The sequence below is a fragment of the Henckelia pumila genome, chromosome 2 (genome assembly GCF_033568475.1).
Source record: "Henckelia pumila isolate YLH828 chromosome 2, ASM3356847v2, whole genome shotgun sequence".
Classification (NCBI taxonomy): Eukaryota; Viridiplantae; Streptophyta; class Magnoliopsida; order Lamiales; family Gesneriaceae; genus Henckelia; species Henckelia pumila.
This window is the reverse complement of record NC_133121.1, coordinates 50,311,667-50,383,755: the sequence shown is the minus strand read 5'-3', so window position 1 is coordinate 50,383,755 and position 72,089 is coordinate 50,311,667. Positions and strand designations below refer to the sequence as shown.

Below are 72,089 nucleotides of genomic sequence, written 5' to 3'. Positions count from 1 at the left end.
CCCAAGTCAATCGACTTTCCCTCGAGGATACAGTATACTAGAATGGCTCGGTATCTTGTAACCTCATGTTCATGATCTGTTTGTTTTAGTCGAGCACAGAAAAAAGTATACCAGAGCTTAGCTTCCGTAATCAAGTCAGTCTTTCTCAATTTAGATGGAGTGTGGTCACGACCCAACCTCCACTCAGCTCCCTCAACATAAATTCGTCTCAGAATCGCCTCATGATCCACTTCATTATCGTGATACTCCACATATTCATCATGTAGCACCGGCGGAAGGTCATAAAGGGTATTGATGGTGTGAGCGTCAAACGGTACAAACTTTCCACGAACTATGTAGTGACCCTGCATTGAATCACCTACTAACTGGAAACTAATAGCATGCATTAAGCTTAATAAAGCATGAATACTTAACAGAGTAAAACGTGCGGAAACATAACCCATAATTTACATATCTGCTTAAAACATATCCAGGTTTATTATAGTAGTGATACAACCATATCGAAAAGCTTAAAATACAACTGTCTAAAACATTATACAGCTAAAAAAATCCTGCTGTATAAAATCCCATGAAAAGCTCCGGCTCTCTAGTCCTGCCTCAAACTACCGGCTCCGTCCATCCTGCTACCTGTCCCGTGGAATAGGGTGTCCAAGATAACAACTAGGACATTAGCTAACGCCCAGTACATAAATGTGAGTAAACATATGTATCTGATGCATGCAACCGTTATGACTGGTAAAGGGTCATCTGATAAGTCATGCTCAGTACCGACATCACATGAGTGCTGTAACCTCACAGATCAACCTCTGGGTACAACCACACTTGTCTATAACACTAGAGTAGTCAGACATAAATGTCCCCGCCATCGCGGTACCCTTAGTGACAGACTAACAAGTATAGAGCTGAGCGGCTCTATAACCAGGTATAACAAAGTATAGGCTCAACGTGTATATGCACATGACATATGAATATGGAATAAAGTAAACCATATATCATGCCATACAATAATGCCAAATAAATGAAACACATAAACATGTATACTCGCTGGCAATCTCAGTCAATGTGTACGTACCTCTAGGCTAGTTCAAGTCTAGTAGGATCCTAGGTTCCAAGTCTATATTCAAAAGTTCACTGTATCACTACACAAGTTCTATAAGCCTTAACTAAGCTAATAAGTACTCCCAAAACTTAAATAGATTCCCGGACCATACCTTCGTCCATAGTAAGCCCTTTGAAGACGCTAGTCCCGGATGACTATAATCATACCTTGGTTATTCTAAAACTTCTATAATAACCGATTGAGCCCTCAAGTGTATACCTCACACTATATAACTGAAAAAGGAAACTCAAAATTCATAATTCAAAATGAATTCGAATGAGCCCTATTTATAGCCCCAGAATCGGTTAAGTTTGAGCCCCGAACTCGGGTTCGGATCATCCGATCCAGCTCACTTCCTGCATGCGAGACACATCAAGTTCGGACCATCCGATCACCACTTCGGGTCGTCCGAAGTGTCCTAATTCTGACACTTGTCAAAACCCATGGCCGAGTAATCTTGCCTGCTTGGCATGAGGAAGTTAGGGTCGTCCAATCCTGGTTTGGACCGTCCGAACGTGCCTTAACTCTGAAGTCAATACGCCCTTCTTCGGAACTCCCGACTTGATGAGTTCGGATCGTTCGAAGTCCTCTTCGGACCGTCCGAACTGGATCAAACATTGGAAGCCCAATTCTTAGTTCTGAAGTCTGATTAAGCCCCGGAATTGGTTAATTACCAACCCTTAATCATGTTTAACATATTATTATTTTAAAATGGAATATGGGTTACTACATTCTCCCCACCTTTAGATATTTCTTCCGCGAAATAAAATCTAAAGATAAATAAAGATAAAAATATGAAACATCAAACCATGTTTTATTAAAACAACCGTAATTACATCTTTACATGATAATCAAAAGTACAAAGCAAACAACTCAGGATATTCAGCTCGCATACGACTCTCTGTTTCCCAAGTTGCTTCTTCAACGTCTTGGCGCTGTCACTGTACCATCACAAGTGGTATAGTCTTATTCCGGAGAACTTCCTCCTTCCTGTCTAGGATACGGAGTGGTCGTTCAACATACGACAGATCTGGCTCTAGCTGAACATCAGTAGGTTGGATACATGAGATTCATCAGCTATGTACTGTCAAAGTAACGACACATGAAAATCATCATGTATACTGGAAATATATGGCGGTAACGCCAAACGATATGCAACATCTCCGATCTTCTCCAGTCACCACAACAAATATGTTAATTAACCACACTAGAAAGACAACGGTTTTATACACAAACTATTGTCTTTTGGCCTTTAACAACGGTTTTTACAAAAACCGTTGTCGTTAGCCAAATTTTAATGGAAAACAACAACGGTTTTTGAAAAACCGTTGTCTAATATATGTTAAATACATCGGTTTTTTAAAACCGTTGTCTATGAGCGGGTTTTTATGGTCTACGACAACGGTTTTAATTAACCGTTTTCTATGAGCGGGTTTTTGGGGATCTACGACAACTATTTTTAAAACCGTTGTCTATGCGCGTGTTTTTGGAGCTCTATGACAACAGTTGTCTTTATCCGTTGTCATTTTTTATTGTATTATATATTTTAAGACAACACTTTTCTTGATCCCTTGTCTTTGCTTTATTTTATTATTTTTTTATTAAACATTACATATACACAAATACCTACAAAATAAAAAAAAGAATGGAAACCCAAGCCCTAGCTCTCCCCTCCGCCTCCTCTCTCTCCCCTCCGCTCCTTTCCTTACGCCGCCTCAACGCCCTTTTCTTTTCCTACTTTGTCTTGTTCAACGTACGAGGAACAGGTTACATGGGCAAGATGCTTCTCAAGGAAAGACTGGCAGAGGGCCACCCTACATACATTCTTTGGAGCTCTAAGATCGGCCTCGACATCAATAAATTGCATCTGTTGTTGGAGTTCAGGCAAAAAGGGGCGAAGCTGGTGGAGGGATCCTTTTCCGAACATGAATCGCTTGTTTTTTGTCTCGTTTCTGCCCAAACATGAGCACTTTCTGCGACCTATTTCCGGGTAAATTTTCAATCACAAAATCTTTATACTTATGACTTATTTCAGGTTGATCTTAAGGCTTCAAGGTCGTGAGGTGTTGGTTTTCAAGGTTTTCATGCTGGGAGATTTCTGGTTGCCGGAGGATCTGTTTATGGATGAGCAAGCGCCGATGGATTCGGTTTTCTTTCCTTTCTAGGCGGCTCTGCTTTTGTGTTATTTTTAAAAGCAAAAAACGCTGGGAGCTTTGCTTTTACGGCCGCGAAATGATGTCTGTGAGTATTGTAGTTGATTTTTCTAACTTACTATGCTTCAATAGAGTTCATGGACCAGCTACATTGAAATGATTTATTGTTGTAACTATATACTTTATAGCTGATTTGTGTGTTATGTTGATAGACCTGCCCATAATTGTTACAGTTTGTGGAAAATATAGTGTTTCTGTTTCTTATGTTTCAGCAACACCGGACTAATACATTTTTCTGTGTCTACCTAGATAAATTTTGAAACTTTCTCAACAAGGGAAACTTATTAAATTTGCACCGTGTTTAGTGTTTATAGTGATCGACATCTGTCAACTGTTTCAATGATTGTACTTGTGGTTGTCGAGATGTTCAATGCATTGAACAACCTTAGTGAAAACCAATCGCTCTTGTTAGTACCTAACAATATTTCTAGTTTATGGCTCCTCAGATCAATTGTCCTAACAATGCTTCGTTACGTGATCATCCTTTATGTGCAACCACTTTCTGCCCTTTTCTCTGTAAGTTAACATTCTCTTTCTTTTAGCAAATCATTATCGTTTTATCCCCTTTTGGGTTCAACAGAGAACCACGTTTTTATTTTTCACGTTGCTAAATTATTGTGATAGGTTACACCACTAAATTGGGCAGAGTGGACTGTTGTTTTGTATCTGTCTTTTCCCGTAAGTATAATGTGTTCCGATGAAGTTAAATGATTCTCCTGTAAGCTTGTGGGTTGCTTCAACGATGAAGTGACTTAAGAGGGGGATGTAATGGATGTTTTGATTTTTGAAATGTTGACTGTGAAACATTTTTGACTCGTCTCACCTACTACGTCTCTCTATTGCAGGTGATAATAATCAATGAGATACTGAAGTTTCTTTCAAGAAACACAATTCGTCATGATCATTCTGATCATCCCTCCTATATCTTCAGAAATTTGTAATTGCCAAATTTATAGTCCATGCAGTCCTGATATTGGCCAGTTTTTATTTCATTACAGACACTAGGTTTAATTTCAGATTCAGGAGAGTGGATTTACTTCCCAAAGAGAAGTTCGCGACAAATGATGGAAGAAAATTCTATCGTCGTCGTGTAATCACAGGAACATTAATATGCTTCCTGCTGGGCTTGCAAAGATGAAACATAGACTAACTTGAGGAGTCACGGCTAACTTTTGGATTGAGATGTGTTGAGGTAAGTGGAGCTTCATACGCTCTAAAATTCTTGTTTTGTTGTACGTATGTCTTTGGGACGTCATGTAGTACTCTAAAAGCTCGGAATAAGAATCAGAAGTTTAGTAATATATTTATTTTTTTATCTGTAAAAATATTTTTATAGAGTTAGTAGTTGAAATGTAAACTTATTTTTAAAGAAATTTTTAAAATATTTTTATTGTATGCTTTGATTTAGTCCTTGTGATACAATAAGACTTTTAAAAGTTATTATTTGAGTTTCTTCGCAATTTTGATGTCGTTTTGTTTTTTTGTGGGGAATTTTTTAATGTCTTCGTGAGGTATGGCATGGGTTCATGTGTGGATTATAATTAGGAGGTACCTGTAGGTTTATTGGATTTCAAGGTTTCAATATGTATTACAGTGAAGCTAAAAATTGGGTACTTTCTCTCGCAGCGTTGGCCTTTCAACAGCTCTTGTGTTGGGTACTTTCTCGTTTCAGACTCTCCCTTCTTTGTGGTTCTCCAGTAAGTTCTTTCTCGTTGTTCATTACTTGTGAGTATCTAATTACGGAAAGCAAATAATGATTCCAATGAGATCATGGCCTACGTTCTGATACAAACCGGGCAAATGAATGGAAATATAAAAAAAATTGATTTTACACTCACAAATGTTTTTCAGATTTATACTCTTTTATTTGCTGTTGCATGCACCATTATCATTTTTAGTTGATGCAATTGACCGAATTATCTGTTTTTTTTTCTTTTTTAAATGAGTGAAAACTTTTTGTTTGTTCAAAATTGTTCTTTTCATTTGCAAGCCACAACAATTTTGGAAATATCTTTGTTCTTTTATTTTCTTTTTTTAAATTGAGCCCCGACATCAATTTCTCAAACCTAGTAAGTTCAACGGTTTACCTTCTAGTTAATATGCGAACAGTTGAGTGAGAGCTGAAAATGTCATTTTTATGACTTGGGTTTCTTTCTTTTTTTTAAACACCAGAATTAATTGTGTCTTCGGGTTATAATGCACAAAATGCTTTTAGTGAGATTATTTTTTATGGGAATTTCTGGAAGAGAACACTATTTAGGATGTAGTGTGCTGGCCTTGTACTAGTCTTTGTTCTCTAAATATCTTTGTACTCAGTCAAAAAATGGTTTTTGTCAACTTGTTTCTCATGCTTACTTTCCAAAAAGATTTGGTGATTTTGATGTACATGTTAATTCTAACATTTTCTTGAGAATGATGGATTAATATAATTCATTTTAATGATTTCAGCATGTGATGGCAGTAGCTTTAAACAATGATGGTTCTGGTCTTATATCCCTTCTGTTTTATAATATTAGATTTGCACAAATTTTCGAATTTCAGGAAAATGATGTTACTGAAGTCTGAATTCATACGTATTTTTATTGCAGCATAACCTTCGGTTAGTTTTATTTTTAATGAAGAGATACTTTCAATACTTTGCAAATGGTTCAAGATTCCAAGACCATCTGATCTCTTCTTGGTGATGTGAGTTCATGCACTTGCATTAATTATTATTTTTTACTTTTCTCGATGTAACTTACTTTGTTATTTATTCAATATTTTTTGGTACTTCAGATATTTGGAATTAGCCAATGGGATTATGGTACTGATGTTATGGATGCATTGGTTGAATTGCTTGTACACTTGGTATGATAGTTGTATGTGTTTTGTCTATTTACTGATATTTTTTTATTAGGGAACTTCGTTATTGACCATTCGCCTATTTCTATACGCCGGATTTGTACTTAAATATTTCATTAGGAATCATTAGGAAGAAAAATGGGTTGAGAGACATCAAGTGATTCTTTGTACTTCATGCAAATGAGTCATACCTGCACACCATTCATAAAACCAAGAAATGTTTTCTTCTCCTCTCATTTCTGTTATATCCCTCAAATATCTAGAGCATGCGACAGGCAAAAAGTTGGAAAAAGATAGCTACAAAAAATGGGTCACACCGTCATTGTTGTCGCAGGCAAGCCTGGGATTGTAGGCTCTCCATGTTCAAGTTAGAAAACCCTGAGCTCAGACATACCCCAGTTGTTGGAACTAATACACAAGCAGGCAAAACAGAAGAAAGACACGGTTGAAGCTACACGTAAAGATAAGATATTCAAGGCAACGGAGGTGGCAAATACATGCATACCGTGAAACCAAGCAGATTCCTAAGAAATCTTTTCGATGCTTTTAAGGTGAAGTGTCTTGTGTATAGCAAAGTATGACCTGCGAAGTTTCAGGATTCCCTTGTAAATTTTGTTGCTTTGATATGATGTTTTGTAATACTGTAAAATTTTATATTAAATTTTATTTTAAAAATTTTAAATTTTGATTGATTTATAATTTTGAAAATTTGTATATTAATTTTTTTTATTTAAGAAATAACAAATTTAAACTGTTGCAGAACTGTTGTCGTAAGCCTCAAAAGACAACGGATTTAAACTGTTGCAGAAATGTTGTTGTACACCTACATAAGAAATCAGTTTTGAAATGTGGTTGAATAATGTCAACATACGACAACAGATATAAATTGTTGCAAATATGTTGTCATATGCCAACATAGACAACGGTTTATAACTGTTCTAAAAGGCAACTTAAGACAACGGTTATAAACCGTGGTCAAATAGTGTGTACGACAACAGATATTTACTGTTGCATATCCGTTGTCATATGTTGGAATCCACAACGGATATAAACCGTTGTCGTATGCTATATTTTCGACAACACTTAAAAGTACAACAGTTTTTTGACCCCTACGACAACGGGTTATATCCGTTGTCGTTTCCCTTTTTTTCTTGTAGTGAGTATTTGGAAAGGCCCAATGAAACGGGGTGACAACTTGCCTTTCAGACCGAATCTCATCACCTTTTTGAAAGGTGACACTCGCAAGAACACATATTCACCAGGATCGAACTGAAGTGGCCTGCGGTGAATATTAGCATAACTGGCTTGCCGATCTTGAGCTGTTTTGATCCTCCGTTTGATCAAATCTACCTTGTCTACAATTTGCTGCACCAACTCGATATCTTCAACTTGTCATTCTCCTATCTCATCCCAGAATAGAGGAGTACGACATCGTCGACCATACAATGCCTCAAAAGGTGCAATATCAATACTATGATGATAACTGTTATTGTAGGCAAATTCAATCAAAGGTAACTGATCCTGCCAAGATAAACCAAAATCCATGACAAAAGAACATAGCATATCCTCCAATGTACTAATACTCCGTTCCAACTGACCATCAGTCTTCGGATGATATGCAGTGCTCAAACTCAGAGTGATACCCACCGCCTGCTGAAAAATACCCCAGAAACATGAGGTAAACCGCGGGTCTCTATCACTGACTATGCTCAATGGAATCCCATGCAATCTATCTCTTGTACATATAAGCGTGTCATGCAATCATAAGAATACTCCCTGTTGTAAGGAATAAATTGTGCTGATTTAGTAAACCGATCAACAACAACCCACATAGCATCACACTTACGTGAAGTCATAGGCAAGTGGGTGACATAATCCATAGTTACGTGCTCCCACTTCCATTTGGGAATCTCAAGATTCTGTATTAATCCACTTGGTCGTCAGTGTTCAGCTTTGACCTGTTGACAAACCAGACATCTAGAAACAAACTGATACACTCCTCTTCACTCCCTTCCACCAAAATCTAGTTCACAAGTCCTTATACATTTTCATACTTCCAGGATGAACTGATAATCGACACCTGTGAGCTTGAGAAAGAATATCATTCCTGAGCTCCGCAATATCAGGTACAACCACTCGATTTGATAAGCATAATAAACCATCTGTCTGAAAATGGAATCCAGATGTATTAACTCCATTGGCTAGACGTGCCAAATGCTGAGTCTTAACATCAGATATCTGAGCGTCTCTAATCCGAGAATACAAAGCTGGCTCACATAAAATATTATACAAGCGAATTCCATTTCTCACTTTCTTGTGCTTGAACTTAAAACTCAATGAACAACATTATTGAATTATATGAGATAATTCACTAGTCTGAAGTGCAGAAAGTCTCACCTGCCAACTCAAGGCATCAGTAGTAAGATTAGCAGAACCTGGATGATACTTGATCTCGCAATCATAATCTTTTAGTAAATCCATCCAGCGTCTCTGTCGCATATTCAACTCCGCCTGAGTGAATAAATACTTCAAACTCTTGTGATCCATAAATATCTCAAATTTCTCGCCATAAAGATAATGTCTCCAAATATTGAGCGCAAATACAATGGCGGCTAACTCAAGATCATGCACTGGATAATTCACCTCATGCGTTTTCAACTGTCGAGAAGTTTAGGCAATAAAATGTCCATGCTGTGTCAAAACACATCCTAACCCCTGACCAGAGGCATCAGTGTAGACAATATAACCTCCTGATCCAGAAGGTAAAGCTAGCACAGGTGAAGTACTAAGACGTCTATGCAACTCGTGAAATGATTCCTCACAATCTGAGGACCATGTAAAGGCAACATCTTTCCATGTAAGCTGAGTCAAAGACCTGGCCAACTATGAAAAATTCTCGATGAATCGATGGTAATAACTCGCTAGACCCAAGAAACTTCGAATCTCAGCAACCGTCATCAGACGAGACCAGTTCAGCACTTCCTCTATCCTACTAGGATCAACAGATATTCCTTCAATAGAAATCACATGACCGAGAAACACTACCTGATCAAGCCAAAATTCGCACTTGCTTAATTTCGCATATAGCTGCTTCTCTCGTAACGTCTGCAAAATAATCCTCAGATGTTGTGCATGCTCATCCTTTTCATGAGAATAGACAAGAATATCATCAATGAATATGATGAGGAATCTATCCAGATATTCTCAAAATACCTAATTCATCAGATTCATAAAGACTGCCAGTGCATTCGTCAAACCGAATGGCATCACCAAAAATTCATAATGCCCGTATCTGGTCTTGAAATCAATCATAGAAATATCTAAGTCTTGTACCCGTATCTAGTGGTATCCAGATCTCAAATATATCTTAGAGTAGACAGAAGTACCATGTAATTGATCGAACAAATCATCAATTCGCGGCAAAGGATAATTATTTTTGATGGTGACACGATTCAGCTGCCTGTAGTCAATACATAATCGCATCGATCCATCCTTCTTCTTGACGAACAAAACAGGTGCTCCCCATGGAGAAAAACTCGAACGAATATATCCCTTATCTAGCAGATCATGCAACTACTGTTTCAATTCCCTCATCTCTGGCGGTGCCAGATGATAAGGTGCTCGGGATATAGGCATTGTTCCTGGTACTAGATCAATAAAAATTCAACCTCTCGAACCGGAGGAAAACCTGGAATCTCATCAGGGAATACATCAGGAAACTTGCTGACAACCGTTAACTGATCAATACCCGAACTACTCGTGGAAATATCAACTGCATAAATGAGTTAGCACTCCCCACGTGACTCTAAGACATGACATGGATTCAAAGCCGATACAAGTGGCATAGGAGGTCGTACTCCTCACCATAGAAGTACCAGCTATCACCCTCATCCGGATGAAACTGTACCAGACGCTGATAACAATCCACAGTAGCGTGGTACAAAGTCAACATATCTATTATCTAAATACAGTCAAAATTTTCCATCGCTGAAATCATCAAATTAGCAAACAACACGTGACCCTCAAACTCTAGAAGGCAACCCATCACTAGACGCTTAGTTACTACCTCCTGCTCCAGCGGAGTAGATACAACTAAATCCAGGTCTAATGATACATAAGGTAATCTATGTCTCTTAACAAAACAACTAGAAATAAAGGAATGCGATGCTCCAGTATCAATTAAAACAAGTGCAGGAATACCACATAACAGAAAGGTACCTGCCAAAATGCGATCGCTTCCTTCAGTAGCCTGCTCCTGAGATAGAGGAAACACCTGCCCCCGTGTGTGTGGACGGAAACTAGAAGAACTAGGTGGTGCTGGCTACTGACGTGGATGAGTAGAAGCCTAAGATCCCATCTGTGATTCCGATCCACTCGTAGCTCTCATACGCTGAGTACAAACCCTTCGCAGATGTCCCTGCTCATCGCAAATAAAACAAGCACCCGAAGCCTTCCGAAAAGAAGCTGCAGAATGCTTCCCACCACAGTGACTGCAAAATTCATCTTTCTTCTTCTTCTTTCCAAACCGAAACATACCTCGTGAACCATGAGATCCAGAAGAAATAATAGTAGAAGAAGACGTAGTGCCAGATTGCACAACAGATTGAGCTCTAGGCCCAAGAGATCCACTCGGCTGTCTTGGCATCATCAGTAGTTCCCGCCTGTTGTTGTTCTCCACTTGACGACACCGATTAACCAGAGTCTCATAAGATGTCGTATCATCACAAACAACAACCTGTGATTCAACAATAATTTGTATTCTCAAATCATATCATTAGGGCATTCCATTAGTAAACCGATTCGGGCAGCTATATGTGGAGCGAATTTCAGCAAAGTAGAGAACTTAGCAACATATTCCTCGATATTCAGGTTGCCTTGTTTCAGATTGGCAAACTCTGCATTTTTATCTTTTCAGTACGACACTGGAAAGAATCGTTGATAAAATTCAGTTTTAAACACTTTTCAATTAATCATCGTACCTTGATTCTCAAGAATTTTCTTGGTTGTAATCCACCAGTCTTTGCAACATCTTGCAATTGATACCCAATCAGTCTAATTCTTCTATCATCTGCATAATCAAGGGAATCAAACATCATCTCAATATCCTCTAACCAACCTTCGCATGCAACTGAGTTCTCAGTTCCTTTCAAAGTAGGCGGCATGAATGATTGAAATATTTTCAGAAGTATCTCCATTGGTGACGCTGTGACATCCACCATATCTCTCAATGTACTGCCTTGCTCTATTCTCGGAGCTTCAGGTGTTTGTGGCACTGTCGGGGCTACATTCATCTGTTCTGGCTGAGGAATTGTATCTATCTGTCTATTCATCATTCGACGAGGAGGCATATCTGATATTTCAAACAGATTAGTGAATAATACAATATCATATAAACCAATTCTATCTCAATCCTCCTCTTCTCAACACTTTCGTGCATTCTCAAGAGATCGAATTCTGATTCATTCTCGAATAATACACGCTTCCAATCAACTCAGATAATAAAAAAAGCATGTAATTCTTGCATCTGTACGGCATGCTATTCTTACCATTTGAACACATAATTATAGCATCATATAATTTGAAAAACAGTAAAGCATGCTCGATAATTTAAATTACAAAATCACGCGATCACACAGTTCTGGAATTATAACACAATATTCGCATGTACTTTATGTAATCACATAAGAATTCAATCACATGCAAATAAAGAAATCAAGCAGACTCGATCTACCCCGCTCATTCTAAATCAGTCCAGAACCTAGGCTCTGATACCACCTGTTGTGACGACCCGGGCGCTAATCTCTCAAATAAAAACATTTAATCCAAGATTCATGAATTAAGGCTAAGCATAAAAAACCACAAATTTTTTTTAAGAAGTGCCTTGCGCGCGCGCGGGGATCACCCCTCGCGCGTGCGCAGGCAAAAGGACCAGCAGCCCTCAAGGCCTAAACTGCGCGCGCGTGCGAGCAGGGGCTCGCCCATGCGCAAGCCAGACGTCTAGAAAAAAAATATAAACACCTCAGCTGCTGTCCCCCTGCCTCATAGATTCAAATACAACCTTTCCAAGTCCAAGAAACATCCTCCAAACTACAATATAACAACTAAATTGTCATTGCTATAGAATAAACACAACAAGATCAAGTATTATACATATCAAAGTAGTAAAATCTCTAGACCAAAAGTTCAAGTCTAGCAACTACAAGATCAATGTTCTTGAACTAACAAAAGTTGACAGCATAAAGACATCTACACCAGATCATCACTCTAATCTCTCAAGTCTCGATTCTTCACGGTCTTCCCGGACTTGTTCCAGTCCCACCTATTGTCATGCACACATACAAACAAGACAGTAGCCGAAGAGACTCCGGTGAGAATTTAATCCCAGTATAAAACAACATAAACATGCATAAACTTAAGTAATTCAACTTGAAGCATATTAACAGTCATTCAACAAATAAAACTCAAGATAACTTAAGGCATATTAACTCAACATGCTATAAATCAAGTTGCAAACGTTGTATTCAAGCAAGACATGCTATAAATATCATAAACTCATATCAAATCAATATCAACTCTTCAAACAATCATGCATTTAACTTAATCAAAATAGTAGAAACTCATCTATTTCAATCGAAAGCAATGCATGATTTAAAAATCGGTTATCATTTCGGTATCGGTTCTCTTTTTGGGATCCCTGGGAAAGAAACACGTCAACCCATCCACCTACTCTCCATTCGAGGTGACGTTGAGTGTTTATTACCGGACTTTGGTCCACTATATTGAGCGTAAAACGTTAGGGATAACTCAATCACCTAGCCGTCAAACGTTATGGATGACTCAATCACCTAAACTCCTCAATATACGTCCAAACATCCTATCATCTCGTCTTGGCAATTCAGCCATCAAAACTCGAAAGAAAGTTGGCCCAATATGTATGCACAAAATTCAAAAGCATAACTAAAAACCAACTATACAAACAAGCTAAATCAAGCAAGTAAGCATATATGCAAATATCAAGCATATAAGCACAAAGTATGTGGTATTAGAAAGGGATACTCAATAAAATCATATTGAGTGTGCAAGCCCTTTATTTAAAGGTTGTCTTATACCTTTCAATCTTGGTTCAAATCTCTTCAAACCTGGTCAAGCAGCACAACAAGTCTCTTGTCAAAAAAATCTGCTCAAGACTCAATTCTTTCTTCAAGGCAAGAAGTCACAAACCTTGATCAAACTTCTATCGATTCGAAGCTGAACTTTCCGAGCTCAATGGCCTTCACTATTAATCTGAAATGAACTAATTACAAGCCATTTATATCAGCAAGAAATCATATAGAGTACAGCTCCAACTCATCTATTCAAACTTTATCAAAATCTTGAATCGGCGGCGTAACGATATAAATTCGGTAACCGAAACTAAAATCTATCAATTCTATCATTCAAATCAACTTAAATCCCTTCTCATATCAGTTCAATATCATCATACACAAGAAAAATCAGAAGCATGGATTTTGAAATATTAGCTGGAATTTCATATCAAATACAAACGACGCTCGTTCTTCGATTTAACTTCGATATCATAATATATCAATCCTCTTCACTTAAATCTACACATATCAGTATGTATATACCATCATAAACCAGCAATAAATCAACATATCAGAAGTGAAAATTTCGAAATATAAGCTGGAAATTCATGGCAAATCCAAACGGCATCCAATTTCGATCCGATTTCGATATATCAATCAATAGAAGCTTAAGAACACAACACTATAATCAATTCTGACTTCTGCCCCCTAACATAATTTCGAAACATAACAAATCTCATCAATACTTACATCAATTGATAGCCCTTCTCGCAAGGATTCCAGAACTATCTTCGGAATTTCATTCGGATAAACGAATCAAAAGTTATTGAATTTAGAAGATCACTTTGCAAGAGAGAATTGTGATAATCGATGGAGGCTGCTGAATTTCTGAGAAGATGATGATAATTCCATGCATATACACGTTCAAATACTGTGCACGACATGTGTCCAAGTCCCAATCTGAAAATTGCACTTTGGCCCCTCATATCTTCATTAATTGCAAAACGGTCCTCGTTAAATCTTTTTAACTCAATTTCATTCCTAAATAATTTAAGAATATTAAAATTTAAATCAAAACTCTAAATATTCCCAAATTAAATATACTCGGATTAAAATTAAATATTTTTCGGATTAAATCAATTAATCTCGGGCGTTACAGTTTGAGTCCTTCTTTTGTTCTTTGGGCAAATATGATCTTCGAATTAGTGAGTCGGTTACTGTGAGTCTTTCAATTTTGTGAACTATTATTTCGATCGTTATTTTTTTTTATTTCTTTTGTGCTCAAATCCATTGCAACATATACTTTTGAGTATCCAAAAATTTCTTTGCACTTCCTTTGAGCATTTATGGATTCATATGACATCAATCAGCGTTGAATTCTGCCAGCTTCGCATTAGTTGAACTTCTTAATAAACTCTTGTTCATGTTTCGCACTTCTTGGAATTTTTCTTTGGTTCTAGAGCCGCATGTTGATGTGAGTAAGATTCACTTTGTCTTTCTTTAGTTAATCTACTTATGTTGTGTGGCTGACATCTGATTTTTACTTTGAGACAGTTATTTTCCCTGATTATTGACTAGTGTGGACTTCTCTCGACTGAAGTCACACCGATTGTTTTAATTATGCTTGATTGTTTGAGCATGATGTCATTACCTTTGGATGAGTGATCACTAGAGTTGTTATTTTGTTGGCTCATACTCATTGTTCTTGGAGTCTCCATTAATATTCACTCACCTCTAGAATTTAATTATGAGTGAGTTGTTTTCACTTATCTAGATTTTTATTTTCAGCTCGTTTGTTTGTAATGCTTGCATTATTTCATTTCATATTAAGCAGCATTACTTGTATGTTAGTTTCCTTTCCTGATCCATCATGTTGAATTATTTGGGTGGATCATAGTTTCAAATTATCATTTCTATTATGGTGTAGAGAATCGACTCGTAACCGCTTAGTAAGTGTTTAGACCGTTGAAATTTAGCATTAGTACTAAGATAAAATCCTAAGATATCGTTGTGTTCCGAGGAATGGCGACTACTAATTTTATTTAGTTAGTTAGTGAAATAATTGAATAGGTTGTTTCAATTTTAAATAGAATCGTTAAGAGTAAGCAGATGATTTTGGTAAGCTGAATGGGTGAACAGTTGCAAGATAGAAAATAAAGTTGTCCCTAGAGACTTTTGGGTACTTTACATTTGAATTCTCAGATTTTGTGAATGTCAACGGGTAAGGCTATTGCACCAACTGTGGGAATAGAATGATGAATAGAATGTTCAGGTAGTTTTCTGGATAAGCTGTGGATTTATTTATTGGGAAAATACTAAAGTACTGGAGGATCAATTAGAAAGCCTTTTCGATCAGGTACAAAATCTTTGAGGTGCTTAATTATATATTAAGTTCTAAAATATGAATTCAGGTTGTACATATAATAATTTGGAAATTTTTGGGATTTTTAGACTTGCAGTCAAGTTGAACTAGGGATTTGAGATGTGTCTTCAGGCGATATATTAGAACTATTTGGTACTTAGGAATCGTCCAATCCAATAAGTGGATAATAGATCGTGGTATATATTTTTTTTATTATTGTTTTATTTTACTTTAGGTGTAAATTATGGATTTCTTAGTCGTTGCATAAGGGATTGAACATAAGCCCCGGGACCATTAAGTGTAGCATTGCTAAGAAGTGGCGTAGATCTTTAGAATTTCAAAATGGATATTAAGTTGTTCTAGAAGGTATCATTGTTTCGTAATGTTGCCGATTTGGGAATATAAGGTAATTAACTCGTTTTGTCGTTCCTTATGCGGTTGTTAAGGAGATAGGTAATTTCTTTGATCTTTTGAGCTGGCGCAGAGTTGTTAGTGATGCATGATGGGTTCCATGTGTCGTTGTTGTGGAATTATGAGTCAGATTCATATCTTATCTTGAGGCCTAACAAGGTAGGATTGTATAATCCCTTAGATATCCTATTTAGAAGAGTTTATTTTTAATTTCTGAGTGTTTTGTGAACTTGTGAATTTTTTAAGAGCTCGAGTTGTATATTATGTGAGTTAAGTCTAACTGGTAAATAGACATTAAGCATAGCTTCGTTGTTAGAAGGATTTTAAGTTATGGTCGAGGTCGACATAAATAATTTATGGGTTATATGAACTCTATTACCCGGAATTCCGACGTGGGGTTTAAGGTTAGTAAGAGGTAGGTTGTGCAATAACATAAATATTTAAGAAAATTATAGGTTGTAAAACATATCAGTTGCGGTAGGATGATGTTTTTAAGTTTGTAAATTTAGATCAAAAGTAAATTTGAGGAGTAATAGAATTTCCTTGAGGATAAGATTAATTTGGAACAAATAAGAAGTGACGAAATTATTGTTGCAATAAGATCTAGTCAGATCCTTGATGATATAGGTATCAGTAAGCATCATAGTGCGCAGCGAAAGCTGAGCTGGACCAACTAATGTGGGTACGAAGTTGGAAATTTAGTGTTGATCTGGTCTAAGGTATTCGAACCTAGTTAGTGAGTCTTGAATTTTGAGGACGAAATTTCATTTAAGGGGGGAAGAAATTGTGACGCCTAAAATCCAATCTACTAAATCGCATGCATTAATTTAATAAATATTAGGATTTCTATTTTTAAGTTTAATTGATTCAAATTCTTTATCTGAATTATGTGCTATCAAAATATTTTATTATTTATTCAAAATGATTTTTTTTATTGTGCAATTTAAATTTTTTTAAATATTTTAAATGTTTAAGCTTGCATATTTAAATGAGTTTTTATTTTAGTTGTTTAGTTTATTCTTTTAAATGATTTTAACTGTTTAGTTTATTTGTTTAAATATTTTCGAGTGTCCAACTTATTTATTTTAATTAGCCTAAGTTTATCGGCTAGTTATTTTAAATTATTTTAAGTTATTTTAAATGTCTATCTTGTTTATTTAAATACTTTTTAATTGTCCAAATCATTTTAAAAGGTTTTTATTTCCACTTGTGTATTTATTTAAATTGCTTTTAAACGTTAGTCTAGTTTGTTTAAATTATTTTAATCACTCTGGTTATTTAAATATTTTACTCGTTGTCGTGACATCAGAATATTTAAAGTCTTTATTTTTAATTCCTAAGTTAGCGCCTAAAATTCCTTAATTTGAGTTTCATGTCTAAATCCGTTTTAAAAATTTCTAATTTTAATTCTCGGTATTAGTTGCCTTAAAATCACTTTTTCCGCATTTTAGAGCTTATTATTTTTTTTTACTTTTTTTGCAAAAATTAGCATATTTAACCCCGGACTAGTAAAGTCCGATTTAATATTTTAAAATTAGGATTTTTGAACTTGCGTATTTTAAAATCCCAATTAAATTTAAGATCCGAAGTTGCTAAGTTTGATTAGCACTATTTAAAAGTGTGTAGCACTTTTCCCATTTACACTCAAACCTTATCCACAACTCAAGATTTAACCCTAGCCCCAAATTACACTCTCATCTCACGCCCAAACACACACACACATTCACGACATTTACCTTCTCCTCCACATTTCTCACGCCTCACTCACAAACTCTCTCATTTCTCACTAGTTCCGATCGGCTCTTCTTCTCCAACAGCTCCACGCCGATCACCTACCTCGCCGCCAGCAGTCTCCATTTCTGGCGAAGCTTCTTCCCCCAGCTGTGTGCTTGAGTTGCTGCACCCATCTACTAGCTCGGTTTCAGCTTATTTGAGTTCACTTTCTTTCGATTTCTTAGCTAAGGCAAGAATGTGATTCCTTCTCTTCACCATGAAGATTATTGCATTATGTGTGTTTCATTTTTAGGGATTTTGAATATATATATATATATGTATGAAATGTGCCCTGTTTCGAGCCCTATTGTTTTGCCAAGATTTTTTTTTCTATTTTCATTCTTGGGTTTATGGCATTATGACGTTTTTTATGAGGATTATTTGTGTACAAATTCAAATAGGGTGATTTCAATAATGCTATACATGTATCCAAAAGTTTCAGAATTGTTGTGTTTTATGATTTTCGAAATTTCAGAAATGTGGCTATTACCTATGGTTCGAAATATTGATGTATGTTGTGTTGATTTGGATGGTGAGTTAGGAACTATCATGGGTGATATGTAGTTCACATGGTAGCAACTATGATGTCTTGAGGATAGCTTGTGGGATGGAGTGGTGTTGCACTCGAATTTTTGAGGATATGGGCTCGGGAGTGATAGACTTTGTGAGGGCTGGATTCGAGCTGGGCTTAAGGTGGATCAATGTAGGTTGTAAGAGCTGTAAATGAGATTGAATGTTGGCCTTGGTCCAAGGATTATAGGCTTGGAAGATTGGAAGAAATGTAGCTAGGATTGGTTGGGTTGGAACTTGAGACATGAGCAGATTTTTGGTAAAGTGAGTGGGCTGTCCGGAAATCGATTTTTAAACAGGGGTTAAACTTGGGTTTTGGCCAAGGGCTCGGGTCGGGAATTAGTTTAGGATGTTGGGAATGTGTCGGTTCAAGCATGAATTAAGTCGGTTAAGTTTTGGTTGAGTTTTAAATGTTTGGATGGATAGCTGTGTGCAAAATTTTGTGGAATAGGGGCTGCTGCCCGGAAATCTGATTTTCAAAAAATGGTTGCTTGGGAAATATAATCCGAGGATGACTTCTTAAGTTAATTCTAAGTGTTAGGAAATGGTGGTTTCAAGCGGAACTGTTTTCGAGTGAGAATTGAGTAAGTTAAGAATTTTGCGGGCAAACTGCTTCTTTTGTCTTTAAGAGCTACGTTTTGGTTTAGTATTTTTCATCATTTGGTTTGGCTCCTAAATCACCATCCCGATCATCCGTGTGTGAGTCATATGCATGATTATCGATATATATTTACATTTACGTCATATTTACATATGCATGCCATGTTCAAGTATGAAAGAAAATATTTTGAACGAAGTGAGATGATTGTGACTACATTTATTCATGTGTATGTGTGGGGCTGGGAGACGTTTTGGCCTCCCTTACCAAATCATTATGGGTTTCCTTACCTTAGCATGTGTTCGCGTTGGGCCAGAGCTATTCTGGTCTCCCTTACCAATATAGGGCAAGATCGGGTTGGGTTTCATCTCGACCTCCTTGCGGCATTGTCCACTATAGCCATGATCATGATCGAAATCACAGAGTCACAATCAAGGATCTAAGTTCGCAGTTACAGATTCAGATATAGTTTATGCAGTTTCATTGATTATAAATGACTTAGCCATGCATATTTTATATTCATGTCCTCTCATTTTAGAAATACATTTTATTCAAATTAAGGGCACAAAGTATTTTATTATCAAGCTATTTTTATCTGTGTGTGCTTATATTTACGTAGTACTCGTTATCCCCCCCCCCCCCCCCCCATATTCTTGTTGAGTCTTTTAGACTCACTACACTCATTGTTTTCAGGTGAGAAGTAATTCATTGAGACCAAGGGGAAAGACTATCGAGTGGACTGCGATGCAGGCACGGCACATCCCTCTGACCATGCCAGTCTTCCGCAAGAGATTATTTTAGCACTTTAAGTCTTTCATTCTGTTGATTGGATAAATGATATTGTACGGATTTATAGATTTATTTGTGGACATGTAAATATGTAGTTGCTTAATCTTTGATGTTCTAAATGTCAAATCTTTTCTCCGTTTCTCGTTTCTTTATCGGTCTAGTTATTTAGTGTTGTTGTTTGCATTTTAAATTGCTGTCTGTGATAGGCGGGTTTGAATATAAATAGAGAGTTCATGTCGATTTTTTTTGAAAACCCGTATTTTTATTTAGTTTAATTTAAAGTAGAGTTAGGGTTGTTTCAAGTACCATCCATGAACTTCTAATCCAATTGCGGATGCTCTTAGCTGCAAAGTCTATGCGAGTTCGCTTCGTACCAGCTCAATTGTGCGAGTGGTAGAAGAATGTTGTTCCTTGGGTTTTACTTTTCGAAACAAGAAGGAACAACAAGGAGTTCGTGCTTCCTCTGTACTTTCCGAGCCAGCGTTGTATACTCTTATACGTGAGTCAAGGGCTGTTGATCCAAAGACGAAAAAGTTAGCCCGATTGGCTCAGGATGGGAAGACTTCTGGTTTTCATTTACAGAATGATGGTATGTTGTGTCTCTCTGGACATGTGGTAGTTCCTGATTATTCCACGCTACGAGAGGAGATTTTGTCTCAGGCTCACTGTAGTAGATTTTCTGTGCATCCAGGCAGCATGAAAATGTACAAAGATCTACGTACGAGGTTCTGGTGGAAAGGAATGAAGTGCAGTGTTTATCAATTTGTGTCACGATGCCTTGTGTTTCAGCATGTCAAGGCAGAATTTTGACAACCCGGTGCATTGCTCCAGAGTTTAGAGATTTCTGAGTGGAAGTGGGAACATGTGACGAAGGATTTTTTCACCCACTTGCCGATGTCTTCTAGGAATTGTGATGCTATCTGGGTTTTTGTTGATCGATTGTCGAAGTTCGCGCATTTCATGCCTTACAATCGGGACCTTACTTTCGATCAAATGGCACGTTTATACGTGCAAGAGGTTGTTCGTCTGCATGGGATTCCGTTCAGTATTGTCAGCGACAGAGTTCCGAGGTTTACCTCTAGGTTTTGGGGTAGCTTCCAACGAGCTCTTGGCACTACTCTGAGTTTGAGTACAGCTTACCACACAGAGACCGACGGACAGAGTGAGAGGACTATTCGTACTCTCGAGGACATGCTTCGAGCTACAGTGATGGATTTTGGACCAGCATGACATGACCACTTAGCATTGGTAGAGTTTGCTTATAATAATAGTTACCACAACAACATTGGCATGGCACCATTCGAGGCCTTATACGAACGCCGCTGTCGTACGCCTTTATTTTGGGATGAAGTTGGCGAGCGTCAAGTCAAAAGTACATAAATGATTCTGCAGATGACCGATGCAGTGGAGATGATCTGTAAGAGGATTAAGGTAGCCCATGATCGATAGGCTAGCTACGCTAACATGCACCGCATACCGTTACATTTTGAGGCAAGAGAACATGTGTTCCTGCGAGTGTCACCTTTTTGGAAGGTGATGAGATTTGGACTCAATGGCAAGCTATCGCCGAGATTTATTGGTCCTTTCGAGATTCTCGAGAAAGTTGGAGACGTGGCTTATCGTTTAGCTTTACCATAATATCTTTCCAATATCCATGATGTGTTTCACGTGTCCTTGCTGAGAGAGTACGTGGAAGATGAGTCGCACATTTTGCATCCGACTGAAGTGCAATTGGATCAGGATTTGTCCTATGTGGAGAAACCCCTCAGAATTCTCGATAGGAAGGACAAGGTGCTTTGCAACAAGCTCATACCTCTAGTGATGGTGCAGTGGCAGCGTAGGGGAACTGAAGAAGCAACTTGGGAGTTGGAGAGCCGGATGCGAGCTGAGCATCCAGAGTTGTTTTGATGTTTTGTACTTTTATTTTTATGAAAGATTTGTACTTTGTATTGTTCAGTTGTAATAAAGAACATTTGTTTTACTTGTAGTGCTATCCTCTAGACTTAAATTTCAAGGACGAAATTTTTTAAGTAGAGAAGAATGTAGTAACTCGTAACCCAATGAAGTGATTAAGAAATAATTAATAATAAGTAAGCAAATTAAGCCAGGATAGATCGGAAGGCCCGAGAAGGGGACCGGAGGATCCGAAGACGTTCGGACGATCCAAAGTGAGGATCGGATGCTCCGAACGTGATCGGACGGTCCGTCGGCAGGAGCGGATTCCCAAGATTCATTTTCAAGCGCACCAAACTCCTCTCTTCTCTCGATTCCTTAGCCTTCTAACTTAGATCTAGGAGATTCTAGGCGTCCTATTGGGAATCCGGATGTGGCATAGCGATCCAGGCGTCGTAGCAAAGCTGTGGCCTAGTTTTGAGGCAATTGTCATCAGCGGGCTGACGACGGACGCAGGTATAGCTTTGGCTTCCTAAAAATATTTAGGAGTAAGGAATAGCTTAGTTAAGTCTTTTAGGGCTTATTTAATGATGCATGAGAATTTGCATTGTAGTCACAGTAGAGTAGACTTGTAGGTGTGGGATCTAGACCAGAGGTGCTAGGATTTGCCTGCAGTGTTAGAGGTATGTAAGTACTGACCGAGATAACCGGCATGATATATATGTTTATATGTTGCATGATTATGTGCTATGTGTTTTACCATGTTTTTACGAATTTAGCACATGCAAGTTTTTACACTGGACTGCATCTGGTATGATGCGAGTCATGACAGTTTCCATCGGTGATGAGTTACTCCTTATGGCTTCGTGTCTGGGGAGGTTCAGCCCCTGGTTTTGCTATCACTAGGAGCGACCACGACGGTGTTGTAGACGCTATAGTGGATAGTGAAATACACGAGTACCCCGCGGAGTCGCTCTCTATGCACGGTACTGTGTATTCATGGCGCCCTGAGTAGACTATTTTACCCAGTATTTTAAAGTCATTTGCGTGCTGCATATTAGTGAAAGAATGGGTACCCTGCTAAGCCAACTTGTGGCTGAGGACTTTGATGACTTTTATTGTAAACAATCTTTGTTTAATGTAATTTACACTCTTTAATGGCATTTACTTTATCTTTTGTCATATTGCTATGTTATGTGACATATTATACGAAGTTTAGATAAAGACCTTGAATATACTAGAGTGCATGTAAGATGTGATAGTGGATATGGATGACTATCATGAAATACATCTTATAATCACTCTATATTCCAAACTGTTCCTAATCAATTGAGCCGTCTGTAATGAGGATAAAGATCTCTCAAGATTAAGACTATCATTTGCGATGCCGAGTACCATGTTTCATTGGTATGGAACATAGAGATTTTAAAAGCATGCAAATGGATATTCATTATATGGATGATCGAACTACCCTATTCGGACTTTCCAAGTGGTTCTCACTTGTCGAGTGGATGAGTCCGTGGTTTTGGTTGTACACCATTAGTCCTTACTACTTGAAACATCATGGAGACTCTATATGCTAGTAGTGTACTTTGAATAGTTTACCGGCTCCATGAGGGTCATCAAGTGTCGAGATTGGGTGCAGTTACGACATATATAGGAGTAAATGTTTTGTTGTCAAGGATTCACCACACGCGTGCAAGCATGGATATCCTATGCCATCTGAGTAGATATTAATGTGACAAATCTCTTGCCAGAGTACATAATGTGCTTTAGGATACATGGTTTCCTGGTTACACATGCGATGTCACTATTTGATCTTCAAGATGTATTGCATAGTTATCAAATCTCAAACGACTCTCCATATACCAATGGTTGTTGATTCGACCGAGATATATGGATGAAGGGACCGTACTGTATGCTAACCGAAACCCACTGGTTCTTGCAGTAACTATCAGTGATACCTAGGAAATCATGGGGTGATGTTTCTAGGCGCTCTTAACATGATTCGATGGGCAAGTCGGAAATTGTTATTCCGAGCCACAAGGAATTGTGAGCCCACGGCTAGTAGTATCCCTGAACCATTGAGGGTCACACAAGTAATGGATTTCTAATCCCCGTTGAGATAGTTAAATTTAATATGTTAAATTTAGCGAACGAGAAGCAGGACTTCTTATTGTTGAATAGAGGGAGTGAAGTTTACTAAAATGACATGGAGATGCTATTTTTGGAAACCACTGAATTTGGATTCGGAAAATTTATCTTGACTTTGAAGTATTCAGAAAAGGTTTGTGCACACATTGGTGAAATTGGTTTATCAATTGGAGTCACGATGGATTTTATATTAATTTCTGAACATACGGGCTTCGCTTGTCAGGCTTGAACTTATGACTAACGGGCCCTAAGCTGTTAGCAGCCCATGTTATAAATAAGTTCTTCCAGTACAGAAATTACACACAACACATCATAATTTTTGAAAAACTGGAGAGCTCCTCTCTAGGGTTGGCCGAAAATCCCCTCTCCCCTATTCGAAAATTCCAGGCTGCAATTTTTGAAATTGTAGTCTGGTTTAACGGATCAAATCTGTTAATCTCTTCGTAAAAACTTCTGATAGACTTTCTAGTGCAGTCTGTCAGAGGGTTTAGATTTCTGTTCGTGGACTTGATTCGGGAGTTGATCGAGGCATCGGTTCCTGGGATATACAAAAAGAGCAGATTTATCTGTTGGTGTCCATAACCTCAAGCAAAAGCTTGAGAGGTAAAATTTAACTTTGTTTTATTTTACGCAATTATTTTAATCGTACGGATTTGGTACCCAATGATCTGGAATCATTTCAGATCTGAAAATAAAATTTTTAAAACTTTCGCTGCCATGGGTATCAGATCTGACAGGTCCGAGAACGTGTTCTAACAGTGGTATCAGAGCCAGGTTGTTCTCCGATCTTACGATTAAAATTTTTATCGATTGTACAAAGCCTCGGTTTTCAGAAAACAAAATAAAAAAAAATTTGGGGACTGCCCGCTGCCCGAAAGGGCAGCAGACAGTTGCTGCCTAGGGCTGCGCGCAGCAGCCCAGCTTGCTGGGCTAGGGCAAACGTTTCCCTAGCCCAGTGCGCAGCTGGGCCGAGCACGCCGGCCCAGCAGCTGGGCTGGGGCAAACGTTGCCCTAGCCCAGCTCGCAGCTGGGCTGCACACGGTGGCCCAGCAGCCAGGCTGGACGGCCCTGTAACGGTTATTGGGCCCAGTTTTTGGTTCGATCGAAAATTGTTTCGGTTGGTCCACGAGGCACTGGATCAAAATTGTTTGAACCCGGAATTTTTAAGAAAATTAATTTTTTGGATAAATTTGAATTTTTTGAAAAATTATAAATTTAATCCAATAAATTAAATTTTATGAAAAATTAGTTATTTTGATACAATTGATGATAAAATATTATTTTATATATAAAATTAGATTTTATGTATAAAATATGATTTTATCTGTTTTACATATATTGCCATTTTGAATTGCATGTTATCCAATCATTTAATTGAATTAAATAATTGGATAAAAGGATGATCGATTGCCCTGACCAATTTTTTAGGTGTATGCTAGGTTGTTTACATTTGGTTTTTATTATTGATGTTGGGTTTTTATTAGTGGGCTTGTATTATGGCCCAAATTTGATTTGTCATTTGTAATAAAAGTGGGTCTGGTTTATGGTCTGTTCCCACCCTTAAAATATGTATCCCCTACTTGTCATCGAAATTTATTGTAAATTTATTAGACTTAGTGGGAGATAAAAATTTAAAGATGGTGGTGGGCCCATCAGAAAGACCGAATAAATGTAAATTGGAAGCTCAATGTAATAGGATTGCATTGCATACTTGCATATAACCTAGGATTGGACTTAGACTCGTGATTGGCAACCACGGGTCGACTAGATCTAGGCATCGATCATCCTCTATTTAATATTTGATATTATTGTTGTATGCATGTTTAGAATAAATTGCATAAATCCTGCAAGCATACAAACTAATTAAATGATGAGACAATTTTTCAATAAAATTAAATTCCCTCATTTTAAATATGATTTAAAATTTATATCAAGTTTAACAAAAGGAAAATGAAATATAGTTTATATTTTCTTACCTTCCATCAACTATCAATGCATGATGAATGCTACCCGCGGGCGTGGTCCGGCTCATATTATTGGGAGGGCCCGTTCGCCGAAAAGCTGTGCATTGAGTAGAATATTGTTGTAAGTTGGATGAAACTTCTATGGGATCAACTCATATTATTGGGGGTCTACATGGCGACCGCCCATCACAACTTACTATTGATGGGTCAACTTGACATGTCACAATAATCGGCGTCATATTATTGGGCCCTTATTGGATATGAGGTAAAAACATGGTGTTGTTCTAGCAGCAATTGGACTCTACCTTTTGAAAATTATAATTGGCTGATTTTATTCGGGACTATAATTTGTAAATTGAGCTCCATGTTCCTACTAAAGAAAATGGTTTTCTCGTTTTCACTAGAGGGTGGTGAAATTGTTAAAATAGTGGGAGTGTAATTCATAAAATTAAACTCGCCTTATTTTATGTCTTAGTAAATTAATTAAACAATCAATGATTATTGTTTGTTATCATTTCAGTATATCATTATGATGAGCTCGCGTAATCCACTATTTTCTATTCTCGAACAAAACAAACTGACTAGCGCAAACTATATGGAATGGTTCCGTAAGTTGAAGATTGTCCTGTGCTCGGAGAAGATTTTCTACGTGCTAGAAAAGTCTCCTCCGAAGGAAGAACCGGCTGATGTGAGTCCAGATGAGTTGGCCAAACTTGATAAATGGTGGGACCATGATATCAAGGCCAAATTCTACATGCAAGCTTCGATGTCTGATGAACTCCAGAGGCGATTTGAGGATGTTGTGGATGCTGCTGACATACAAATGCACCTCAAGGAACTTTTTGGGGCTCAATCGAGAGCTGAGAGGTACTCCATTGTCAAAGAGCTGATGAAGTGTCGCATCCAAGAGGGGACTTCGGTCCGTGAGCATGGGGTACACATGATTTGGCTCGTTGAAAAATTGGTGACCCTCGAGTTGGTGTTGGAGCATGAACTGTGTGTGGACTTACTGCTTCTTTCTCTTCCTGCATCGTTTGACGGTTTTGTGGTAAACATCAATATGAACAAGCTAGAGGCCACCCTTGAAGAGATGGTCAATATGCTTGTCAATTATGAGGCCACAATTAAGAAGGATAAACGGGTTCTCTTGGTGGGCTCCTCTTCTTCTGCTAAGAAGGGGCCAAATACAAAGGGTAAGAAGCGTTCTGCCCCACCCAAGAAAACTGGGCCCAAAAAGAAGCACAAGACCAAAGCTTCAAACATGGACAAGTCTGAAGATGTTTGTCATCACTGCAAGAAACCCGGTCACTGGAAGCGTAACTGCAAGGAATATCTCGAGCAGTTACGAACTGCAAAGGGTATGTTTTATATTGAAATAAATGTTTCACTTAATACTACTTTTTGGGTATTGGATACCGGATGTGGATCTCACATTTGCAATGATTTGCAGGTGATGTCAAGAAGTCGTAGGCTGAGGATGGGTGAGACCTAGTTGAGGCTCGGGAAAGGTTCCAGAGTTGAAGCAAAATCTGTGGGGGATGTTTTTTTAATTTTGCAGAACAATTTTAAGTTATTTTTTAGAGACGTGTTATTTGTGTCAGATTTTGTTAAAAACATTATTTCTGTTTCTATGCTTGATAGAGATGGTTTTTCTTGCAATTTTGTGAATTGAATATGCAATATTTACAAGAATGAATGTTTGATTGGATGTGGACAACTTGAAAATGATCTGTATAACTTAAAATTAAAAGACGTTCCAGTTAATTATGTTGATAAACCGGTAACAGCAATAAAAAGGAAAAACGATAGTGAAAACTCGGCAAACCTTTGGTATGCTAGGCTAGGTCATATTTCCTCACGAAGGATGAACAAGCTAGTAGGAGAGGACATGTTTGATATATCAGATATAAACTCTCTACCTACTTGTGAGTCCTACCTGAAAGGAAAAATGACTAAAACACCTTTTAAGGGAAAGCCTGAGCGTAGTCAAATTCTGTTGGATCTGATCCATACAGATGTTTGTGGCCCATTTAGTATTGGTACAAAATTTGGTCACACCTACTTTATTACCTTTACTGATGATTATTCTAGGTATGGGTATTTATATTTAATGAAATATAAGTCTGAATCATTTGAAAAGTTCAAAGAATTCAAGACTGAAGTAGAAAATCAGCTGGGTAAAAATATTAAAGCACTTCGATCTGATCGAGGTGGTGAATACTTGAGTGCCGAGTTTTTGGACTATCTGAAAGAAAATGAAATTCTCTCTCAGTGGACTCCTCCTGCCACACCTCAACTTAATGTTGTAGCATAACGTCATAATCGAACTCTGTTGGACATGGTTCGATCTATGACGAGCTTCACTGAGCTCCCGCCTTTGTTTTGGGGATATGCCCTTGAAACGGTGGTGTTGTTGTTAAATAATGTCCACACTAAAGTAGTGAATAAAAGTCCATACGAGCTATGGACTGGTGAAACTCCTAAGTATTCGTACTTGAGGATTGGAGGATGAAACGACTCTAAACTTCTTGACAAAAGAACTTAAATAAAAATGCGGATTTTTCAAAAATTTCGGCATGACCCATCTGTTTATTTTAAAACCCATCTGACACAAACAGCAAACAACAAAAGCAACCGATAATACAGATAACTAGACCAGAATAAATGAAAGAGAAACTAGGGGAAAAGGTTCAACATCACAAATATCAAAATATTACAATTTAATCCTTACAGACCAAGAAACAAATCTTAAAAATCATTTCATTTACAATTGCCAAATAAACAAAATAAATATTTCATGACATTTAAGTTTGAATAAACTTCTGCGGAAGATAAGCATAGGTCGGAGGGGTGTGTCGTGCCCGCATCGCAGTCCACTCGAGAGTCATGCCCCTCGATCTCATCAAAGTACAACCTGCACCAAGCATAGTAGTGTTGGAGAACGGCGATCAGATCAATCAAGATTGATACCCGGTGCAGCGGAAGTTTAAAAATTTTATATGGAACGATTCCATAATGGGTATCAAAATTTTACGATTAAATTGTGTGTGTAAAAATTAAATAACAATTATAAATTTTTTACCTCCAATCTCGAATCGAGATTATTGACACCAACAGATTGCTCTGCTCTTGTTGTATCTCCCAGGAACTGATGGACGAACTGTTCTTCAATCAGGTCCACAAACAGAGATTTAATCCCTCTGATAGATTGCACTAGAAAATCTATCAGAAGTTTCTACGAAGAGAATTAATGAATTTGATCCGTTAAACCAGACTGTAATTCAAAATTCACAGGCTGGATTTTTCCCGAGCAGAGGGGAGGGGGGCGGCCACTATTTGAGAGAAAACTAGGGTTTTTCGAAAATTGTGACCTGTGTTGTGCATAATTTCTGTACTGCAATAACTTATTTATAATGTAGGCCGCTAACAGCTTAGGGCCCATTAGTCATAAGTTCAAGCCTGACAAGCAAAGCCCGCATGTTCAGAAATTAATATAAAATTCATCGTGACTCTGATTGATAAACCGATTTTACCAATGTTCACAGAAACCATTTCTGCACCTTTTAAAGTCAAGATAAATTTTTCTGAATCCGAATTCAGTGATTTCCAAAAATGTCCATCCCTATGTCATTTTAGGAAATCTTACTCCTCTACTCTTAAATAGGAAGTCTCACTTCTTTGTTCATTAAATTTAACTCTTTAAATTTAACTATCTCAACGGGGATTAAAAATCCATTACTCTGTGTGACCCTCAATGGTTCAGGGATACAGCTAGCCGTGGGCTCACAACTCCTTGTGACTCGGAACAACAATTTCCGACTTGCCCATCGAATCATGGTAAGAGCGCCTAGCAACATCGCCCCATGATTCCTTAGGTATCACTGATAGTGCCTGCAAGAACCAATAGATTTTGGTTAGCGTACAGTACGGTCCCTTCATCCATATATCCCGATCGAATCAACAACCATTGGTAAATCGAGAGTCGTTCGAGATTCGATAACTATGCAATACATCTTGAAGATCAAATAGTGACATCGCATGTGCTACTAAGAAACCATTTCTTAAAACACATCATGTACTCTGGCCAGAGATTCGTCACACTAATATCTCCTCAGATCGCATAGGATATCCACACTCGCAAGAATGTGGTGAATCCTTGACAACAAAGCATCGACTCCTATATGTGTTGTAACTGTACCCAATCCCGACACCTGATGACCCCAATAGAGACGGTAAACGAGTCAAAGCACAATACTAGCATATAGAGTCTCAATGATGTTTCAAGTAGTAAGGACTAATGGTGTACAACCAAAACCGCGGACTTTATCCACTCGATAAGTGATAACCACTTGGAAAGTCCGAATAGGGTAGTTCGATCATTCATCGTATGAATATCCATTTGCATGCTTCGAACATCTCTATGTTCCTTACCAATGAAACGTGGTACTCTGCATCGCAAATGCTAGTCTCAAACTCGAGCGATCCTTATCCTTATTAACGGATGGCTCAATCGACTAGGAAAAGTTTAGAATATACAGTGACTATAAGATGTGTTTCATGATAGCCATCCCCATGTGCTACCACATCTTACATACACTATAGTATATTCAAGGTCTTTATCTAAACAACAATAGTATATCACAATATAACAATATGAAGAAAGATAAAGTCATTGCCATTAATAAAAGTGTAAATTATATTAAACAAAAGATTGTTTATACAAAGAGTCATCAAAACCCTTAGCCACAAGTTGGCTCACCGGGCACCCACTCTTTCAAGTAGTGAGCCTAAAAGCCCAGCAAGATTTAAATAATACAGCAAGGGTTCAAAATAATGCATCGTACTAAAAGTAGTACTAAGTATACAATGAAATTCACACGAAGGGGAAGTGTCATAACATGCCCGAAGTAGGAACAATAGCAATATGCGATGAAAAACAACATTTATGAGTCACTTATCCTTTACATTTACTTTTGAAATTAGATCCTCGATTGTGACTATGATTTTGATCGATCAATGGCTATAGTATAGAATGCCGGCAAGGAAGCCAAGATTTCTCCGGACCCCACATTGCCCTTTAATTGGTTGGGAAATCGAGATAGCTCCCGACCTCGTACTACACGTTCATTTGGTAGGAAAATCGAGATTGCTCCCGACCTCGTACTACACGTCTATTTGGTAGGAAAATCGAGATGTCTCTCGACCTCGTACTACACGTCATTTGGCAAGTGAACCAGGGTATCCCCCGACCCATCATTGCACGTCCAAGTCACAACCAACTCACTTCATTCTTTAACTTTCCTTTCATTTAACATTTTCTCATTTCAACTTTTACCTTCATAAGCATTCTTTAATATAAGACTTCGGGACTAGATCTTTAATTAAATTTGAAGTCACGCACACGAATAAATGGGCGTTGAATAATTTAAATGTCATGAAACTCAAAAGATAGTGTGAAAATAAAATAAATGATGGATGATTGGAGTGTAGGTGAGCACCCAAGGCTTAAGGGCTTTCTATTTATCGCTTAAGTCTACGCCCAAAACGGTCCAACTCGAGCGGTTAACCCGTATGATCCATAACTCATCATATTTTAATTCAAAAGGCTTCCCGTTTGAACAGGCTCCTCTAACACACCTTAAAATCCACCTTTGACTAGAATTCACATTTTTATAATGGCCCAAACAACCCAAACAATTTAGACTCTCGGACAGCCAATAAATGATTAAAAATCTGCTCACGTCACACTAACTTAAAACACACCTAACTTAATCGATTCTTTTCCGAAATAAGCCCAATTCGCACCAACACGATCCTAACATCACACACATTTAGAAAGTCAGAGGTATCCCCTACCCAGGCCTTGCTAAGGAATCCATCAGAGCCGAAATCTTAGAGGCTATACGCGTAGGTGAAAATTTCAATTTTGGCACCCTTACTGCTAAGGCTTCTCAAACTCACTCCTTATGACTTAACACATCAAAATCTCACCCAAGCATCCTTAACTGTCCCTAAATGTCCAGAAAGGGTTCTTGAACTAGCCGCCTGCCCGGCGCTAGCTCAAGTCAAAGATTTAAACCAACAAGTTCACTCGGCATCCTCAAACACTACAAACTAACACCTCGTCTAAAATCCTCCAAGTCCAGCCTTTATTATCCATCTAGATCATTCCCAAGATCACATTTACACACTTATAACTCAACTTGGGCAGCCCCTTAACCTACTCATCCATTTCAACAAAATTCAAGTTCAAACGCCCAAATTTCAAGCCGAATTTGCAACTTTTCAATACATATAAATTCAAGGACTAGCATATCAAATATATAACTCATAGAAACCCATATACACATGCAATAGGATGAATTTAGGCCATGAGTATTCTGCATTTCAAACAAATTATCATAAGGTACCATTTAAATGCAAGATTTCAATCCAAATCAACCCACAATACATTCTAGCAATGATATGATGCATAATTTCGAAATCCACATCTATCCTACTAATTTTTCCAACAAAATCGATCCAAACACATGATAATATGCAAAAATTTTAAAATTAAAGAAGATGGAATCAGGAACATAATATCCCATGCTTGGGTTTCAAAGGGAGAGCAAGTCTTGCCTAACTTTCAACTCAAAAACAACAAAGGGGGACAGCTGGAGCTGAAGGGGCTCGACCAGCAGCTGGAACAACCTCCTAAGGTGGTCCTCGGGGTGGCACGGCGGTGGCTAGGTGGCTGGATGGGCGGCCGATGAGAAGAGAAGGGAAAATATGGTGAAGCCGTGAGAAATGGGGAGCAATGATGGAAGATGGCGTGAGAATGGGGGAGAAATGAAGGGGGTGGGGTGGGGTGGGGGGGCGGGGGGGGGGGGCTGATGGGACTTAAAAATGCTAGGTTAAATGTGTGGTGTGATATTTTAAGTGTAGTGTATGTATAGGTAGGTGGTGTGTGTTTGTAGGGTATGCATAAAAGTGTTTTTTTACTAGTAAAAGTGCTACTTTTATTATTACAAATTTAGATTATAGGATTTTGCACTCATTTTTAATTTCCAAGTTTAAAACCTTTAATTTAAATACAAAAAATATAATTTCACTAGTTTGGGTCCAAAAAGGCTAATTTTAAGAAATAACGGGAATTACGCGCAAGTATGCACCTACGCGATTTTCTTTACCCAAAAAATTTAAAATAATATTTTCTTTTTATTTTATTCAACTCTCAAGAATTTTAGTCCGTCTAAATTTAAAATAAGAGATTTTCCCGCAGTGACCACCTTTGCCGCGTGCCGGAGCCGAAGGACACAAATTTCAAATATCTCAAGTAAATAAATTTAAATATTTGAGCAATTAAAATCTAAGGAAATTTTAAGGCATTTAAATCATCATGAATTTAGGAATTTAAATATCGAGGCTAAATTGGACATGGAGTTTAAATTATATAACTTAGGCGTCACAAAAACAAATAAACATTTCAAAGAATTTAAAAACTAACTTAGAAATTAAAATCAATACTTTAGTTATTTTGATGTCACAATGTTAAATAAAATATTTAAATAATAAATAGAGCGATTAAAACAATTTAAATAAACTGTACGATTGCTTAAAAGTCACCTAAATAAATACACAAGCGGAGTAAAAATCTTTAAAACTACTTGGACGTTTAAAAGTATTTAATAAATAAGCTAGACATTTAAAATAATTTAAAATAACTAATCGCTAAACTTAAGTTGTTTAAAATAAATAAGTTGGACAATATATATTTAAATAAATAAGCTAAACATTTAAAATTATTTAAATAATTGTCCAATAAACTCAAGTCATTTTAAATGAATAAGCGTGATAGTTATGATCATTTAAAGAATAAACTAAATAATTAAAATAATTTAATTAAGCAAGCTTAAACATTTAAAATATTTAAAACAATTAAGTTGCACAATAAAAATCATTTGAATAAATAATTAATATTTTATTAACAAATAATTAAGATAAAGAATTTTAAATCGATTAACTTAAAAATAATAATCATAATATTTATTTAAATTAATGCATGCGATTTAATAGATTGAATTTTTAGGTGCTACAGGGGATGTCCTGCTTACGTAAAGCAGACAGTGGAAGATAAGTTGGATAGTCGATCCATCTTATGTTATTTTGTAGGGTATTCGAAGAATTCAATCGGATATTACTTCTATCATCCTACTGAAACAAAATTATTTGTTTCTAGAAATGCCACCTTCCTAGAGAATGAGTTATTACTTGATAGAAAAGATAAAATGATGGAACTCGAAGAAGTTTGAGAAGAACCCGATATACAAAATGACAATCCCACACCTTAGGAACCAATAAAATACACGCCAATTCCTAGAAAGTCCGAAAGGGCTTCTACACCTCCTATTCGATATGGTCTCCTCCTTGAAGGGGATCAAAATGAGCCTGACATTGGATGTGATCCAAGAAACTTCAATGAGACAATTTCTGATGCAAATTCGAATTTATGGCTTGAAGCCATGCAGTATGAAATAGACTCCATGCATGCAAACCAAGTTTGGTCTTGGATAGATCCTCCAAAAGAAATTGTTTCTATAGGGTGTAAATGGATCTACAAGAGAAAACTTGGGTCTGACGGTAAGGTACTAACCTACAAGGCACGATTGGTCGCAAAAGGTTATACTCAAAGACAAGGTGTTGACTATGATGAAACTTTTTCACCAGACGCAATGTTCAAGTATATAAGAATCCTAATTGCCATAGCAGCATGGTATGACTATGAGATATGACAAATGGATGTGAAAACGGCGTTCCTTAATGGAAACATTAAGGAAGAGATCTATATGATGCAGCCCGAGGGATTCACATCCATGGGAAGCGAGCATAAGGTATGCAAGCTTCAGAGATCGATCTATGGTCTCAAACAGGCGTCAAGAAGTTGGAACCGGAAATTCGATGAAACAATAAAGGACTTTGGTTTTATCAAGAACCCGGAGGAACCGTGCGTGTACAAGAAAGTAGTTAAGGATGCCGTGACATTCTTAGTACTTTATGTTGACGACATCCTACTTATTGAAAATGATGTAGGGATGCTGCAGTCAACAAAGATATGGTTATCAGGTAGATTTTCGATGAAGGACATGGGTGAGGCATCCTATATTCTTGGAATACAGATCTATAGAGATAGGTCTAAGAGAATGATAGGACTCACTCAAGCGACCTACATCGATACCATATTGAAGAGATTCTCTATGGATGAGTCCAAGATAGAACATCTACCTATGTGCATGGGGTTTCTCTATCCAAGTCTATGTCTCCCAAGACTAACGAAGAGATAGAGAAAATGACACACGTACCATATGCGTCAGCTATAGGTAGTATCATGTATGGTATGATATCTACCAGGCTTGATGTAGCCTATGCTTTGAGTGTCACGAGCAGATATCAGGCCAAACCCGGACAAATGCATTGGAAAGTTGTGAAGGATATTCTTAAGTACTTTAAAAGAACTAAGAATATATTCATAGTTTATGGGGGAGGAGAATTGAAATTGGAAGGTTGTACCGACTCTAGCTTCCAAAACGATGTGGATGACTCGAAATCAACCTCTGGATTTGTATTCATGCTCAATGGCGGTGCTGTCTCTTTGAAGAGTTCCAAGAAGGACACCACAGCAGATTCCACCACTGAAGCAGAATACATTGCAGCCTCCGTTGCTTCTAAAGAGGCCGTTTGGATGAGGAATTTCGTCCAAGAGTTGAGCGTCATTCCTGAAGCCATTGGTTTAGTCCCGGTATACTGTGACAACACTGGTGTCATTGCTCAGGCAAAGGAACTAAGGTCTCATCAAAGATTCAAACACATACTGAGGGAATACCACATCATCCGGGAGATCATGGAAAGAGGAGACATCACTGTCGAGAGAGTGGCCTCTGCAGACAATATCGCTGATCCACTTACTAAGCCCTTGCCAGGACCCTTGTTTGACAAACATCGCGAAGCAATGGGACTACGTAGTATGACTAGTTGGCTTTAGGGCAAGTGGGAGATTGAAAGAGTGGGTACCCTGCTAAGCAAACTTGTGGCTGAGGGCTTTGATGACTCTTATTGTAAAAAATCTTTGTTTAATGTAATTTACACTCTTTATTGGCATTTACTTTTATCTTTTGTCATATTGCTATGTTATGTGACATACTATACGAAGTTTAGATAAAGACCTTGAATATACTAGAGTGCATGTAAGATGTGATAGTGGATATGGATGACTATCATGAAACACATCTTATCACTGTATATTCCAAACTGTTCCTAGTAAATTGAGCCGTTTGTAATGAGGATAAAGATCGCTCGAGATTGAGACTAGAATTTGCGATGCCGAGTACCACGTTTCATTGGTGTGGAACATGGAGATGTTAAAAGCATGCAAATGGATATTTATTGGATGGATGATCTAACTACCTTATTCGGACTTTTCAAGTGGTTCTTACTTGTCGAGTGGATGAGTCTGTGTTTTTTGTTGTACACCATTAGTCCTTACTACTTGAAACATCATGGAGACTCTATATGCTAGTACTGTACTTTGACTCGTTTACCAGCTCCATGAGGATCATCATGTGTCGAGATTGGGTGCAGTTACGACACATATAGGAGTAAATGTTTTGTTTTCAAGGATTCAGCTCATGCGTGCAAGCTTGGATATCCTATGGGATCTGAGGATATATTAGTGTGACAAATCTCTGGCAAGGGTACATAATGTGCTTTAGGATACATGGTTTTCTGGTTGCACATGCGATGTCACTATTTGATCTTCAAAATGTATTGCATAGTTATCGAATCTAGAACGACTCTGGATATACCAATGGTTGTTGATTCGATCGGGATATATGGATGAAGGGACCGTACTGTACGCTAACCGAGACCCACTGGTTCTTGCAGGCACTATCAGTGATACCTAGGGAATCATGGGGCGATGTTGCTAGGCGCTCTTCCATGATTCGATGGGCAAGTTGGAAATTGTTATTCCGAGTCACAAGGAATTGTGATCCCACGACTAGTAGTATCCCTAAACCATTGAGGGTCACACAAGTAATGGATTTCTATACCCCGTTGAGATAGTTAAATTTAATATGTTAAATTTAGCGAACGAGAAGTAGGACTTCTTATTGTTGAATAGAGGGAGTGAGGTTTACTAAAATGACATGAAGATGCTATTTTTGGAAACCACTGAATTCGGATTCAAAAAATTTATCTTGACTTTAATGTATGCAGAAAAGGTTTCTGTACACATTGGTGAAATTTGTTTATCAATTGGAGTCACGATGAATTTTATATTAATTTCTGAACATACGGGCTTTGTTTGTCAGGCTTGAACTTATGACTAACGAGCCCTAAGCTGTTAGCAGTCCATGTTATAAATAAGTTCTTCCAGTACAGAAATTACACATAACACATCATAATTTTTGAAAACCTAGAGAGCTCCTCTCTAGGGTTGGCCGAAAATCCCCTCTCCCCTGTTCAAAAATTCCAGGCTTCAATTTTCTAAATTGTAGTCTGGTTTAACGGATCAAATCTGTTAATCTCTTCGTAAAAACTTCTGATAGACTTTCTAGTGCAGTCTGTCAGAGGGTTTAGATTTTTGTTCGTGGACTTGATTCGGGATTTGATCGAGACATCGGTTCTTGGGATATACAAGAAGAGCAAATTTATTTTTTGGTGTCCATAACCTCAAGCAAAAGCTTGAGAGGTAAAATTCTACTTTGTTTTATTTTACTCAATTATTTTAATCGTACGTATTTGGTACCCAATGATCTGGAATCGTTTCAGATCTGAAAATAAAATTTTTAAAACTTTCGCTGTCATGGGTATCAGATCTGACAGATCCGAGAACGTGTTCCAACAATTAGTTTATATATCATTGCTTTTCAATTGAGCGTTGTCACTCACGCCCCTGTGTTGGTGTTTTTGGGATACCTTGTGGCGGGGCAGGTTTGAGGCTTGGCGGTCCAGGTGACTCGCAGCAGGGTTGAGTTCATTTCTTGTTGCAATGAGAGTTTAGCGGTAGGGCTTGTGACTCTAAATACTTTTGATTTGGTTGTATAAAAGTATTTATACACTTTTGTTATCGTCGGTTGTATTCTGCCGATTGAATTTATTTTATTTTAAATATTCCGCTCTTTACGCTTTAAGTATTAATGCATGCGCTTAATTAACTCTGATTAGATAGTGGATCCGGGTAGGGTCGCTACATATACTGAACCGGATATTCCTTCCTCTTCTACTTTTCTCTATCTTCTTCACCATTGGGTGATTTTGGTGATTTACCTTTTTCTCCACCTATGATGTCTCAGCCTCCACCTACGCCAGCTCCATATTCCGATCGTCTTTTTTAGTATCTTCAACGGCTAGAACTCAATTTGGTTCTCAACTTCTCCGTCATTCAGTCTATTCAGACATCTATCTCAAACTTGACTGCAGAGATGCAAAATTCTTTTGATGGTGTCAATGATAGACTCACTATGTTGGAAGAAAATCTTAAAATGATTCGGATAGAGACTTTTAGTTTTGTATCTTTGTTGTAATTAAATTGTATTTGAAATTTCTTTATTAATGAAATTTTTTATTACATTGTGTTCTTTATTTATTAGCTTTTTGATTACCACAAAAAGGGGGAGAATTAATTTGGTTAAAATATTTAATAAATATAAAAATTAAAGAGGGAATAAAAATTGATTATGTGATAAACAATTTATTAACTTGTTAAATTTAGGGGGAGTTTTTTATGCGCATTTCAATTTGTTTAAATTATTGCATATTATTTCTTTTGTTTAACCAATTTATGTGATTTTAAAAAAGGGGGAGATTTTTATGCCTTAAACGCATATAAATATCTTAAGTGAGATTAATGTTTTTAATGCGATAACTTATCATGTTTTGATAATTACAAAACTAGGTTATTATTACTAATCGTTTAAAGTGAGACATTGCAGATTAGATCCTTATTTACAATTAAATTCTTGGAAGCTATTTTGAAGCTGTAAATGAATTTCTGAAGTCTCGTACTGCTCATAGATAGACGCAACATTCTTGCGATGGATATGAGGAAAAGTAATGGAGAAGCAACTTCATAAAATTACTGGAAATTTTTGAGACATCCAAAACCAATCTTCAGCGTCCATAATAAATTTTAGGATGTTTTAAAGTTGCTGTCAAAATTTCAGCTCGATCCGACGGTTAGATTGTGAGATATGATTTTTTGAAGTTTTCCGTGGAGTTCGAAACGATCCCGAACGGACGGTCCGATCCAGGATCGGACGTTCTAATCTTGTTGCGGCGTGACAAGATTTGTCGGACGAATTGCGGCCAACAGTGCACCGAACGAACGTTTTGATTAGTAACCAGGCCTTCCGAACAGTATTCCCGCCGAAGAAATTTGAATTTGAATTGTGACAGGAACGGACACTCCGATCCCGAACGGACGCTACGATCTTCACTGTTGTAACACTATAAATAGAGGCATTTTGAGGTCATTTGAAACCAAGCAACTCACCTTCGAGTCTCTCATTCTTCAAGTAGTATTCAATCAATATTTCAAGCATTTGAAGCCTATTTCGGGTCCCTCAAAATATATTGTTGTATCGAGTTGTAATAAAACCCTTGAAAATTGGTGTTGTGTTTACTCGAGTGTGAAGCCCGAGTTGTTTAGATTTGTGAGTCTATCCTTGGAGCCCTTAAGACCAAGTGTATCGAGGTGTAAAGCTATCGACGCGGTGATCGTGTTGTTGTACGACTATCCTTGGATCCATTAAGGCCAAGACGTTTGAAGTGATAGTGGATTCTTGGTTAACCGACCTTAACCAAGAGGGGGAGACGTAAACGATTTATTGTCGAACTTCCATAAACATATCCTATCTCTTTTACTGCTTTATTTACTTTACACATTTATTTACCGCATTTATCTTGATTGCTTTAAATCTTCCACTTGCGTATTTGAATAATTGTTTTAAATTGCTAAAGTTATCAATATAGCCTAAATGCTTCATCCCCATTAGGTTTTAACACCTATTACTTCACGTGCATCTATTTCGGTACTTATATATCTACGACTTCAGTTAATATGCGAAGTAAAAGGCAGAAATTTTACTAGTGATGATTTGTTCGGTACCTGCGTGTGTCATTGAGCGAATTTCTAATTATTGAATTTCATTCCAAAGTTTTTACTGTGTTTTTATTTTAATTCAGTTTAGTCAGAATTTAATTGTTAGTTGAATAAATCAAATCACTCTTTTATTACTTAGTCTAGATTAAGTTTAAATAATTATATTTTGGTAATCATATAAATCAGTGTCTGTGAGTTCGACATCTGAACTTTTTGTCCACTTTCTATAACTTGACCTGGTACGCTTGCCAGTAATTTATTTAATACCGAAATAGGTGGTCAATAGTTAAGAAACTACTCCCTCCAAAAATTCAAATTACCAATTCAAATCACTTGGGTCGGGTCGGATCGGTCCTCATGGGCGACCCGTTAACCCGTAATAATTTCTTATGCTATGTACTATTTCGTAGTTAACATCAAATGTTTAAGTTTTTCTTGATTATAAATTAATATTTTATTATATTTTAGTTTTTTAAATATTTAATTTCTCGCATCAATTAGGCTAGCTAGCTAGTGTCAGTAACACCTCTGTACTCAGCTTTTTTTTTTGTTTCGTTCCAGAACTCAATTTGCAACATATTCTGATTTGCGCCTATACAGTCCAATATGGTTTGGTTTATACATGGATGAGTTACAAATGTCATAATTTGATATGTGATATAGTATATATAGGTAGATGTTTTAATTTCATATCCGACGTTGATAAAACTACCCAAATGCCGCAATCTTCTAAATTAGGTAAGGTAGTCCAAACTTGTATTATTATATTAAATATGTTTCCCCAACATTTGGAACACTAAATTGTCCTTTACAATCAACAAACAACTAAAAATAAAATGCAAGTCAAGTTGGTTTGTGGTCAACAAAGTCTGATCCATAAATTATCAGCGGTTTAGAAAGAAAAAAAAAAAAACAAAACAAAGAATAGAAATTCATCATCACTTGCAGATGGAAGTTGAGGCCACCACCGCCACCATGAAAAGGATCTTCCTAATCATAAACTGCATAATATTATCCATTGGAAACTGCGGCGGCCCACTGATCATGCGCCTCTACTTCATCCGTGGCGGCAAACGGATCTGGTTCTCCAGCTGGCTGGAAACCGGAGGGTGGCCGATAATCCTCATCCCCCTCCTCGTATCCTACGTGCTCCGCCGCAGGAGCAACCCCAGCGCCGAGATCTTCTTTATGAAACCCCGAGTGTTCTGGGCAGCAGCGGTGATCGGAACAGTGACTGGCTTCGATGACTATCTTTATGCATACGGCGTCGCGAAGCTACCCGTCTCCACTTCCTCCCTACTGATTGCCACTCAGCTGGCCTTCACGGCGGCGTTTGCGTTCCTCCTCGTGAAGCAGAAATTCACCTCCTACTCCATAAACGCCGTGGTTCTGCTGACGGTGGGGGCGGTGGTTCTGGGGCTTCACGCGAGCGGTGATCGGCCACAGGGGGAGTCGGATAAGCAGTATTTTGTAGGGTTTTTCATGACGCTGGGGGCGGCGGCGCTGTACGGCCTGATTCTGCCGCTGGTGGAGCTGATGTATTTGAAGGCGAGACAGGCATTAACATACACTCTTGTATTGGAGATTCAGATGGTGATGTGTTTTTTCGCCACTGCCTTTTGTACAGTGGGCATGCTCATCAACAAAGATTTCCAGGTATTAATTAATGCAAAACAATCTTCACTTTTTCTAATTTTGTTAATTTGTTATTAATTTAAATTTTTAAAACTGATAAATTATTGGCTATTGAAATGCATTAATATATAATTGTAGTGGGGATTCTGAAATATCATTTATATTCTTAAAATTAGTTGTATTTCAGTTAAATTTGAACATCTTTTTTTGTCTTCGTTTAATTGGATCGAGAACGGACTAAGGCTGGGTCATAGATAACGTTCAGTGCACTGCCCTACTATAAGTCAACAGTCAGCTGTGAAATGTAGAAATTTAATATTTATAACGACAAACACGATATCTCGAAGAAAAAAAAAATTGAGTACATGCAAGTGAAAAAATTCAAGTTGTATTACTAAAAATAAAAATTTTATATAACTGAACAAAAAAATTAAATGAAATTACAATATTAAAAATTCAAATTCATCAATAATATGAAACAAAATGAAAATTCATTATTAACTTGATAAATGTGAAAAAAATAACAGATCACAACAACAAAATGTAACTTCAATGTGTCAATATCTACTTAACTAATAGTCCTTCCGGGGTGTCTATATATACATGCATGACAGCATACACGCATATATCAATTTTATTTGATGGGTTGTGAGATATTTATATTCATATTTATATGAAAAGAAATATTTTTAATTTTGTATCATAAAAAGTAATAATAAATCCGTAGTACACCATCAATCAACAAACTAAACATCAATTCATTTATCAATCACTATATTAATAACTTATGGTATAGTGTGAACCATTAAGTACTGGTAGCTTCGTGTCCACTCAAAATTTTTCAGCATCCCGATATTATTCAAGACTTAATGGACAGTGTGTGCTCCGTATAATATAATATAATAAAATCATGTAGTTAGTTTTGTTAGATGAATTATATATTAAGCACGTTTAAAATTATATATATATATATATATATATATATATATAATACTCTTGTGTTACATATATATATATATATATATATGAAAAGATTACGTGCTTAAATCTGACTTTCATAATTAAAATCTTGATTGCAATTAATTTTCATATAATGCAATCAAACAAAAGATTATCGCCGGCTGTTCATGAATGAGATAACACCTTTAGTTACCAATTAATTAATTATCAGCTCGACGGCCTTAGGTGCTAATATAATATGATTAAGAAATTAGATAGACATCGCTTTGCCTAACTATTGTACGTGCGAGTGAGATATATAAGGACGTATTCTAGAAAAAAATTTGACTTTAAATCAATTTGTACAACTTTATGTCTCATTCATTGTTTTTACCTTTTTATTCATTGTTGCATCAAAGTTCATAGGGCTTATAGGGTACTCTCATTTATCATGAGTGGTAATGATAACGATCGTGTTAAAATTTGTGTTACCATGTATTTATCACTCGATTCCGAATCACTTGCTTAACAACTAAAAGCATGTGATTATCTTATTAAGTCCGAAAGCACTTAAAACCAATGGAAGCTTGAAATCTTACAACAAAATATATCGGCAGAATATAACCGAAATCAAAACCCAAATGAAATAGTATTGAAATACCCTCACTGAAACAAAAAACATCAACGATCCTCCAAAACAGCTGCAACCCAAGCCTCGGCGACCACTCCGATAGGGTTCATCCAACCCAAGTCCTGTCCCTTGGAATGGGGTGTCTAAGACGAAAAATCAGAACGTGAGAGATAAAAATGCTCAATACGAAAGTATGAGAACTCTGGGCTATCGCATCAAGAGGTGGCTCACATACCAAAAAGAATCTGTGGATATAGGTGACCTAATTCCGTACTAACGGGCCCAACCATCCACTCAAGAATAAGGTGCTGAGCGACCCTAGTACATGCTATAATAAGGTATATGCTCAACACGATAATGCATGAAGCATAATAATCATGACATAATATATGCACAAAACACATGCTAGATAAACATGTAAACATAGAACATGCATAACTCAACTAGGATATCTCGGATAGTACTTCCGTACTCTTACCAGCAACATAGCAATTCTGGCTTACAAGTTCAAACCTATAAGCAAGTAATTACCATCTTACTCATTGTCTAATAAAGCCTTAAATAGACTAATAGCTACCCGCAAAATCTAATTAGAGTGTAGACTTATGCATGCGTCCGTCGTCAGCCCACAGATGGTGTTTGCCCCAAACTCTAGGTACAACTTCACTGCGATTCCAGTAGGGCTTCGTTATTGCTCGGCCCTCGAGACGAAGCCTAAAACCATAACAGAATGGACTGAAAAGATAGAGGAGCTAGCTATGGAATTCGCACTCCAGAATGGCAGCGTCAACCCTATTTATAGATAGAGTTGGACCTTCAGAATGGCATTCGGAGCTTCCGATAGTTCAATCGGATCTTCCGATATAGTGACCCGCTCCCGGATCACCTACTTAACAATAGTAGCAAGCAAATAAATCTTAAAGTATGAATACAAATTAAAAACAGCGGAAAAAATAGATCTTACGACAATTCAACTGGCAAAATACAACCGGCCCTAAAACCCAAGGTGAAATATATAATTTTTACAACCCCATCGAAAACAATTCTGAAATACTCTCAACATGATACTGGAAACAATCATGATCCACAAAATAGCTGCAACCTCAACGACTGCTCCCTCCGGGTCCATCCAATCTAACCCATGTCCCGTGGAATGGGGTGTCCGAGGCAAAACCGAGTACATGAGCGATAACAATGCTTAGAGTGCATCTTGGGAACATTCAATCATTTAAATTCTTAAAAATTGCGGAATAAAGAAAATTTTCATAAAAAAATAGTTAATAAACGAAACATTATAAAATACTCGAAAAAGTAAAAAATGTGTTCCTTCTTACAACCATCACTCAAAAATTTGCTAAAGCACTAATGTTTAATGATGCTCAATTTAAAAGGATAAAGGCTTCTTTAGACAGAGCACATGTGCGTCCCTTTCTCGCGCGCCCTCTCGGCTACTCTTCATGTCCCTCCATGTACCCATCTATGTAACCATTTAAAACATCATCACCTGCATCATTCAAGTATAGTGAGTCTAAACACTCAGCAAGAAACCTTCATTACATAACTAATTCATAAAAAAACATAATGAATAAGAGTGACTAGAACAAAACATCATGTATAAGAAATCATGGCATAAAAATCTTTCATTTTGTGTGATGAAATACATGCAATTGTCATAGCCACCATTTATGAATACAATGGGTTCTTGTGATCACAGTCGTTGTACAAAAAACATATAAACATTTGGTACAGCTCATATCGCTCGAAACCAATATGCTACCATCCCATACCGGCAGTCGTCGATATGCACATTAAACATTCATCCTTCTGGAAAGGCCCGTCCGAGGCTAAATCTAGAGTATCAATCCCGTACTTCTATCACAAAAACACATACACGTCAAAATATTTTATCATGCATAAACATATCATCATCATATTTCATCGTCATCTTCATAAAATTATCATAAAATTTCATCATCATTGTGATGTCTCGATTCTAAACATCTAAACTCGAGTAATAAAATCATACATCGAATAAACCAATGCTCAAAATAAATCAAGCAAGGAAAAGAAAAAAAAATTTAAATAGTGCAGCGCTCGGGCGGTAGAAAACTACCGCTCGGGCGCGGCCAAAACCGCAAACTTTCTGCTTTTCTCAAATGGGGGTGCGCTCGGGCAGCCAAATTTGGCCGCCCAGGCGCCCCCTGCTGCGGACCCATTTTCAGAAAAGAAAACTCTAAATCTGATTTTTCAACAGTTAATCCATTCCACAACATGCCGGTATAAAAATTACACGCTCTGTCAATATAAAACAACATTTCTCGAGTAATCAAAACGATACAGTTCAAAACAAGAACAAACTCTAAACATGCTTCAATACAATAATGAGTTCCACAAGTTATTCGCTTCTAAACCGATCCTCACTTCTATCCATCACAACCGATCTAGCCATTCTTTCGCTGACTCGATCCTGCCCCACATGTTGCCGAGTACATATACAAAAACAAGACAACAACCGGATAAATCTGGTGAGAATGATATTCCTAGTAAAAGCAACATAACATGCAATATCAAGTAATATCTCATAAACATGATACAATATCAACATATTCAAATGTTAAGACGAGTAAGTGCATGTCTTTAAATCCGGGATATCAACTCTGATAAACGAAGGAATTTCTGCTATTCTTTTGGGATCCCGAGGATGAGATCACGTAAACAACCCACCGACTCTCCCGATCGAGGTGGTGTCACGTATCTCCATCCTCTAGACTTTGGGGCGACTATAAGGAGTATGCTGACACTAGGTGAACTTCTACAACCCAGACCACTCGAATATAGCCCCCAAAACTTCTAAAATAAAAAGGTCGTGCTGCCCGCTGAAATCAAAGATTTAGGCTCAAGATGAATGCATATAAAAATCTCAAAGCCTTAAATCGTAAATCAATTAAGAGCATAAATTCAAACACAATACAAGTTCCCACTCTAGAACAAGTAGTCATGCAAGTATGTGATTTAGGAAAATTCAAGAATCAATTTATCTTGAGTGTTCTAACCCTTATAACCGATGTCTGCTTATACCTTTTCTCAATCAAATGATGCTCCAAATCTGGAAAACAACAAGAGAACTAAATCAAAATCTATTCAATCAATAAATCAAACGATCAAGTAAATCTCTTTATCGATCTTCGGCCAACTCTTCGACGATACAAATTCTGCTAACTCCGAGCTCAACAATCTTCAACCCAATCTGTACGGAGATGCATAAGAGCTCAATATCGTTCAAACAACTCAAATCAACTCTAAAAACTCAAAAAAAACTCTCAAATTCTCAAAGCTTCAAACCGGTGGCATAACGGCGAAAAACTGCCAACCAAAAATTCATCAAACAACAACAACAACAATCTAATTCAACTCCCAACGTCATCAAACAATAAAAATATCATCAAAAACAACTCGAAAACATAAATCTCAGATTTGACAAAAATCTAATATCTTCCAAAAATCATAACAATTCCAAACGTCGCTCTTTTTTTGATCTGACTTTGAATAAACGCTACATGCTAGCTCAAGAACAACATCTCCAAGAATAATTGAATTTCATCGACATCCAAATATTGAAGTATAGCTGATCAAAGAAAAACTTACGATAGAACGAAGCTCTCGCAGCCGTGATCGTGAATATGTATTCAGATTAAAATTCTATCAGATGGATCGAGCAAAACCCGGACATCAAAAGCTTGAAGATCTCGTTTCATGAGCTTCAATGGAGGAGAAGGCGTGAGGAAGGAGGAGAGGAGACTAGTCAATGCCATAAGATTTAAGATAATATATAAAATCCCATTTTTTCACTTTAGTCCCTGAAAATTCCAAAATTTTCAAAATCGTCCCTGATCAATATTAAATCAGTCCTCGAATCCTATAATCTCCGAATAACTCTAATAAACTCAATTAAGATAAATTCGGGGTGTTACAATTATCCCTCACTATGAATAAATTTCGTCCTCAAAATCGAATAAGAATCAATCACATAAGATAGAAATAAAGAACCACCGACTGAAATAAGAACTCACTTCATAAAAATAAGTCTGGAAATCGCTGTCTCATCTCATGTTTTGTCTCCCAGGTTGCTTCTTCGACTCCGTGTCTGCTCTAGTGCACTTTCACTAACTAAATCGACTTGGTTCTGAGCTGCTTCTCCTTTCGGTCGAGAATCTGAATAGGTCGCTCGAAGTAGCTCAGAGTTTCGTCAAGCTCGGCCTCGTCAGCTGAAGAATATGAGAAGGATCTGGATGGTATTTCCGCAACATAGAGACGTGAAAGACGTCGTGAATACTACATAAAGAGGGAGGAAGTGCTAATCTGTAGGCAAGATCGCATATCTTCTCCAGAATCTCGTACGGACCGATGAATATCGGAGACAAATTCCCTCTCTTCCCAAATCTAACCGTGCCTCTGAAAGGAGAAATCTTCAGAAATACTCGGTTTCCCTGCTCAAAAAACAGAGGTCTACGTCTGATATTCGCATACTTCGCCTGTCTATCAAAAAGTTGACTTCATTCTCGTCTGAATGATCTTCACATGCTCTGCCATAACACGAATCATATCCGGTCCCAACTCAGGTGACTCAGAAACATCATCCCAATAAAGAGGAGATAGGCACTTCTTACCGTACAAAGCCTCAAAAGGTGACATTTCGATACTCGATTGATAACTGTTGTTGTAAGATAATTCGACAAGAGGCAACGAATCTTGCCAACTAGTGCCAAAATCTAGCACTACAGCTCGTAGCATATCCTCTAAGGTCTGGATAATCCGCTCTGACTGTCCGTCGGTCTGAGGATGATAAGCTGTACTCAGATGCAATCGAGTACCAAGTACCCCTTGAATACTGTGCCAAAAGTGTGAAGTGAATCTAGGGTCTCGGTCTGAAACTATAGACTTAGGAACGCCATGCATTCTCACAACCTCTTTGACATATATATCGGCCATCTGATCATGACTGAACGTCATGCTGTACGGAATAAAGAAAGCAGATTTCGTCAGTCGATCAATCACTACCTAGATAGCATCGCAACCTCGGACTGATCGTGGTAGCTTCGTGATGAAATCCATTGAAATGTGATCCTATTTCTATTCAGGAACAGATAAACTGTGCAACAGACCACCCGGTCTCTTCCTCTTTGCTTTCACTTGCTGACAGTTCAAACATCGGGAAACATACATCGTAACATCGCTCTTAATCTTCTTCCACCAGAACTGATTTTTCAAATCATTATACATTTTTCGGCCACCTAGATGAACACTGAATCGACTGAAATGTGCCTCTCGCAAGATACGCTGTCTCAACTCCGCAAAATCGGGCACAACAATACGATTAGTCACAAATAAAGTATCATCACTGACCTGAAACTCAGACTGGTGTCCTGCTCTTACTTTCTCTATCAAAATCTGAATACTGGGATCAGGTTTCTGTGCCTCTCTAATATTCATAAAGAACTCTGGTTCGGCTTGAATAGCAAAAACTCTGATAGACCTCCTATCTGTTTCAAACTCTAAACCAGAAGTGCAACAATCATCGATCAACTCAGAAACCCCGATAGTAGAAAGAGATAAAGAACAAAGATTTCGGCTCAAAGCATCTGCAGCTGCATTCGATTTTTTCGGATAGTATTTGATTTCACAGTCGAAATCCTTCAACAAATATAACCATCTCCTCTATCTCATATTCAATTCGGACTGCGAAAATAGATACTTCAGGCTTTTATGATCGGAGAAGATCTCGAATGACTCACTGTAGAGATAGTGACGCCAGATCTTCAAGGCAAACACAATCGCTGCCAGCTCAAGATCATGAACTGGATATCAAGTCTCATGCAGCTTTAGGTGCCTCGATGCATATGCTATCACGTGCTTCAACTGCATAAGAATACATCCCAAACCTCGGTGAGAAGCATCACAATAAACGGTAAAACCTCCAGCACCTAATGGAATAGATAGAATCGGAGCACTGGTTAGTTTCTTCTTCATATCAATAAAACTGGCCTCACACTCTTCAGTCCAGAAAAAAGACACATTCTTCTGAGTTAGTTGAGTAATCGGCTTCACAATAGATGAGAATCACTCGATAAATCTGCAATAGTAACCCGCTAAACCCATAAAACTTCGAATTTTAGGCACAGATGTTGGTCTACGCCAATTCATAACCGCTTCAATCTTGCTGGGATTGACAGAAATCCCATCTCCGGAAATAATGTGACCGAGAAATACAACTCGATCCAACCAGAACTCACACTTAGACAGCTTGGAAAACAATTGTTCAGCCCGCAAAATCTGGAAGACGATCCTCAAATGCTCTGCATGGTCAGTACGATTCTTCGAATAGATAAGAATATCATCAATGAAAATAATCACAAACTCATCCAAATAACACTGAAAGATAAGGTTCATCAAACCCATAAAAACTGCTGGAGCGTTAGTCAAACCGAACGGCATGTCTATAAACTCGAAATGACCATACCTCGTTTTGAATGCGGTTTTAGGAATATCTTTCTCTCGCACTCTCGGCTGGTGATATCCCGACCTCAGATCAATCTTCGAATAGGCAGAAGAACCCTGCAATTGATAAAAAAAAAAGGTCATCTATTCTAGGTAACAGATACCTATTCTTTACCATCGCTTGATTCAGTTTACGATAATCAATACAGAGCCGCATGGATCCATCCTTCTTCCGCACAAATAGAACAGGAGCACCCCAAGGCGACACACTAGGTCTGATGTATCCCTTGGCAATCAAATCCTCGAGCTGTTCTTTTAATTCTCTCAATTCGATCGGTTATCCCAAAACGGTTTTATTAGATCTCAAAATTAATGCATGCTCTGATACCAATAAATATAGTGACCCAACTCGGAATCACTAACTAATCAAAGATTAAGAATGCAATTAAGTCTTAAATCAAAATTAACAAATCCAGCGGAAACTTAAACCATAAATACATCATACACCGGCAGAAAAATAGGGCTAAATAAAATATTATACAACCCCATCGAACGGAAAGTACTAAAGTCCAATATAACAAACTGAACAGAAATAGGATCACCACGCAACCACTATAGCTCAACGACCGCTGCCACCAGGTCCGTCCAACCTAAGTCCTGCCCCATTGAATAAGGTGTCCAACACAAAACACTTGGACGTGAGCATAAAACGCTCAGTACAGAAGTACGAATATACATATACCATGCATGCGTAATTCGGGTATTGGAAAATCTATCCAAAAGACTTCTCAGTCAAGGTGCCATGTTATGTAGCACGCTGGGCCGTCGCATCAGGAGGTGACTCCCATACCATAAAACTTGTGGATATAATCGGATCCAAATCCATGAAAATCCGTCTACTAAAATACGGGGCTGAGCGACCCCTACTACAGGCTACGCAAATCAAGGCATAAAGGTCAACGTGTACATGCATGCTGCATAATATCAATGAACATAATAATGCCACACAAAACAAGCAAACATAATACATGTATATTCAACTTGATATCTCGGATAATACGTTCGTACCTCTATTGAGAAAACCCAAGAACCCTAGCAACTCTAGCAGTCCAGGTACTCAAATTCCACGCCTATCAGCAATAATTACTATATCACTTATTGTGTTCTAAAAGTCTTAACTAAGATATTACGTACTCTCTAATCTCTATAGGGGTCCAAAGTTATATCTGCATCCGTAGTCAGTCCGCTGATGACGACTGCCTCAAAACTTAGGCACAACTCCGCTATTATCCCCGAAGCGCTCCACCACTCCCGGCTTTCTAGTATGACACCTAGAAACCCTTAAAAGCCCCAAAAGACTAACTAGAAAGAAGAGAGGAAAGTTTGGAAGGTGCAATTGGAAATGAAATCGGCACCCCTATATATAGACAGCGACCGAAGCCTCCGATCTCATGTTCAGAGCCTCCAATCCGATCAGAGCTTCCGATCCCTGCTTCCGAGCTCCTTCCACCAACCACGTGTCTAACTTCTAGAGGACGCTTGCCGATAGTAGATCGGAGCCTCCGATCTGAGTTCGGAGCTTCTGATCTCTTGACGTCACTGCTTACACATTATTTCTGACAGCTTTCCATGGTGACGATCAGAGCCTCCGATCTGAGTTCGGAGCTTTCGATCTCTACTGAGCTTTCGAAACTTGTTTGGAGCTTCCGTTCTCCCCGAAGCTCGAAGCTCTTACCGGACCATCCTCGATCGTTCTGCATCCATTTTTCAACTCCTTAGACTCAATTGAGGATCCCATAATCATGTTTTAGCCAATTGAAAGTAATTAGGCACTTGATTAACTTAATTTGGAGACGCGTTACTATAGTACGGGTACATGAAACATATCACGGTAAAATTCTTCTCAGTCAAAGGACATTATTGTATGTAGCACTCTGGGCCGTGGGATCAAAAGGTGTCTCACACACCATAAAGAAATATGTGGATATAGGTTACTTGATCCTGTACTAACGGATCCAACCATTCACTCAATAACTCGGGGCTGAGCGACCCCACTATTGGTAATATCAAGTTACAGGCTCAACATGATAATGGATGCATCATAATAATCGTGACATAATATATGCACATAAGTCATGCCATATAAACCATGCAAACATAAAACATGTATACTCAACCAGGATATCTCGGATAGTACATATGTACCTCAAATCAAGCCACCTAGCAACTCGGGCTCACAAGTCCAAGCATATAAGCAATATATTATCATATTACTCATTGCATACTAAAAACCTTAACTAGACTTATAGCTAATCCTAAAATCTAATTACAGTCTAGACCATATATGCGTTCGTCATCAGCCCTTTGATGGCGGTAGCCTGAAACTCTAGGCACAACTCCTCTATGATCCCGATAGCACTTCGTTACTGCCTGACCCTCAAGAAAATGCCTAGAAACCCTTCAAATTGGAGTGGAACAGGAGAGGAAACTTTGGAATTTGGCAAGGGAAATGGCTGCCTCGTCTCTCTATTTATAGACAACGATCGTGACTTCCGATCACTAGTTCAGAGCTTCGATCTCTATCCACCGAACTCATGTTATGTGATCGGACAATTTACTGTACTTGAAGAGTTTGGATCTTCCTAACTGGGTAATTGGAGCTTCCGAAATCCCTCGAGTCAAGCCACCAATCAGAAACCTCATACTTTCTTATACAAAGGTGATTGGATATTCCGATCTCATGTTCGGAAATTCCGAACTATTAGCTACATCTGATCTTCAACATTGCCTTCCAAACTTTTTTGGAGCTTGCGATTTGCTCTTCGTACCATCCGAAATTCCCAGACACTTAAGGCTCTCTTGACCATTTTCGATCGTCCTGAATCTGATTTTTAACTCATTAAACCCAAATGGGGGATTCCTTAATCATTTTTTATGAATTAAACGTGTTTAGGCATTTGATTAACTTTATCAAAAAATTGGGCTACTACATCCGATCTCTGTCCACTGAGCGTGTGTCCTGTGATTGGATCACCAATCAGAAATCCATATATTTCTTTCTGTTACCTTCAGATCTCCAATTCGAAACTTTCGAACTTGTTCGAAGCTTGTTGATTCCGATTTTCTAATTATTTTTCTCAATTGAGGATTCCATAATCATTCTCTAACTATTTAAACATATTTGGACAGTTTAATTACTTGCACATGAATCTGGTTACTACACATAATATCAACCAACTTTAGTATATTCTGTCAGGCCTTACAATCCTAGTTATTCGACTTTTGTAAGGTTGATGCATGAATGGTCAACATTATCTATATATTCATAAAAATCATGTATAAAATTTATATGTTAGATATGGTTTATTACAATTGATTCTCGATTCCTTTTTTATATATAAAAATTATATTTTTGTTAGGCAATACCAAGAGAAGCAAAAGAATATGAACTGGGAGAGGCCAAATACTACTTGGTTGTAATTTGGAGTGCGATAATTTGGCAGTGTTTCTTCTTGGGAGCTATTGGTATTATATTTTATTCATCATCCCTTTTATCGGGCATAGTAATCACAGTGTTGCTACCGGTAACTGAGTTACTAGCTGTAATTTTTTACCACGAGAAGTTCCAAGCCGAAAAGGGCGTCTCTCTTTTTCTATCCCTTTGGGGATTTATATCATACTTTCTTGGTGAGAAGGTCAAATTGAGCAAGGATAAGAAGAGTGACATGATCACAGAGTCGGAGATGAGCACCCATCATCAACAATCCGTTGCTACTCCTTGATCGATGATCTTGATCGAGCACGAAATGGTTTCTGTTTTATAAAATATCTAGTACATTTGTTTTCAGTAAAAGTGCACGCAGGACAGATCATATAATAAATGAATATGGTTGATATTCAGTAAAAATTTACGCAGGACTCAGTAGTGACACTCGAGTTATCAGATGCAAATTCCTTCAAGTTTAGTTGGGCCTTTGGATTTTATCAATGAATTTGGATTTTGAATTACAAGTGAGATGTATTTATTAGAATTTTAATACTGTTACGAATCATAATAAAAGAATATGGTTGATTTTTTCAATAAAAGCTTTAAAACTCCAAAATAAAATCTGATTTCATTTTAATATTTTGTAAGCTTAAAACTTTACTAGCTAGTATATTGATGATCAAGTCATTTGAGGATAATATTAGAACATTAATTGTCTTCGTAACATCAGGTGCATAGTTGGAGACCTACCAAAGAATGAATTTCAAGCTCTTAGACGAATAATCGTGGGAAAACATAAGTTGTATAATGTACTCACAAGTATTACTACAAACTTTAATTACCATAGCTCTTAGACACAAGTCAAAGCAAAAAGATATTACCATAGCTCGAACTATATTTATTAAGTTTGAACAGTTACCTGATGCTCTCTGCTACAGATAGAAAGAACTAATTTAATTATTTTGGAACACATAAAAATGTAAGATTCATTAATTATCGTGAATAATTTTTAGTAACTACTACATATAATGATCTGCTGGTACCTTAGGGAAAGCCATACCAAGTACTTGAACAGCCCGTCTCAAATTCCAAGCATAATACCCTCTATAAATTATGTCAGCCTACTCGATATTGGTTCACAACGTATAATCTGTAGGTCATAAAAAAAAAAACTTCCTCCTCGAGGATAACGAATTCATTTGACAAGACTATGCCTATGTAAATCGTATATCAAGACACATCTCTACAAGAAAAAAACTATAGACAACACTTAAAAGACAACGCTTTTTGTAAAAAACATTGTCTTTTTTAAACAACGCTTTTACGAAAAAGCGTTTTCTATAAGTGTTTTTTTTAGTTAAAGACAACGCTTTTTAAAATCGTTCTGGTGAACGTCTTTTTTACTATCTACAACAACGCTTTTTAAAAAGCGTTGCGGATGAACAGTTTTTTAAAAACCACGACAACCCTTTTAAGGAAGAGTTTTCGTTGATACACTTTAACTTGCTCGCGTTAAAAAAATAAAGAAGATATATAGAAGCCCAATTAAATTAACCCAAAACCCCAACCCCTCGCCCCTTTCTTCCTCTCCCGCTGCATCTCCTTTCCAGATCGGAAGAAAACCCCTACCCGTCACCCCTTTCTTTCTCTCCTTACCCAGCTAGGGCTGTCATACCGAACTAAAATATCGAATTTTCGGCATATCTTACTGAAATTTTTTCGATATACTAACATTTTTTCGCTATACCGAATTTTTTTCAGTATCTATACGGTATCAATAAGAATTTTTTCCATACCAAAATTTCAAAATTTCGATATCGGTATCAGTATGAATTTTTTTAATAACAATATTTTTAGTACGGTATACCGAAAAACCACCCCTATACCCAGCCACTGCGTCACCGCTCCAACCCATATATCTGATTTGTTATACGACGTAACCCACATGTTGTAGTCGCTAAATGCTCCACAAACTTGTGGGAAGTCGTCCTCCACCAGAAAAGGACCCACGGGCTTTCGATTACCCAGTTCAAGATTTACGATACGTGTCGCATTTCAAACTTCTGCTGTCGTGGTTGGGTAAAGATTCTCGCCTTTCCTTATTCTCAGGTTTCAAGATATCAGGTCTTCTTGATACTATTTTTTAATTCGCAATTTCAGTTTTTTGGTGTGCACGTGGGCTTGTAAATGTTTTCTTCTAGATTGGGTAGTTTTGCTTGTCAATGAAGTAGATGACTTGCGTTTGGAGCATGTTTAAGGAATTTCAAGTCATATTCCCATAATTGGATTTGCATTTTGGAGAATTGGATTTGCTTTCTTGTTTAATAGGAGCTGGCCTAAGATATGGAAGCTCTTATTTAGGGCATTTTCTTGAATCATGTATATCTTACTTCTATTTTGAGATTACCAGTAGACTAGTTTTTCTTTGGATCCATTATTTTAATATTTGTTCTAAACCTCTTACATGTAATTAAGTACGTATTTTTTGAAGAATTGATGTTTGCATTGGTGGCATGCTCATAAAAAACCTTATGACAACGTAGCTTCTTATTTATTTATTTGCCATGTCGTCCTGCATGTGGAATGGGTTTTAATTTATTGGCTTTATGGTGGAGATAAGTCTCTTATCACTACTATTTGTTTCCCTTTTACTGATCAAAGAAGATGTTAGTTTGCTTGTGCTAGTGTAGTGACTTAAATTTTTTTAGCTTATGTGAGCATTTCTTTCGCAGGCTTACGATCTTGTCCTAAGGTAGATGTGAGTTCCTAGTGTGTTTCCATATTTTCTTCCAAAATTTTTATGGCATTGATATGCTCCTGTCTATAACCTGTTTGGAGAGTTAATTCTTTATGTGACTGACACAAATGAGAAGCATAAAATTTACGCAGATTTGAAAGGTCTCTCTCTCTCACTGATATTTCATCACCATGTACCAATATTTTTAACTATTTTTATTCTTTGATTTTTTTTCCCATTTAAAAGGATAATCCTGGTCAGCAGCAGAATATGTTAGTGATGTTGGATATGCATGATGAAGACTGGTGCTATTTTAGAACTAAAAGGTGGACTGATTTCATGCTTATTGTTAATTATATTTAAATTTTCCTCTTAAATTCCAGGTAAATAAATTGTTAGTGACATAATGGTAATATTTCGATTTCAGCTACTGCGGTGTGTGGCTCCTGACACGATGTGGTGCACTCCACAGATTTTGGCAAAACTTTTGGAATCTTCTTTGTTGGCATTGAATTTCTGGTTGTTGATCTGGCTTTGTTTGGGAACTAAATTAAGTGATGATTTTGTTGTATCGTACAATTCTAAATGTAGTATTTTAATGTGAGTCATAAGATCACAAGATCTATTTAATTGGACTAAGAGAGTGTTTGCAATAGATTGTGATTTTGTAGAAGTGATTAATTTATAGATTATAAAAAAGTTAAGAAAAATTAAAAGTTGCTAGTGTTTGAAAACAAATGTGAAAATCTAAAAATCAAAGTTGGGTAGTGTTTTATAAATAAGTGATTAGAGTGATTTTAGCAATGAACTTCTTATTAGAATCACTTTTGAAGAATCATAATCACCACATGACTAGCTTTTGGATTTCAATTAAGTAAGCACAAGCTAACACATAATCTAAGTTTAAAAAACACACAAAAATGATTTTTTTAAGCCAAAAGCTAATAATCACTTTTTTTTAGTGATCGCAAACACTCCCTAAGTTATTGATGAAATTTGATCGAATACGAAATTGAAATTAATGTTTGAATAGATCATAATTCAATGAAGTTATAGTTTGAAATCAATAATGTATAAGTTTTCTTTTAATTATGATTCCAGTTAGTTGTTCATATTTTCAATATTTCTTAAGGTATTTGCTGCAAGCTGCCATATGCATGTGCAAAAAGATGGCCTCACGTTATGTTGTTTCTTCTTTGTTTTTTTTTTTTTGTTTTTGTTTTTTTTTGTTTTTGGTATTTATACCCATCAAACTAGCTGATAACTGTGATCTCATGATATGCTATTTGATAGTCCGTGATTGAAATATGTATATATGGTCATTTTAAATCACCATTAATTTTTTCATGAGTACTGAACAGGAAAATTTATTTGCAGTCAAATATTTCAACTTGTTCTTTGTATGATTGTATCGCACTATGTTTTATTTGTCCCTAGCTATTACTTACATTTGCAATTTGCATCAATCAGCTAAATCTGGATTATCAATTTATCATCTGTTGCTCAATATCTCCTCGAGTCAATATAGTCAAGCAGCTTCAATTATTTAAGTTATTCAATTTCAATTTCTGATTTTATTAATTATCCTATTTTCCATTATTTGAGTAGTCATGTACTCAATTTGCATGATTCGTCCTGCTTTCTTAGCTAGAGAAATCCTCATTCATTGACTTCTTATGTTTTGGAACTATACGCAGTTATATTTCTGGATACTAAAACAAGTTCCAGAACAATTAAATATCTACGAGAGATGGGGGACGATGTATGGTGATGTAGCAAAAAATTGATATAACCCGATTGGAGGAAATTAGGTTAACTAGTGGAGATCTAGATAGCCGAATTAATACTCGAACTGTTCCAAAGACCGAACTTTGTGGGTTGTCACCTGCATCACAAAGCAAAGTGAGTGGCGCCGGGGGTTTCCTGGCGAAAATACTCCGACTCTCAAGTCAGTATTTGCCCAATAAAAGTTCTAGAGAACTAGAGCATGTGACTATAGAATGCGTACCATAAGAATGAGAGAACTTGAACTATTTATAGATAGTCGGAGAGTTTCATGGGCTTGAGCCTCTTATGGCTTTTAGAAATTTATGGGTCTTTATAAAGTGTCCAAATAAATAACAAAATAATATGCGACCCAAATGGATTGAGTCACTGGACTTGGGCCCGGGAGAAAGTCAAATTGGATAATAACTCATCATAAGCCCCCCACTCTTGGGAATGTCGCGTGAGCGAGATGACCGAAAGTAGAAAATTTGGAGATACCGTTATGGTGTAATTGTAGTAGAAATGTGTTGCAATTAAATTGCAGATAGTAGGAAACAAAGTCTTAGTTAAATTGAAAATTGTTGGATTCATAGTCCTGTCTGAATAATGAACATAGAATTGTAGTAGGATTGCGGTGTAATAGGATATGAATCAAAGTCATGCCAGAATAATAATTGCAGAAACTCAGTAGAACTCTGACTGAATTACTATTATAAATTCAACACAATAGTGTTTTCATCACAACTTACTAACTCAATATTGTTTCTGAATTTTTTTTATTGGAGCAGCCGCGGGTGGAAAATTAACAGATCAAAGAGAGTCAAACTAATATTATAATAGGTACAAATCAAATCTATTTTTCTCTCTCCTCTCTTCTTCTCCTCTCCCAAGATAAAATATGTATTGTTTGTATATGTGTATCTATGCTTGAAAATATGTGTATATCCCCATCTATGCAATCCTCCACCATCACCATGGATCATCGCTGACGAGTTGAGAGGCGGTGGCACGACGGAGAGAAGAAGAGGCAGCGACGGCGGCGGCGGCGGCTGGGAGATTTGGCAACGGCTCATGTCGATTTCCAGCCATGGATTAGCTTCCAAGATTTCCTAATCTGGCTCGACGGAGGTGGCATCGTTTGTGGCGTTTCTGTGCAAAGAGCATGGCCGCGCGAGAAGATGGAGAAAAAATAGTGCTCGGAGTCGACTTCCAGCATGGAACATCCACCGCCGGTGGATGCTCCATTTCCTGGCTCGATCTGGACGCGGTGGTTGCGGCGCGACGGCGACCGTTATACGACAGCGATGATAGTGCGACGACAATGACGCGGCGACGAAGCGGCATGAATTCCTTGGGCCGTGAGAGGGATGGATAGATACATGTATATACACACATATGCATATACACACATGTTATTTGTTGTTGATAATAATTATTTTATTTGTGTTTAAATTCATGGTCTACTTCACCATAAAATCGTGAGAATTTTTATTGTCTCACTTTTACAACTTTTGTCTAATATTTTAAAAATATTATGACTTGGTTATTTTCATTGAGTGGTAGTGGAAAAAGTGTACTAGATATATATTTTAAAAATATATATATTTGGTGGGGTGTCCGTTCTGGTATAAGGTATTGTACTTGTTGAGGGTGAACCGAAATACCAACTGGTTTGTTGATCTAGCGGAACCAACGATGATAGTGAATGTAGTAAGTGAATTTTCACTATTTTCAAAAATCGAACCGCGCGGTATAACGGCGGTTATTTCTTTTGCTCACATATGGGCATTGGACCGCAACTGCTATTCCGGTGGAGGCGTTAGGACCGCCACTTATATTATTTTTGACGGAGAGTTTTGCGAACGCCTAAGATATTTTAGTCTTCTAAGTAATCTCTTGAGGGAATGCGTTTTCTGAAATCCTTTGGAGTAATATTTTCGATGAAAACCCTTGAGTTAATGTATTTCACATAACCTCTTAGGTTGTTGCATTGGATGTAATCCCTTGGGGCTATGATTCTGTATACTCTTTAGGACTTGGCGAATTTTTTATGGTTATCATGACGTTATAAATTTTGTGACAGTCATTATGACTTGATAAATTTTTTATAGTCGATATGACTTATTCTAAAAAAAATTTATAGTCGCTGCGACTTCTTCTAAAATTTTTTTTATAGTCGCTATGACTTCATGAATTTTTATAGTCATCATGACTTGATGAATATTTTATTTATAGTCAATATGACTTGATAAATTATTTATAGTCGATATGAATTTTTTCTGAAAAAATATTTATAGGGCGCCCTTTTATGTAACGACCCACGTCCTTCCACCGCATCCCTCCCCAGCCTATAGCATGGGCTCGGACCGCATGGTTCGACGAGCATCACACTCATGATCTTCTCCCCCCTGGTGGGGAGTTTTTTCCCTCTTCAGGAATCGAACCTTGTACCCCAGGCTTAAATACAAAGTTTTATGATTCCTGGTACCATTTTTGTAACGACCCACGTCCTTCCACCGCATCCCTCCCCAGTCTATAGCATGGGCTCGGACCGCATGGTTTGATGGGCATTGCACTCATGATCTTCTCCCCCATGGTGGGGAGTTTTTGCCCTCTCCAAGAATCGAACCTTGTACCCCAGGCTTAAATACAAAGTTTTATGATTTCTGGTACCATTGAGCTAGCTAGCTCAATGGTACCAGGAATCATAAAACTTTGTACTTAAACCTGGAGGTACAAGATTCGATTTCTAGGGAGGGAAAAAACCCACTGCCAGGAGTGGGGAGGTCACGAGTGCGATGCCCGTCGAACCATGCGGTCCGAGCCCATGCTATAGGCTGGGGAGGGATGCGGTGGAAGGACGTGGGTCGTTACATAAAAGGCGCATGGTTCGACGGGCCTCGCACTCATGACCTCCCCACTCCTGGCAGTGGGGTTTTGCCCTCCCCAGGACTGTTCAGATGGTCCGATCCCTATTAAACACATATTAAAAAAATAAAACTATTTTCAATTTTAATTTAGAAAAAAATTTGATAAATTATTTATAAAAAATGGACAGAGGGCGTTGTGAGAATTTAATAAAATATATAAGGATAATATGATAAAGTAAAATATCAAAATAAGATCTTTTTGAAAAAAGTACCCTCCCCCTTACTTTTTTAAAAACAGCTTATAAGCTGTCATACATCTTATTTTGACAGCTTTTAAGTTGTTTGCCAAAACAATTTCCAAACAAACTTAAAGAGCTTATAAGCTCTTCCAAACACCCTCATAATCTAGTTCCATCCCTACACACCTCTTCCATAGTATCAAAACTGGTGTTGAAATCATTCTCCAGTCAAGCATCTACTAATTGAAATTCCACGATACTCTGAAAAATGTGTAGTTCAAACTAGCGGAAAAATTATCTCAAAAACTCATGTCCGACAATAGATACAAAGTCCCTTGTTCTATCGTAAAATATACCTTACCCTATTATCGAGTAGTTGCATACTATCACTCTGGCATTACACTAATGCCTTCTAACTGATTTAAAACTCTAGCGCCTCCCATGGTCTGAGTTATAATCATCGCTGGTCGAGGCAACAAAACTCAATCGTCAAATTTCCTAGTCAGAAGGAAGAATTCAAGTAACAGTCTAATCACCCAATTCCTGAGATGCACAAGACTAGTTTTATTCTTGAATTATCATAACTTACATGGATATATTCATCAAATCACACTAAGAAAAATCTTGAAATCCCAATGAATCTTGATAAAGATTCTGACAATCTCGTCACACCATCAAGCAATACGTTGCATCCTCGCCGATCCCAACTCATGGGCAATTGATCAAGATAACTGATACCACACTATATCGAGATTTCTCTGATATCTAATTTATACTCCAAGTAAAGAAATGGTGGTGTTTCCTATTAGACTCTACCAAAATAATCTCATCGTTTCTTGCAATCTTATGACTATCAACACTATCAAATAACACTGTCATCGGATAGTACGAGTAGTCTTTCTAACTACTCCCTTGGTACCGTCTCATACCGAAGGAACTGTACTGACATGAAAATATGAGTTACTGTAACTTAGCTAGCCACAGACACCTTGTGAAATTGCAATCATCCATTGCAACAAATCATTGTTCACACATGGAAAAACACGGCTTCTGTGAAAATCTTTTAGGTAATCTATGCTAAACTATCATCTATTAATAACAAATATATGGACTCAATACAAATGTAATATATCACATTTTTATGAATCTATAACTTGGCCTGATATCCCGAGTGTTAATCTACGATTGAAAATCGTCAGCAATCTTTCCTATAGTCTAATTGTGCCTAAAAGTCTTTATCCCCGAGTCAAGACCTCTAAACAAACTATTTCCTAGAAATAAAACCAAGTTACCCCTACTTCTGTAGGTTAGATCATTATATTATATCTCCAAAAAGGTACCATCATTGTGAAAATGGCAAAGTCTCAGTCAAATTACCCGCATCATGACGACGTTGTTGTCCATCAATTCACTTGTTTCTTTAGACAGAAATATTCAACTTCCTACGCTGAAATATAATCTATTGAACTCTAAGGTACTCATGTCGATTAGTACAATTCCTTGGCATCTGAATCGAATAATCACACCTGTCTCACACTTACGACAGTAGTCCCAGTATTTAAAGCAAAAATACAAAAATTCTCTTACTAGCAGAAGTAAGTCTTTATCGAATTCGGGATACTCGTCTTGATACCCGCAAACTGAGACATCCAACACTTGCAAAATTTCCAAAACTTTGTCGAAATCCAATTACGTCCCAACTCGAATATGTAGAAACAGTCACATCAATGGTCTAGCGCATCAAAAGACACTCGGGAAATCAGTGACAATAATCCCGCCAGACCCAAAATTGTAGGTCTCAGCTACTATCATTTTCCCCCGTCTGATTACTTAATGTCATCCTGCTACCCTTGTTCTAATCATATCGTAGCTTTCAGTCCCTCGAATAGACTGCAAGAACTTACTCTATTCCAAAGCAATTTCATTCTCGAATGAACTAATAATTTTCCCATGGCTATTCTTTAAAGGTCTCAACTCCTTTAGTTGTGTATTGATCTGAATTACTGTCAAAACAACTGATAGCACTGCAATTAATAGAGTCTCACCCCGAACAGAATGCATCTCTAAGTATCTAATATGATCGTACTAATGTTTTTACGATCAAAACAACTCTTCTGTTATCCGTGACAAGGATATTCACATTCTTCCAATTGTACAAACAACTGAAACCTCTTGTGTGTAAATACTCCAACGATATTCTTTAACGGTCTTCCAAGGGTAATCTTCCCTTGTCATGTCCTAAAGCACAATGGATCCCAAAACTCTAGCCAATCATCGTTAGTATATATACATCTCACTACGATAGAACTGAAATTCATTTCAACGCAACTGTATCATCTACCGATAACAATTAACTACGGCGCGTACTCAACCTTAATAAATTTGTTAAGTTACGCCAACCACTTCCGGTCCCTGATTCCTTTTGGAATCTAACACTATGGATCGATATACTTGGAACTTAGATTTTCCCTCAATCAATTCATGGTAACAAATATTGAATATTTTCAAATTATTTCCTGTGGGATCGACACTCTATTTTTCACTTTACTAAAACTTGACACTCTTACGCTTGCGAGTAATTTTTCACAACAAGTTTTTGGCGCCATTGCCAGGGAATAATTTTGATTATTTTTTAATCTTGTTACCAATTAGTCGAAGTTTTAATTTAGAGCTTTTCTTTATTTTAATCTAATTACTAATAATTTGTTATTGTTCTTAATTTCAGTTTATGCGAAGATCTCAAAGTGCGAATTCTTTGCTCTTTGATCCAGAGATTGAACGAACTGCACGAGCTTTGAGAAGAGCTAGGAGAGAAGAACAACTTAACATGGCTGAAGAAAATGTTAATGAATTGCCCTTGGTGCCAATTAGAGATCATTTCAGGCCGACGATCCAGGCTCACTATTCTGGAATCGCTCGAGGGACAATAAATGCCAACAACTTTGAGTTGAAGCCGGCATTAATTAACATGGTTCAGCAGAACCAATTCAATGGAACTGCCACTGCTGATCCTCATTTACATTTGCGCACTTTTCTAGAGATTACTGATACTGTTAAAATAAATGGTGTTTCTGAGGATATAATACGCTTACGTTTGTTTCCTTTTTCTCTCAGGGACAAGGCACGGAGTTGGCTGCAGGCATTGCCGCTAGGACGCATAACAACTTGGGAAGGCATGGCTGTGAAATTCTTAGAGAAATTCTTTCCACCATCCAAAGAAACCCAGTTGAAGATTGAGATCAGTACCTTCCAACAGCATGATTCTGAACAGCTATATGAGGCATGGGAAAGGTACAAAGATTTGTTAAGGCGTTGTCCTAATCATAATATTGCAGATTGGGAAGAAATAGAGTTTTTCTACAATGGATTAAATACGCATACAAGAATGTCGGTGGACTCTGCTGCTGGAGGTACTATATTTGCCAAGGACCCCGTTCAAGCTTATGATATGCTGGAACAGATGACTATCAATAGTTATCAATGGCCATCTGAACGTACGGGAGTCAAGAAGGGAGTGTACAGTGTGGATCCTCTTACATCCATTACTGCACAGTTATCTGCGTTGAGTACACAAGTTGCTTCTCTGAACAAGGTGAATATCGCAGAACCTGCAGGTGTATCAGTTGCCATAGAAGAATCTCATCCACCTGAGGAAGCTCAATATATCAATCCCAGAGGCTATGGAAATTATCGAGGTAACCCTCCTCCTAATACTTATCATCCTGGTTTACGTAACCATGAAAACTTTTCTTATGCCAACAACAAGAATGTGTTGAACCCCCACCCCCCCCCCCCCCCGGGATTCAACACAAATCAAGGGGAAGGTAAAGCGTCGTTGGAAGATGTGGTGTCTACATTTGTTACTGAATCTAACAAGCGAATGTCGAGGACTGAAACTCGAATGGACAGCATGGAGACACACATGTGAAGTTTAGGAGCTATGATGAAATCCATGGAGACACAGATTGGACAGCTTGCATATGCTTTGAAGGATCAAAACAGAGGGCAGTTTCCCAGCAATACTGAAGTGAATCCAAAAGAACAATGCAAAGCAGTTGAGTTAAGAAGTGGGAAGAAGTTAGAAGATGAAGAGAAGTGCAGAGAAAAAGAAGTAGAAGAACCAGTGGCTGAAGAAATTGTGGTTGAAGAGCCCAAGAAGGAATCTGACTCTAAACCGATGTACAAGCCACAACTTCCATACCCACAGCGGTTTAAGAAGAAGGCACTTGATGAGCAATTTTCCAAGTTTCTAGATATCTTTAAGAAGATACACATCAATATTCCATTTGCAGATGCCTTGGAAAAAATGCCTAACTATGCAAAGTTCATCAAAGATGTAATGTCCAAGAAGAGAAGATTGCAAGACAATGAAGTGGTGAATTTGACAGAAGAATGTAGTGCAATCCTGCAGAAAAAATTGCCACAAAAGCTTAAGGATCCAGGGAGTTTTACTATCCCTTGTTTTATTGGTGGTTCTAAAGTTAATCGAGCGTTATGTGATTTAGGAGCAAGTATTAATTTGATGCCCTTTTCTGTCTACAGGACCTTAGAGCTTGGAGAAGTCAGGGCAACCACCATCACTTTACAGTTGGCTGATCGGAGTCTCACATATCCTCGAGGTATTGTGGAGGATGTTTTGGTGAAGGTCGACAAGTTCATCTTTCCCGCAGATTTCGTAATTTTAGACATGGATGAAGATGAAGAAACTCCTTTGATCTTTGGACGACCCTTTCTAGCTACTGCACGCGCACTGATCGATGTCCATAAAGGAGAGCTCACACTTCGTGTTGGTGGTGAAGCTGTGATTTTCAACATTTATCATACCATAAGGGAGCCAAGCGAGGTGAGTACATGTAAGAGCATTGAAATTGTTAATTCTCATAATTCCTTTTCATGTGCAGGAAGTAATGACCCACTAGAAAGGTGTTTGGTGGTGGACGAGGTGGTTGATAAGGAAGAAGATTGGGAGTTACATGAACAAAAAATATTCCTAGACAGCGCTCCGAAAGAAAAAATGGTGAGTTCTAAGGAATCTGAAGCATTGGAAAATAGTGCACCTGAGGTATCTCCTGAAACTCATGATCTGAAAGCATTGCCTGCGCACCTATGTTATGAATTCCTTGGTGAAAATTCTACTTGTCCTGTTTTTATATCTGCTCATTTGTCTGATGTAGAAAAAGATAAATTGTTGCGAGTTCTGAGAAAATTTAAAACTGCTTTAGGGTGGTCAATTTCTGACATTAAGGGTATTAGTCCAACAATTTGCATGCATAAAATTTTGATGGAAGAGTCTTATACTCCTTATGTTGATCATCAGAGGCGGTTGAATCCCGCCATGAAAGAGGTAGTTAAGAAAGAAGTTTTAAAGTTGCTGAATGCGGGAGTGATTTATGCTATTTCTGATAGTAGTTGGGTATCTCCGGTCCAAGTGGTGCCTAAGAAGGGTGGGATTACTGTAGTTAAAAACGAAAATAATGAGTTAATCTCCACACGTACAGTAACTGGCTGGCGAGTTTGTATAGACTATAGGAAGTTGAACAAAGCTACTCGTAAGGATCATTTTCCACTTCCTTTCATTGATCAAATGCTTGATAGACTTTCTGGTTATTGCTATTACTGCTTCTTAGATGGGTATTCAGGTTATAATCAAATTGCTATAGCACCAGAGGATCAGGAGAAGACCACTTTTACGTGTCCCTATGGCACGTTTGCTTTCAGGAGGATGCCTTTTGGATTGTGTAATGCACCTGCAACTTTTCAGCGGTGTATGATGGCGATTTTTGCAGATATGGTGGAGGACGTGATGGAAGTTTTTATGGATGACTTTTCCGTATTTGGTACCTCTTTTGATCATTTCTTGCATAATTTGTCTCTTGTTTTGCAGAGGTGTCAGGAAAAGAATTTAGTGCTAAATTGGGAAAAATGTCACTTTATGGTTCAAGAGGGCATTGTCCTTGGACATAAAGTGTCATCCAATGGATTAGAGGTGGATCGAGCTAAAGTGGTTGCAATCGAGAAGCTTCCACCTCCAAAGAACATAAAAGGCATCAGAAGTTTTTTAGGCCATGCAGGGTTTTATCGGCGTTTCATCAAGGATTTTTTTAAAATCACAAAACCCCTGTGTAATTCACTTGAAAAAGATTCTACATTCATTTTTGATGATGATTGTTTGCAGGCCTTTGAAAAGATAAAGACAGCGTTAACCACAGCACCCATCATGATTGCACCGGATTGGAAGGAGCCCTTTGAGCTTATGTGTGATGCTAGTGACTATGCAGTGGGCGCATTATTAGGCCAGAGGAGAGATAAGATTTTCAGAGCCATATATTATGCCAGCCGCACCATGGATGCCGCCCAGCAAAACTACACTACTACAGAAAAAGAGATGCTTGAAGTAGTTTTTGCTTTTGATAAATTCCGTCCATATTTAATTGGTACTAAAGTAGTTGTTTATACTGACCATGCAGCGATTCGCTACTTGTTTGCCAAAAAGGACGCTAAGCCACGCTTGATAAGGTGGATCCTACTGTTACAAGAGTTTGACTTTGAAATCAAGGATAAGAAGGGAAGTGAAAATCAAGTTGCAGATCACTTATCGAGATTGGAGTTAGAGAACGTGAAGGAGGAGGAAAGCATAAAGGAACTGTTTTTGGATGAACAGATCTTTGAGGTAAGTTCCTATACCCCTTGGTTTGCTGATATAGCGAATTTTTTGTCTTGTGGTGTTATGCCTCCAGAGTTGAATCGACACCAAAAGAAGAAGTTTTTTCATGACGTTAAGTTCTATTTATGGGATGATCCCTATGTTTTCAAACGTTGTGCTGATCAAGTGATTAGACGATGTGTGGCGGGGCAAGAGGCAGCTGAAATTTTGGAACAATGCCATTCCTCTCCCTATGGAGGACATTTTGGAGCCACCCGAACTGCCGCTAAGGTATTACAATCTGGTTTTTATTGGCCTACGTTATTTAAAGATAGTTATACCTTAGTGAAATCATGTGATAAGTGCCAGAGAACGGAAAATATTTCTCGAAAGCATGAATTACCCCTCACAAACATTTTAGAAGTTGAATTATTTGATGTGTGGGGTATTGATTTTATGGGTCTTTTTCCCCCTTCTTTTGGCTACACTTATATCCTATTAGCAGTGGATTATGTGTCGAAATGGGTGGAAGCAATCGCCACCTCTACTAATGATGCTCGTGTTGTAGTAAAATTTTTGCAGAAGAACATTTTTACACGGTTTGGGACACCACGAGCAATAATCAGTGATGAAGGTACGCACTTTTGTAATAAAATTTTTAATACCTTGCTCGCTAAGTATGGTGTCAGGCATAAGGTGGCGTGTGCATATCATCCGCAAACCAATGGTCAAGCGGAAATTTCTAACCGAGAAATCAAGCAAGTATTAGAGAAGACGGTGAAGACGAATAGAAAAGATTGGGCACTCAAGCTGGATGACGCATTATGGGCATACCGCACTGCGTTCAAAACACTGATTGGGATGTCACCGTATAGGTTGGTGTTTGGTAAGGCATGCCATTTGCCCTTGGAGTTAGAGCATAAAGCATTTTGGGCGGTCAAGAAGCTGAATATGGATATCGAAGCATCGGGGGAGTTACGTAAATTACAGTTGACAGAATTGGACGAGTTTCGAAATGATGCATATGAGAATGCCAAGATCTACAAGGAACAAACAAAGAAGTGGCATGATAAGAACATTGTACCTCGCGAATTCGAACCAGGTCAAAAAGTATTGTTATTTAACTCCCGTCTAAAATTGTTTCCAGGAAAATTGAAGTCCAGATGGTCTGAACCATTTATGGTGGAGAAGGTATATCCGCACGGTGCGATTGAGCTGCGATGTACAGATGGAAGAATATTCAAAGTGAACGGGCAAAGGGTGAAACATTATCATGGTACTGAAGTACGAAGTACTGAGAGTACTCTCCTCACGGACCCGGCTTAAAACTGGTGCAAGTCCGACTGAGGACTATAAAACAAGCACGAAATGGGAGGCAACACATTTGTCCTTTTCGTTTTAATTTTGTATTTTCGGTTTCTGCTTTGCATTTTGTCATTTCCTTGTTAGTTATATATATTTTTTTCCTTTATTTCATTTTCAGGAACCAATTCCAAAATGTCACGCGCGGCCGCTTGTCCCGAAAATTACAACTGAAGAACTGGTCCAGACGGTTATGCGCGCCCGTGCCTCTTGTGGCACGCCCGCGCGTGAAGAAAGGACAACCTCAAAATTATTTACAGTGCACTATGTGCGCCCGCGCCCGAAATCAATGAACACAAGTGCAGTTCTACAGAGTGCTATGCGCGGGCGCTGGTCACCAGAGCGCGCCTGCGCGTCGCTTTACGAATAAAAGAACATGAGCAGTGCCTTATGCACGCCCGCCGTTCCTTACGCGCGCCCGCCCCGCCTAAACTTATTGCCCGATTTCTTTCCCTTCTTTCTCCCATTCCCTTTTTCTATTTTTACCTTATATTTCCTTTTCTTCCAAATCTTTTCTCTCCGAAATGCCATTTTTTTCTCCCTTTATTTTTCTATTGTAATTGTTTTCCCTTTTATCTCTATATTTTTGTTCTTTTCTCTCAATTCATCCTCTCTACCTTATAAATTTTCGTTTCCTCTAATCTCTAACTTCTCGTTCACGGGTGAGGCATCAAGCTTGGTGCAAGGCTATACGTTTCTGGGTTATTGTGGATTTTTCTCTTGCTCCAGTGGTAAGTTTTCTGTTCACGTGTGTGCCCACTTTTCTGTTTATTGGGTTCTTGAACTGGAAGGAGATTTTGGAGTGGATTTGTCATTTCGTGGGGTGAATTGATTGTCGTAGTGTTACATTGAAGTGTAGAGGTGGGGTGACTGGAATTATTAGTTGTGGGTATCAAGATTGTTGAATTGTTCTTGTGAATTGCAAGTTCCTATTGTGCCTGCCAAGTGTTTGATTTATGGCTCCTAAGAAGAAAACAAAGTTGGGGGAATCTTCTTCTTCCACCCCTGATTTTGATAATCATCGTTTTTGGAATCCAACGGCCGAAGCAAATTATCAAGAGTTGCTTTCTAAGAATATTTTGCCTGAGAGAGGATTTGACACTACCATTGGTTTTGAGCCAAATGGAATTATTAGATGCAATGTCGGGGATGAGGTGATACAGCGTCAATGGCTTCAATTTGTTAAGCAGCCTCAAGAAGCAGTTATTTCAGTGGTGCGAGAGTTTTATGCCAATCTGAAAGTTAAACACGTTGACTTCAAAGTATTAGTTAGAGGACACATGGTGCCGTTTGATTCGGTTGCCATTAATACTCTCTTTCAGATTCCGCCAATAGATAATGATGAGTATGTGGCATATCGATCTGGGGACATTGATTATGATGCTATTATCCAATCTATCTGTGTCGAGGGAGCTGTGTGGAGATTGGTAAGTGATTTTAAACCTTCCAAGTTGCGAAAGGTTGATTTGAAAAGTGATGCCAAGAGATGGTACGCTCTCGTCTGTGCTCGACTGAAGCCCACAGACCATGATCATGAGGTCACACGTGAAAGGGCGATTCTTGTGTATTGCATCGTGGAAGGAATGGCTACGGATTTGGGCCGTATCTGTCAAGAGACGATTCAAAATGTGTTTACTGGTCGATCAAGGGGGGGCCTTGCTTTGCCTTCCATTATTACTGATTTGTGTGAAGCAGTGGGGGTTGATTGGAGCCCGACTGAAGAGTTGTTGAAGCCTACGGCTCTCATACCCGGTGGTTCTTCGTCCTCTCGCCACCAATATGCTAGTGAACAAAGAGAACATGAGGCTAGAAGATCTTTCAATGCTCGAGCTGCTGCTAGTCGAGCTTCTGCATCACAGTCTGCGATGCCTCCTTCTTTGGAAGCGCGGGTTACTTCCATTGAGGAAGGTTTGCACCAACATCGTCAAGAATTCCATCACTTTCAGCAAAGACATGACGTTTTCATAGATTACATGATGGGATTCACTGGTGCATTAAGTCACCAATTTCCTCAAGCGGCGAGTTCGGCTCATCCTTTTCCCCCTTTTCCTCAGTGGCCACCTGCTTGTGGTACTTCAAACCCGACACCTGCTGTTGATAGTCACGATATGAGTGATGATAGCGACGACCACTGACGATCGTCGTTTGCGGTACATGTCCTATTTATTTCTTGTTTAAATCATTGAGGACACTGATTGTACCAAGTTTGGGGGGATTTTGCTTCGTGATTCCAAAGTGGTGAATGTGTTTTTATTCCTTTTTGTTTGTTTTGTTTTATTTTGTTTCTGTTTATTGTGTTAGTCTTTTGTATTGTGTAGTGGTGGGATGCATTTGCGAGATTGGATTAGTTTGTGAGGTTGTGAAAGGGTGAATTGTTGAGTGAATGTGAGTTACATCCAAGAAATCATGAAAGAAATGAAAATACATTGGCCAATGATGCAAATGAAATTTTTTAGCTTCACTCCATGATTGAACTAAAAGAATTTTTATCAGTAAACCACTGAGATGAATGAATCCCTATACATTCTGTGCTTTTGCTTAAGTCTGAATTAAAACATACAAACATAGAAGTGAATGAGGCAATTCTTGAGATTTTTGGGCTTGATTTTTATTGGAAGTATTATATCCTTAGTTGCCCTTTGAGCTTTCACAAGATATACATGAGTACTTTAGGTACGTGATCTGAGTTGAAAATCATCGTTTTCTGTTGATGATTATTTTTTTCTGCACTGGTTAAAATTTGTGTGATTTACTTGTGAATTGAGATTGTCTAGAACTAGTTCGGACACCCTTTGAGGCGCAATACGGGCAATACTGAGATTAGAGATGATTTAGGCATTTTTTTTTTCTGAATTCGTTTGAGCCTTTCAAGCTACCTTATTAATTTTATCCCTAGTACCTTTTTTGATTTATCTGAAAATCGAATGGCATGCGTGTAAACGTGTGATTATACCCCCATTCGTGATTATTTCAAGGTCCTACATTGACTACCCGATAGCTTATACACTAATTCCTACCTTTAAGAGAGTAAATTGAATGCTAAATTGTGATATGCTCCTAGTTTTTATTTGTGAAAAAATGGAATGGTGTGATGATGAATTGAAAAGATGTAAAGAGGTGGTAAAAAAGTTGAAATTGTTGGGAAAAAGAGAAAAAAGTTGTGAAAAAGAAGAATGAAGAAAGTGAAAAAAAATGAAGTGAATTGAAGAAGAAAGAATGTGAAATTGTGAATGAAAAAGGAGTTAAAGTTAGATTGAGCATGAATATGAATTACTCCTTATTTTGAATTCTTTTCCTTCATTTGTAGCCATGAGCCAGGCCTTACATTATAAGCCAATTAAGTCCTATTGACCGAGTCTCAGTTGCCCAATATACTAGCGAAGAAGGGTTGC

The 72,089-nt window shown here is 37.8% G+C and overlaps 2 protein-coding genes and 1 non-coding gene across 7 annotated transcripts; 2 read left to right on the top strand and 1 right to left on the bottom strand.

Moving 5' to 3' along the window:
• The first annotated feature begins 2,745 nt into the window (after nucleotides 1-2,745).
• Nucleotides 2,746-6,803, top strand: LOC140883973 (uncharacterized). 4 transcript variants are annotated; one of them, XM_073290608.1, is made up of 9 exons: nucleotides 2,746-3,089; nucleotides 3,178-3,340; nucleotides 3,744-3,828; nucleotides 3,937-3,990; nucleotides 4,158-4,504; nucleotides 4,939-5,009; nucleotides 5,901-5,997; nucleotides 6,088-6,159; nucleotides 6,488-6,803. In XM_073290608.1, the coding sequence occupies exons 1-5, from the start codon at nucleotides 3,025-3,027 to the stop codon at nucleotides 4,172-4,174; spliced, it is 384 nt and encodes a 127-aa protein (XP_073146709.1). In that variant the 5' UTR covers nucleotides 2,746-3,024; the 3' UTR covers nucleotides 4,175-4,504; nucleotides 4,939-5,009; nucleotides 5,901-5,997; nucleotides 6,088-6,159; nucleotides 6,488-6,803. The 4 variants fall into 4 exon arrangements, 1 of the variants encoding a protein (XP_073146709.1); XR_012150500.1 differs by having other exon boundaries at nucleotides 3,759-3,828; nucleotides 3,937-4,504; XR_012150498.1 differs by lacking the exon at nucleotides 6,088-6,159 and having other exon boundaries at nucleotides 3,178-3,828; nucleotides 3,937-4,504.
• A 33,931-nt stretch (nucleotides 6,804-40,734) lies between these two features.
• On the top strand, nucleotides 40,735-56,466 carry LOC140883415 (purine permease 3-like). 2 transcript variants are annotated; one of them, XM_073289861.1, is made up of 3 exons: nucleotides 40,735-41,548; nucleotides 56,063-56,142; nucleotides 56,244-56,466. In XM_073289861.1, the coding sequence occupies exons 1-3, from the start codon at nucleotides 40,841-40,843 to the stop codon at nucleotides 56,326-56,328; spliced, it is 873 nt and encodes a 290-aa protein (XP_073145962.1). In that variant the 5' UTR covers nucleotides 40,735-40,840; the 3' UTR covers nucleotides 56,329-56,466. The 2 variants fall into 2 exon arrangements, with proteins under 2 accessions (XP_073145962.1, XP_073145961.1); XM_073289860.1 differs by lacking the exons at nucleotides 56,063-56,142; nucleotides 56,244-56,466 and adding an exon at nucleotides 53,012-53,521 and having other exon boundaries at nucleotides 40,737-41,548.
• Nucleotides 56,467-63,916: 7,450 nt separating this feature from the next.
• LOC140885894 (small nucleolar RNA R71) lies at nucleotides 63,917-64,022 on the bottom strand. The gene has a single exon (XR_012151306.1). It is a non-coding gene; the product is annotated as a small nucleolar RNA R71 (small nucleolar RNA).
• Nucleotides 64,023-72,089: the final 8,067 nt, after the last annotated feature.

Excerpts from the sequence above, each read along its gene's own strand:
- LOC140883415 (XM_073289860.1), top strand. The coding sequence starts at position 40,841 with ATGGAAGTTGAGGCCACCACCGCCACCATGAAAAGGATCTTCCTAATC. Across the intron at positions 41,549-53,011 it reads TCATCAACAAAGATTTCCAG|GCAATACCAAGAGAAGCAAA; the intron begins GTATTAATTAAT and ends TATTTTTGTTAG.
- LOC140883973 (XM_073290608.1), top strand. The coding sequence starts at position 3,025 with ATGAATCGCTTGTTTTTTGTCTCGTTTCTGCCCAAACATGAGCACTTT. Across the intron at positions 3,090-3,177 it reads TTTCTGCGACCTATTTCCGG|GTTTTCATGCTGGGAGATTT; the intron begins GTAAATTTTCAA and ends TTGGTTTTCAAG. Across the intron at positions 3,341-3,743 it reads ACGGCCGCGAAATGATGTCT|TTTATGGCTCCTCAGATCAA; the intron begins GTGAGTATTGTA and ends CAATATTTCTAG.